General features: G+C 41.0%; 1 protein-coding gene and 1 long non-coding RNA gene across 2 annotated transcripts; one reads left to right on the top strand and one right to left on the bottom strand.

Annotated features, from left to right (window-relative positions):
• Positions 1–15,000: 15,000 nt before the first annotated feature.
• NIPAL1 (NIPA like domain containing 1) lies at positions 15,001–42,757 on the bottom strand. The gene is made up of 6 exons (XM_067531191.1): positions 42,627–42,757; positions 33,490–33,756; positions 32,226–32,282; positions 31,460–31,550; positions 25,947–26,107; positions 15,001–16,516 (listed from the first exon to the last, which is right to left on the bottom strand). The coding sequence occupies exons 1-6, from the start codon at positions 42,646–42,648 to the stop codon at positions 15,885–15,887; spliced, it is 1,230 nt and encodes a 409-aa protein (XP_067387292.1). The 5' UTR covers positions 42,649–42,757; the 3' UTR covers positions 15,001–15,884.
• A 2,583-nt stretch (positions 42,758–45,340) lies between these two features.
• LOC137142056 (uncharacterized) lies at positions 45,341–48,271 on the top strand. The gene is made up of 2 exons (XR_010916842.1): positions 45,341–45,372; positions 47,941–48,271. It is a non-coding gene; the product is annotated as an uncharacterized lncRNA (long non-coding RNA).
• The last annotated feature ends 12,677 nt before the right edge of the window (positions 48,272–60,948 follow it).

Below are 60,948 nucleotides of genomic sequence, written 5' to 3' on the forward strand. Positions count from 1 at the left end.
GGGGGAGAGGAGGGAGGGCTGAGTGGGAAGGGGAGAGGAGGGGCACAGTGAGCGGCGGCAGGGGGGTTGAAGAGGAATGCAGCAAGTGGTGGGGAGTAAGGCTGACTGGGGGAGAGGAGGAGAGAAGAGACGCATGCTGAGAGCAGGGAGGGGGCCCAAGCAAGGGAGAGGACGGGGCCTGGGATGGAGCGGGGATGGAGTGTGGGCAGGGCCATGGGTGGAAGAGGCAGAGCGGAGAGCTAGCCTCCCCAAGGGGAAGCTTCACCCACCGCCCCTAGTGCCCACACTGGGGATATGAATATGACTTTGGCCTGGTCCCATCTTATCTTCAGTCTTCTTCAGCTATCCCTCAGTACGAGGATGATGTCTGCAGAAAGGCTTCATTTATGGATTTTAAGGTGGCTAAAGAGCCCAATTTGAGGCTTGCAGATTTTCCCACAGAGGTGACAGGTGAAATCTTGGAGAAGACATAGTTGTTGGCTACAGTGTTGTGTCTTTTCTTTCCTTCTTTGTCGCTTCTCTGTCTCATGAGCATGTCTGTTCTCCTCAAAATGGGCTGTAGCTTGGTGAATGGCACCACTGTGTTCTGTTCCATGCCAAGTCCTCCCAGTTTGTTGGATTGATACCACCCTTTTTAAGGTGTACTTTCAGTATGTCTTCAAAGCACTTCCACTTGTCCTCTACAAGCCCTTCTTCCCTGACTTAATTGAGACAAGACGACTTGCTTTGGGAGGTGAGTGTCAGGCATATGTACTGTGACAGGGTCAGACTAGATGCCTACCGGAAGTGCTACTATTTGTAAGCCAGGGAGTGCTGGCTAAAGGCCCCTCCCCCAGCCTAAGGGGAGGAGCCACTGAGCCCGGGATACAACTAATTACAGGGGACAACTAATGAAAAAATAGGAGAGGGTGTGGGGGTCACAGGGTCAAACGAAGAAAACCAGAATGGAACACTGAGCAGAGAACCCCAGACAGCGCCCACTGCCCCCGGAAGGCGTCAATGGAGCCAGCGGATGCTGCCCAGAGGAACTCTGCCCGGATGCGTGAGTGCACGAGTGAATGGAAGTAGGCCCCACAGTCACAGAGCGTCCCCCGAGAGTGCTAGAAGGCCAATATATCAGCCCCAGGCTCAGCAAGTTCCTTTCCCCTGGTAGCTGAGCAGGGATTACTCCAGGTTAATTAACACACTTGGAGCCAATCAAGGCCCCACCCAGGACTTGGTAAAAGCCTCCCCTCCAGAGAAAGAGTGTGCCTGGAGTTGTGAGAGTGAGGCGAGCTACCAGAGAGTGTGTGAGCAGGCAAGACGCTGTCAGAAACCAGGAGAGTTTAGGAGAAGGAGCAGAATGCTGGCAGAAGAGAACCCTGCAGGTACAAAGACTGGGGGAAGGGAAAAACCCTGCCCGAAGAGAGCAAAGGACTTTTCCCAGGCCTGAAGTCCTCATGAAAAAGACCCTGCCAGAAGGGAAAGATTGAACTGGACATTTGGTTTGGGCATTACCTCGCCCAGTGGGGCTGTCAGAGGTCAAGAGCTCCCCTGGCAAGGAGGCCAGGAAGGGCCCTCTCTGAGCAGGGTCCAGACATTAATTCAAGGGGCACAGGGAAGTAACCCAGGGAAGCTAGCAGCTTTCCTGAAGCAACAGTGTGAGGCTGCTACTTGTAGGGTCCCTGGGTTGGGGCCCAGAGTTGAGGGTGGGACCGGGCTTCCCCACTCCCTAGCAGTCGTTCGCTGGAGAAGCAAAAGCTCCAGAGAAGAGGCAAGGGCCTGTGAGAACCAGAGACAGGACTGGGACCCAGCAGGGAGTGGCCATCTTAGAGCGGCTATATTACCCTCCCGCACAACTAGAGGGTGGAAGAACATTAAGGAGTGAAGCAGTTCTCTGACCTACTTCTAGAAGGAAATGCTGGACCCACCGAGGTAGAGGGAGAGCTTTGTCACAGTACACAGTGGCCAGCCCAACAGAGTTGGTGCTTCATGATCTGCGTTTCTACACTGCTGATGTTGGCTGCAGAGAAAACACTGATGTTACTGCATTGGTCTTCTCAACTGATTCGAAGGATCCTCCTCAGGCAGCACTGCTGGAACCACTCCAGCCACTTGAGATGTTGTCTATAGGTCACCCAAGGTCTCACACCCATAAAGGAGGATGGAGATGATAATTGCCTGGTAGATCAAGCTCTTGGTGCCTGTTTGCAGATCTCTGTCATTGAAGACTCATTTAAGTAGCCCTCCAAAGGATGTGCTGGCACAGTGGATCCTGTATTCGATTTCTGTGTCAATGCTGGCTATTTGGGAGAAGTGGCTGCCAAGGTATGGGAAATGGTCCACATTTTCCAGGGGTTCTCTACTAATGGTGATTTGTGCAGTATGAAGAATAGTTTGTGCATGTGAGGGCTGGTAAAGTACCTCGGTTTTTCTGATGTTGAGGTAGAGACCCAGGCTGTGATAGGCATCTGCAAAAAGATTTAGGGTGCTTTGCAGGTGCGTGCTCTCTGTGTGCGAGGCTGATGCAATCATCTGCATATTGAAGGTCAGTGATGCCAATTCTCATGATCTTTGATTTTGTTTGGAGACATCAGAGATTGAAGAGTTGGCCGTCCATACAATACTCAGTCCCGATTCCATCAGGAAGGTGGTTGCGGATGAGAATCAGGATCACGACAAGGTAAAGGGAAAAGAGTGTTGGAGCAATGACACAACCCTGCTTGACACCAATGCAAATGATGAATGATTCGGTCTCTGAGCTGTTGCACAGAATGTTGGCAGTCATCTCATCATAGAGTAGTTTAATGATGGAAATGAATTTCTGTGGACATCGAAATCTACACAGTACCTTCCATAGAGCATCATGATTGATAGAATCAAAGGCCTTGGTTATGTCAATGAATGCCATGAACAGGTCCTGGTGTTGCTCTCTGCACTTCTCCTGAATCAGTCACCCCATGAAGATCATGTTGGTTGTACCTCAAGATGGTCTGAAGCCACATTGTGATTCAGAGAGAAATTCCTCAGCAAGAGAGAGGAGATGGTTTAGTAAGATCTGGGCAAGGATCTTCCCTGTGATGGAGAGGAGGGCAATACCTCTGTAGTTCCTGCACAAAAATTTGTCCCCTTTCTTGAATATTGTAACAATGTTGGCATTGTTAGGTCAGGGGGAATTTCTTCACAGGTCCAGATTTTGTCAGGGATTTGGTGGAGTTTGTGCTGGAGCTTGTTTCCCCAGATGTAAAAACCTCAGCTGCAATGCTGTCTGGGCCAGGTACCTTGTGATTTTTTGTCTGGGTGATGTTTTATATTTCTTAGGCATGGCTGTGAGAACTGCATCAGGAGCACTGTAAAACTGCTCCTTGTTGTCTTCCTCATCATCAGATGTTGGGGCATAGGCACTGATGACTGTGGTATATTGGTTGTTGCAGAGCTTGAGCCGAAGAGTCATGAGGCACTCATTGATTCCCATGGGAAGCTCCAAAAGCTAACTGGTGATCTTATTTTTGATGGCAAAACCAATCCCGTGGATGTGTCTCTCTTCAGGTGGCTTTCGTTTCCAAAAGAAGGGGTAGCCACGTCCATACTCTTTTAAATAGCCCTCATTGGTCCAGCGGCTCTCACTAAGGGCTACAATGTCAAATCTTGCTAGTTCTCTGGCAATTATGGCAGTTCTTTCTGGGCATTCATTGTTCTGAGAGTCCATAAGGGTGCATAGATTCCAGGTGACAAAATTCATTTTCTTGTATCTCTTATTTCAGCCGCAGAGTTGAGTGATCCCACTGGGATGCAGCCATCCAGTCGGAGGAGTGTGAGACAGTCTATGTTTGAGGCACCTTTTCTAGTCCACTCCCTATTTGGCGTGAGCAGAGGGGATCCTAAAAAGGCCTGCTCAGTCACAGCTGTTGCTGCTACCGAAATGAGCTTCTGTCTCAGCCAAGCACAAGATGACCTTCACACAGCTGCTGCCTGTGTGCAAATTTGTGACTGAAGACTCCTAGAGATCACTGCTCCTGTTTTCACCACTAATCATCCATCAACACAGGACTTTATGTAGGTGTCAGCCCTTTGTCAGAGGCCTGTACATGAAATCTTTTAATGTGGGAAAACCAGTGCACAGGCGATAATGACACGAAGCTTGACAAGAGGAAAACCTGGACCCAGTGGCAAGGAAATCCAAGACAACTAGGGGCCTCCCTCCTGCTTCAGCCCTCATCCACCTTCACAGCTGCAGAGCTCTAAAAGATCCTCTGATGTGCCCAATCTACTGTTGGGGGCTTGTGGGGTTTGGACCATGTTTAGTCAGGAGCCTTGTTTCAGACCTGCTCGCCAAGGGTGACCCTACCAGGAGTATGAAAGCTCCGGACGGTATAGCTCTGAGGGTCTTTAGTCCAGGCAAGCCTCTCAGCCATGACAAGATTGCAGTCCATCCAGTATTATCTTCAGTAATACCTTGTGAATGAGCAGAATTGGTGGGAAAGCATAAAGGAGCCTGCCTGACCATGGTAATAAGAATGCATCTATCAGGGAACCTGGGCTGTGACTCATAGGGAACAGAACTGCTGACACTTTTTATTGAGACTTGTCACAAATATATCAACCTGGGGAGACCCTCTCCATTAGAAAATATATCTGGCCACTTGTGGTGACTTGCTCAGATGTCCTGCAATAAGAAGGTAAGAAGCTTCTAGATCTATTGAGTTGGCAATGCAGAACTGCCAAAGCAGAGATTCCTTTTGATAGAAAAAAGAGCAAGCTCCTCCCTGCTTGCTGAGGTAGAACATTGCAGCTGTGTTGTCTCTGAGGACTAACAGGTGGCTTCTCTTGATCTGCAGCAGAAAAACCTGGCATGCCAATCTCACAAATTTCAGCTCCCTGATGTTGCTTTGTTAAACTAAGTCCTCTGCAGACCATAGTCCCTGAGTCTGTAGAGAACTCAGATGGCCCCCCCAGTCAAGGGCAGAAGTGTCCATCACTAAAGTGAGTGTTGGTTGTGGGCAGGCAAAGGGAACACCAGTGCATACATTGGTGGGATTTATCCACCAATCTAGGGAGGCAAAGACATGAGACAGCACCCTTACCACCGAATTTAGATGGTGATTGCCTGGTGAGTAAACTGAGGTTAGCCAACCCTGTAGAATTCTGAGGCACAGACTGGCATATTGGACCACATATGTGCACAAGGCCATATGCCCCAGGAGCCTCCCACAGTTTCATGCTGTCAGAACTGGGTGAGCTTTGAGATCTGGAACGACTGAATTACCTGAAACCTCAAGTCCAGAAGAAAAGCTCTGACTTGAAGTGAGTCCATTACTACCCCTATAAACTCTATCCTTTGCACTGGGTGGAGGAGAAATTTCTCTGCATTGACTAATGGTTCCAGAGCAATGAATGTTGATTGGATCAGAGATACACTGAACAGCACCTGCACCCTGGATCGATCCCTCACAAACCAGTCATCCAGGTAGAGAGATACTTGCTCTCCTGATCTTCTGAGGAAGGTAACTATCACTAACTTTCATAAAAACTCTGGGAGCTGCTGACAGGCCAAATAATAGTACGGTGAACTGGTAATGATTTTAATTTACCAGAAATATGAGGTACTTCCTGTGAGCTTAATTTATCACCACATGGAAGTAAGTATCTTTTAAGTCAATGGCAACATACCAGTCTCCAGAATCCAGGGAGGGGATAATAGAAGCTAAGGTGACCATGCGAAACTCTATCTTTTTAAAGAATTTGTTGAGTTGAGTCTAAAATTGGTCTGAGACCTCCTTTTGCTTTCAGGATTAGGAAACAGCAAGAATAAAATCCCGTCCCTCTGTGACACAGTGGAACCTCTTCTATGGCACCTGCCCGAAGGAGAGATTGTATCTCCTGGAGAAGCAGCTGCTCATGGCAGTGGTCTTTGAAGAGGGGCAAGGAGGCAGGATAGCAGGGAGAGGCAGAAACAAATTGGAGGGTATATCCCACCTTCATAGTGCTCGAGACCCACTGGTCTGAAGTAATTTGGGACCATGCACTGAGGAAGTGGGAAAGACTGTTTACAGATATGAGGGAGATGGGCTCTGGAAACATGGAGACTGGCATGGTTTCCTTGACCAACCCATCAAAATGATTGCTTTGCACTTCCTATGTGTGTCTAGAAGGCCCAGGAGCTGGAGCTGGAGCTGAAGCAGAAGGAGGGGCAGGCCTGTGCCTACAACACTTGCTCTTGTTTTTTTGACAGGTCTTCATGAGGAGACAGAGTGGGATAATGATGTGTCTGCTGAGGCTGATGGTACTTTCTGACCTGGGGAGGCGTGCACAGACCCAAGGACTTCCAGGTCACCCATGAGTCTTTAAGGCCAAGGAAATTGCTGCTGGTCTGCTCTGAATTATTCAACATGCATAAATTTGGAAGAATCTAACCCTTCATTTTTTCAGTTTCATATAGAGATCAAACAAATTAATACAATTATTCTTTTTGTTGCTGTTACAGATTAATTTCACAACAATTAGCAAATCATATAGTTGAAATTCTGATGGGGTTATTATAATGAATGATGTACACACTCAACCTGCATAGATAATGTATCTTTGACTGCCTCACCTCAACTATATCTACTAATCAGGTTTTCACACCATGTTTTCTAAGATTTCAAACTGTTGAATGTCTTCATACAGTGTCCAGGTTTTTAAAATAGCAGTTGCTCAGAGAAAGTAGTGTTATTTTTGTCATGAAAATGAGCAGATATTACTCTAAATACACACAGAAAGCAACTCTAATGAATAAAAATGTCAGTTTTATATAGCCACTCTTCTGATAACATTTTAAACAGAATTGTTTGTTTCTGATAGTCAGGCAGATGAAGTAGGGTTTTCTTAAAACTGCTTTCTATAGAAACAGTCTCTTGTGTGAAAGTTTTCCAAACTGTTATTCCAACACATCTGATTTATTCTGAGGTTTAACTGGAGGCACAATAATCACAGCTCTCTCTCAAAATGTGGTGGGCATGGATAAATACTGCATCAAACTTAGTTCTTCAGATTATTTACAAATCAACTAAAAGAGAATGAGAGTGACAAGATATTGTTAAAACCTAACCCATTTAAAATAGGATTATTTGTGTCCTTAAGAACTCTCTCTGTGTCCTCTAATTATTTGTAGATGGTCTTCAGTCCTTCTTCCACCTCAGTTGTTGCTTAGCCAAGCTACTGTACACATTCAGTTATTTGAATCTTTTCTCAAATGAGCTCCTCATTCTATAATAATTTTTGTGAATGCTGTTCTCTGAGCTGTCTCTCTATCTTTCTCATAGTGAGATATTTCATTTACTTTTGGGTATTTCAGGTGTAGTGTCACCAGAATCTAACAAAGAAAATTAGCACATCCCATCTCCATGCTATGATGTTACAGCATATGCAGCGCAAAACTGCACTGGCCTTTTTTGCTGCCATTTCATTTTGCAAAATCATTTATACACTCTTTACCGTCCCATAATCTCTTTTAGCAATACTGCTTTGTAGGTTTCTCCCATCCTTGAAGATCTGTATTTGAATTCTTTTCCCCAGCGACATTAATTTTCATGTTCCCAGGTGATTCTCCTTTTGTCATTGCCTGCGTATGTTTCTAAACTGTTCCCAGGATACTAGGTATTATTCCTGTCTTCACTGGATATCTGCTTCTTTCTCTCCCTCTCTGTTCAGACCACATTATTTCCTTTTATGAGTCCTTTTCCTGGCTCCCTCCATATTAAGTTCAAGCTCCTTATTGTCAAGACTTCACATGGCTCTACTTCAGCCTACACATCAAATCTCAGCTCCTTCTATCCTCGTTTTTGTGTTGTATGCTCCATCTGCTCTCTCACCAGTCTGCTCCATTAATATCCTTCTTGTGCTCCTGACTTTGTGCCTTTTCCATATTGTCCTTTATGCTTGGAATAGCCTAACCCCCTCCTTTTCATCAAGTGCCATTCTCCTTCCCCCTTCCAACTTGTTTCTTCCAACTTCCGATCCCTACTCTTCATGTTACAACGTTCCACTTCTTCTTGTACCCAAAGAGGGAAAAAACCTGCAAAGCAACCATCCACAATTTATCTGTAAGAAGAAAAGCTTCAAAACCCAGCTCTACATCATTCCTTCCCTCTTGCTTTTCTGTTGTCTCTCCTCCTCCTCGTCTGTCAGTTATCCGTTTGATTTAGATTGTAAGCTCTTTGAGGCAGGGACCTAGCCTTGTTACATTCTGTTATAACCATCTATACATAAGTTGGTTTCCACATAGTATTCAGGGTAAAAAAAAAAAAAAATGGACTGAATGTACAATGTTTGCAGTAACTTCCATTTAGTATAATCTGCAAATTTGATTAGCATGTGTCTCTCCTCTCACTCTAACTGAACACTGATCACTGCAGCACCCCCTAGACACCTCCCACAAACATGATACAATGTCATTTACCCTTTGTGGTCATTTAATCGGTGTTCATTTTGTGTGTCAGTGGAACCATAATTATCCTGTCCTTACATGGTCCACATCACCACATCATCTGTGTATTCTTGTGTGGATGAATGTTATTGTAAAGATACGAAAGGCAGTAGCCAGCCTGACATGATGGAATGATAGTTTAGTGAGTCAAGTTTTACAGTACGTACTAATAAAAAGTAAGCTGTTAACTCATTCTGAATCATAATACTTCACTGTATATTTAGCCAAGCAGGCTAACGGATCCGATCAATCATTCTCAATATTCTGTATTGAGTAAACTTAAGCAAAAGAAATGCTCTTTCCTAATCCTGGTACTACAAAATGTAATTAAAGTGTCCTTGGATAATAAAACAATTGCATATTGCTTTTGTATATCAGAAAGTTTTATGGTAAGGTTCACAAGACCCATAGAACATATACTTGGTGAACTTTAGATTTAAAAATAATAGTGAGGTGAAGGAGAAATCAAGTTTTTTATCCTCTCTTACTAGAGTGAATATATATGGCCCTGATCCTGAAAGGTGCTGAATGACCTCAGCTCCTATTGACCATCTTTAAAGGATCAGCCTCACAGTTCTCTTGAAAAATAGAAGACCATAGTCTGTAGTGCTAGCCCTGTTGTGTGGGTGAATAAAGATCTCGTTTTTTTCTATGTACAGAATGATTAATTACAAAATAAGGACACTCTTTCAACCATTCAACTTCTTAATTGTTGCATTACTCACAGTATGAGTAAAGGGCTGGTAGGAGGGCATAGGAGGCGTACTACTATTTTGGATGTAAGTTTTATGTTGGTTTTGCTGGGAAAAAAGCACATTTACAGTTACTATTGAAAAATATCTCAGCTGTTAATATCTAATATTTATATACAACAGTATTTTCATAGTTGCCTGGTAACTAGTGAAAAGTATTCCAGAGAGTAAATTGAATCTATATGACAAAAGTCAGAATAATTTGACATTATTTTTTGACAAGTTAGATGCAGCTTACTATTAGATTGCATGCCTAAGATGCCTAAATTATTTGTTAACTTTAGAATACAGGACATAGGGAGGCCTGAATATTACCAAGAATTCATTAAAAATTAATTTTTCCTGTTTTGTTATATTTTATCATTTTGATTAGCATGGATCTAATCAATCTCTACTCCCTCACTGCTGTCTGACTTATTTGAGCTCCCTCAAAAATTATGTAATCAACTAGAGGGATATATTTTCCTTGTAGCTTTAGATCCTTTTAACATGAGTTACTGCAAAACCCAATGCAATTCACTAAACCATGATGTGAAATTTTTCAAAAGCACCTAACTGACTTAGGAGCCAAACTTAGTTCCCTAAATTAGTTAGGTGTTTTTTAAAATTTTACCCGATACGATTATCATAAAATATGTTGTATTTAGCCAATGTTTTATGTCAATAACAACGAAGTCTGCACTATCATTCATTAGCTTGATATATAATTTACAAGTAAATCGGCACCCTGACATTGTATTGCTGCATGAACTATGAATACATTGTATATAGATTAGTTTACAGTCAGGTGATATCTGGCTTCTTTCAAATTCTGACACAAACCTTTTGAGCTCTTTAACCATCCCCAACCCCTCAAAAACCCTCACTGCATTAGCTATTTGAGGGAAAACAACTTAACATTCAGGAAAGAACCACAGAAACCAGAGGTGGGAAAGACCTATTAGAATCTAGATCATCTCAGTCATTCTCTTGTTAATGCTAAGTTGTTCCCCATGATGCATTGCCAGTTTTGCTCAGGTAAGTTTTCAAACATTTTCCATGCAACTGACAAAAATAACAAATAAAATTACCCTGACTTAACAGCAATCATTTGAGATTTGCTGCTTAGTTAATGGCATTGTATCTCCAGCACACCCTCCTCAGGTCATGAGCCAACATGCTTTTTAGACATGCTTTTTCTCTTTTAAGGTTAAAACGTATCCACCTACACTTTGCCTTCATCTCTCTTCTCTGAACTTCCCAAAACTCACTTTTCATCTGACATTCTCAGCACTAAATTCCATCTAGTTGCGCCTCATTGTCACTTCTGCAGCAGAATGTGATAGAGTTAACATAAAAATTACCCAAAATAATATAGCAATTCAAATGATCATAAAAATATTTCCTGTACTCTTTCCTTGCCATTTCCCCCCCACCCTAGTTATCCCCATAGCATTATAGAATTGTATAGCATTATCCTGCTAAAGAAAGGGATCTGGGGGCCATAGTGGATCACAAGCTAAATATAAGTCAACAGTGTAACACTGTTGCAAAAAAAGCCAACATCATTCTGGGTTGTATTAGCAGGAGTGTTGTAAGCAAGACACAATAAGTCATTCTTTTGCTCTACTCCTTACTGATTAGGCCTCAACTGAAATATTGTGTCCAGTTCTGGGTGCACACATTTCAGAAAAGATGTAGATAAATTGGAGAAAATCCAGAAAAATGGTTAAAAGTATAGAAAACATTACTTCTGAGAGAAGATTGAAATGTTGGGTTTGTTTAGTCTGGGGAAAAGAAGACTGAAAGGGGGGGAACATGATAACAGTTTTCAAGTACATAAAAAGTTGTTACAAGGAGGAGAGAGAAAAATTGTTCTCTTTAACCTCTGAGGGCAGGACAAGAAGCAATGGGATTAAATTGCAGCAAGAGCAGTTAAGGTTGTACATTAGGAAAAACTTCTCGTCACGGTAGTCAATCACTGGAAGAAATTTGCCTAGGGAGGTTGTGGATTTTAAAGAGCAGGTTAGACAAACACCTGTCAGGAATAGTCTAGATAACACTTAGTCCTGCTTTGAGTGCAGGGGACTGTACTAGAAGACCTCTTGAGGTCCCTTTCAGTCCTATGATTCCAAATATAAGTATCAGTCTAACAGCTGGCTTGCTCTCACTGCAGAGCATATTGGGTCTTCACCACCACAACAATGCAGTTAAGTTACTACAAGAAGAAACATTTGAGGCCATTTTCTGCTAATAGTCCTTTTTGTAGTATTATTTGCCTGTTTTGCAGTATCAAGAGCAGAGATTCTGTTCCCTTAATGTCACTGTAGCAAGAAAGTGGCAGAGTTATGGATGGTAATTGTTATCACCTCATGAATTGTTGGGTTCCAATGCTGATAGCAGAGGACGAGGGAGGATTCCACTGCTGATGGCAGAGGATGCGGGACGGATAAAGCACAACAACCAATATGATTGCAAGCAGAATCGTTTATTCCATCTTGTTCTCCAGCTTATATACCTTTTTATCATCTTTGCATACAATAACCACGCAATTGCTGATTGGCTATTATATAATTTCACCTACTTCACACGGGAACAGCTTACATATTACTGGTAGCTTCTTAGCTCACACAACTATCTTGTTTACGACCTTGAATACTTTCTACTATCTAGTGGATAGCGGCCAAGTCCCGGGAACTCGCCGCCAGTGAGGCGCCTGAGTGAAAGTGGCCACCTTCCAGCTCCCTGTAGGCAGCCTCACTTGACCCGGTGTCCAGCACCAGGCCTGCTGTAAGTGTCCACTTAAGTAGCCATCAGGTCAGTGTATGGATAATACACTCCCACAATGAATTTCCATTTTATTTCCACTGCAGACCAAGAAGAGAGGACTCTGCAGCTTGGAGTGTGTGTGTACAGACTGGATACAGTGCCAAGGAAGCACCTGAGACCCCACCTCCACACATAGGAGGAGGTAACCTCTACGTGTGGATGTCTGGGGGTATGATCTGGCCCTGATTCATCCTGACAATCTCCTTCATTTAAATAGGCATGTATATAAACAATATACATGATGGGATACTACAGAGATAATACAGTTCTGTTCAGATTAAAAAGATTAATTAAATGCTATAGTAAAGTCACAGAAACATTTTTACTGCATTTTCTCTTAAAGAAAACATATCATTAAGCACATAATTAATATATACTTTTTATTACAAGACAATTAAAACTTAAATACCCTTAAAGGGAAGCAATCACTAAATATAAACATTTCCATCAAAAATATAAAATCTCTTATAGCTACATAATTAATTCAAAAATACTTTAAGAATCAAATCTCAGCATAACAACATAATTATTTCTTGACATTCTAGAGTGTTCTTGGAGATAATGAAAATAAGCATTAACTTTGGGGTTTTGATACTTTAATAAAAACAACAGTTTTGAGTCCATTTTTCTTTATGGAAGTTTGTTTAAATACAAACTAATCAGGTCCAACAGGAAAAGACTTATTTCATACTTACTACAACCAAGCAGATTTTGTCAGTCAAGTTTAAAAATAGGTAGCCCATGTGCGTATGCAAAAATGTACATGTGTTCATTTTTAAAAAAAAAATACACGTACAGATATGTCTGATTGAGTATTTGTTCATACAAATAACCATTTGTGTATACAACTATGATTGTTATACATGAAACATAGGCAAGCCACATGCCAACAGACTTCCTTTCAAAAAAATACAACTTTGTCCTAAATTAATTTCCATCAAGAAGCAATGTAAGCTTTTATTAAAAGGCCAAACTCTCTAAAGTTAATGGTGTGAATTTACAGTAACATACTGTAACCTTACCCACTTTTTGTGCTGAACAGTTTGATCTTACACACCTGATATATAGAACCCCAAATAGTCTCTCCATGACACAACAGGACACAATGCTATGCTTAAGTTTGGATGAAAATTTGTAAGAGTGTAATGAGTGTAAGATACCAATTTTATTTAAAAGTAGAAAATCCCTGTAGATCTCATTATTTGGAATGTCTGAAGAACATCTAAAGCTATATGCACACTTGTATTTACAATGTGAGAAGCATTTTTTGAGACAGAACTTATGTAAAAGTCTCTTCCTGTTGCATGCAACATTGCTGCAACTATTCCAGCATTTTTGCTTATGCTTTTCAAAGGAAGTCATAACAGGCTATGCTCCTGAACTCCCATAGTCAAGAAAGCATGTTAACATTTCCTGTAATACTGTATATACCATACTGAGGAGGAGTACGGCTGGACAAACCACTTCAGTCAAACTAATATTTCACAGAAGGATGGTGTTTTAAAGGCAATCTGCAAATGATTGACAAACTCTATCAGTTGTAGCAATGTATGCCAACTATCCTCATAACCAAGCTAAAAGGTATATTTAGTTTAAAATTTGGGATTAAAATGGTTTTAAACTAGTGTGCTGAATACCATTCTTGGTCTGTTTTTTTGTGATTTCCAAAACATTGTTATAGTAAGGGAAAACTATCGTCATTAATAAATAAAACTCACATTAAGAATACCTCCCAGAAATAAATAAAATACACAACCTTATAAGTTATGCACAATACAAATCTATGTGAAACATTGCAGTCCATTTTCCTCCTCTCAGGAACTCTTCAAAATTAATAAAGCAACTTTCTTATGCATCTAAACTCAAGTGCACTTCAGAGAACAGGCTTCCTTTATAAAAGGAGAAAAAGCAACACTTCATTCTCTAAATTGCAAAAGATTTGTTTGTATTTCTTTGTTACACACAGTCAAATCCCTCACATCATGTTTCACTCATCATTTCTGAGCAAGGAACATGAATTGATTAAATCCTAAAACCACCTCCTGATGAAGAGGCTTAGAATTCAGTAAGGGAGCCAAGCTGCGGGGTGAAGCTGTGCTATGGAGACTTTATAGAACTTGACCATCCTAGTCTATTGGGCCTACTCATTTGAATCTGAAATCACTTTCTGGCTCACAATATGGCAAGAAAAGAGGTGACAAATAAGTTAAATAGAAATTGTTCAATAAAATAGCATTTGTGCACAGATCAGCTGTCTTTTGCATGTTTCCTGGTCAACTGTGACTTAGAGATTCTCGCAACATAGGCAATAGGCCATCAAGACATATAATTTTAAAGAAATTAATACATTTGTGAGGCAAATACTAAGTAGTTGTAGAAAATAAGGGCTAGACAAAACACTTAATGCAATGATTTGATGCTTCTTGATCACGCAATACAGTAAAGGTAAATTATATTCTTTCCTTTACCTAATACATAGTTAGCACTATAGTGCATTAGAAATAGTTAAAAACTCCATGTATAGCTTTTATATAGAAAAAAATTCAGCCTCGTGTGCATGTACTGCTCAGACTTTTTCAACAATTAAGAATAGTTGTTAATGAGTCTTTATGGAAGAGTATGGACTCATAACAAATTCAATTTGTTGGGCTTTGTGGTACCCATGTGCATGTGTGAGTGTGATTGAGAGGTGAGGTACAGAAGTAGATCAAGTTCCTTCTTATGCCCAATAGCTATACAAAGGAAATAAAGTCTGAAATAATGAATCAGACCAAATCTATGTTTAAAGGAAATATTAGATCTTAATCAAAGCATCAATCCAGCAACTCTACTTTACATTAGCTTTTGCAGAGTTGAATAATGGCACAGACTGAGTTGTTATAAGGAAGGCTTATAGAAAACATGAAGGGATTTTGACATTTCGAAGAGTTTGTGCACATCCTGCCTCCCTTCCATTGAATAACTTGTTTTTATCTTATTGATTGAATACTCTTCTGTGGACTTATTTCTAGGGGGAAAAAAAAATTTTCATTTTCAGGAAAAATAAATCCTTCATGAGATTTTTGGTAAATCCTGGCCATAGGTTCAGGGAAGAAGATGGGGAATAAACCTTATAAAGTATAAGCAACCCAGTTAGAAGAACTGGACTTTGGCATCAAAGAACAGGAACAGAGGAAAAAAGAAAAGGCTTGACAAGACTAGACACCAGAAAACTACTACAAAAGTAAGCTTTTTATAAGTTTCATAGTATCTGTAGTAGTCTCAGTGTTCACTGGTTACAAATGAAGTTCTCATTTAAACAAATTAAGTTTTAGTATAGAACTGTTAACAGGGGAAGCCAGTATTTTCTTCAGGACATCTGTTAATTGATAGCCTTCAAAATCGAATGTTAAATACGCATTAACCTTGGCAATATATTAAGCATTTCAATCTTTGAAATGGTCATTATATTTTTCTAATAATGCATATATTAAGATAGCTATAAAGTGCCTGTCACCTTTACAAAGCTGTTTACTACCCAACATCATGAAGGAAAATTGCACTTTATGAGTATATATTGTACATATTGCAATTCTTCAGCTGAAAAGGAAATCTTCCAATTGATAAAACCACAGTAAGGAGATTGAAGAAACTAATATACTGTCAGAGAGATGGGCAATGAAAAATGGTCTCAACACCAGGTTTCTATTTGTGGCGTTGAAACAAAAACCGTTGTATGTAATCAATAACTAACATCATAATGACTTATCTATTTCTCCAAGCACATAGTCTTGTTGCCAACATTTATCTCACTTCATAAACAATGATTTTTTTCCTAAGGGGAAAAAAAAGACAATTCTGGTTGATTTAGGTAGATCTGGTTTTCATCTCAAGATATTTTAATGGTGAATAGCTCTCTGTGCATTTCCTCGACTGACCAAAGGATTGTCCTCTTCATATGTCAAGGTTGGGCTCTCCATGTTCTCCAACAAAGTATGATGAGCATCATATCCATGCAGAGGCAATGAGGGTTCTTTTATAGCAGTGGATGTCAACTGCTTCAGGGTGATATTAATACTTTTAAAAGCATGCAAAAGGAAAATGCCTATGATTATGGTGAAAAATCCACTGAGGGTGCCAATGATATCACCCAGGTCCATGCTATTCCATTCTTTAAACAGGATGATGGAACATGTCACAACTGTAGTAGTGAAACACACATAATAAATTGGTGTCACTAAAGATGTATTAAACATGTCCAATGCTTTGTTAAGATAGTTGATCTGAGTGCTGACTGAGAGCACTAACGTCCCCACCAAAATATAAACAAGTGGATGTTGGTAAACTGGCTTCTGCGCCAGTATTTCTTTAATGGCAATGCCGAGGCCCTTGACAGATGAGACGGAGAAGGCACCAATCACTGAACAAATTGATATGTAGACCAATATATTCGTCTGACCTTTCCTTGGAGCCACAACAAAAATCAGCATCAGGGAGACCACGGTTATAACAGCAGCAAATGCAATAAACACTGTTTGGGAAGGAGGGGAAAAAAGTTACACACAATGAATGAAGTACAGTTTCAAATCAGATTCAGTTAGGTACAAAAGGTTATATATTTTTTCTAACTGCTACATAAACATTGGCACAAATTCACCATGCACAGTTCCATTGAAGTCAATAGAGTTGCACCCACTTACTCAAACAGTGAAATTGGTTCAGTATTTAGGTATAAGCATCTAACCTGCTTTACGCTTACAGCATTTTGATACATTAAGGCATTAAGTCTTATATTTGTAAGCAAAGTAATTACATTTTACTTGGCCATTTAAAAGACAACTAATGAATTATATCAGACTAACATATACATTTATAAAAAGATACTGGTGCCCTTTCTCTGCCCCCATTAGAGGTTCCATTGCATTAGCCTAACCAAAAGACACTCCATTGAAGTAAATTCATAGCTTTTGGTTGGCCTTGATAGTCTCAGTGTTTCAACCTCTCATTTTGGGCAATCCTTCTTTTGACACTATAATCCGTCAAGCCCTCCCACCCTCTTTTTCACAGCTGTGCTTGAATATAACAGGGTTCTGATAGCTACTTCTGGTGCTTTTTATATAGTGCTACCTACTATTCCAAAACACCTCCAGTCAACATTGATTCTAGGTGTTAGTTCTAAAATTTGTCCTGAACCCAAAATTCCTTTGTGGCTTTAGACTGTACCACAAATTTTTGAAAGTTCACAACACACATGCTAATTTTTAATTAATTAATTAATAACAAAGAATGAATATATTATTCATTGAAGGTTCCAGATTGACAGCCAAGAAGAGTGAGAAGCTCTACTTTGACCCACAAACAGGTACAATATTGGTAGCAGCAGTACATGTTTCCCACTTGTATACATCAATTTTTGCGCTGTCGGCTAAGTCAAACAGCTATGGACCAGTTTGTGATGTGGCCACGTTTGCTTGAAATTAGAACAAAACCAATAACTCATTTCACATAGGCCAATAATCAGGCACAACAGAGCAACAATTTCTGGTCATTGCCAACCAAATGACTTGGAAATGAAGGCTTTATTAGTTAGATTTCTTCCTCCCAGGGAAAAACCTACATCAGTGGGCTGAAAGGGTGGAGGAAAAAATAAGACTTACATCAGGGGTGTCAAACTCGCTCGAGGTGACAGGCCGAAATCACAGAACCTGTACTTTGAAGGGGCCATACAATGCTCTCCGCCGAATATTTCAGGCACTCTGCCCATTTTCGGCGGCGCAGCATCAGTAGTTTTCGGCACTACCGTTTCGCTGTGGGGACACTGACATTGCCACTTTAAGAGATTTCTAGGAGGGATACCCGCCTCCAAAAAACTGAGGGCCACTTTCCGTTTAGGTCTTGCCGCTTTAAGACTCTGGCCCCACAAATCTCTTAAAGTGGCAATGCAGACTTTCGGCGGCACCATTACTTATGTATGTTTGACACCCCTGTCCTAGACTGTTCGTTTTTTTTTTTGTTTTTTTTTCCAGACAGATCTAAAGGTTCTACTATTTCTGTCCAAAGACTAATTAAATGGGTTTCTGGGTATCTGATTATTGCTTGTTACAATGCTGCCAGCATTCTACTCCCTTCTGTGTGTCAGTTCACTCTGCAAGGTCACGACCTACATCTTTGGCTCTATTGAAAAGTGTCCCGGTATTTGAAATCTACAGAACTGCTACATGGTACTCAGTACATGGTCCTCTCTGGTCTGGATTCAATTCTGAAGCTCCCTCCTCCATATCAGGTTACTGCTTAGGGATCATCTGAAATGAGGCACCCACAGGGATGCCACTTGACGAAGAGAAAGAGTTTACTCACTCTGTGCTGTAACTGTAGTTCTTCAACGTATGTGTCCCTATGGGCGCTCCACTACCCACCCTTCTTGCCCTCTGCTTCAGCGTTTCCTTCTAAAATTCGATGGTAGTGAAGGAACTGCGGGCAGTATGCCTGTGCAGCCTGATATAGTTTCGGTCTGGGGAACAAAGATATCAGCAGTGCATGCACAAGCCGAACGGGATACTGCGACTGGAAAATCTCCAATCAAAGACATGTGGGGCACATACACTACTGAAGTGGAGCACCCATAGGGTGAAGATCTAGAGTTACTACAGTACTGGGTGAGTAACCTCTCTTTATTAGTCCCTAAGTGCAGGGCCAGCCCTAGACCAAATGGCGCTTCAGGCGAGGCGTGTCTTTGATGCCCTCCCGTCTCTCCCCCCCATTCGTTAAACTTTTGAATACCTTATTTTTTATTACATTTGTAGCCCATTTCATGATTTTGATGCACAATTTGTACTCACAATTAAACTGGTCATATAAGATGATAAATTTGCACGCTGTGATCTGTAAATCTGTATTTATTCATGCCATATATAAGCAAATAAAAATTTTCTTTCCTCTAAGCTTATAGTATATTTCAGTGATTCTTAAAATAAAAATGTTTCTAACATCAAGAAATGGAATTGTGCACCAACATTGGGTGGACCAGTATTAAATAGTGTTATAGAAGGTGATAGCCTTAGAATGTTAACCCGAGTCCTTTAGTTCAAAAGGTTGCTTTTCTCACTTTTTGCTCTCATGAATTGAAGCATAGCATCAGAGATCTCCAAAGACTGGCCAATGGCATTTTCAAGCAATAAAATAGCAAGTAATGTGAGTCTCTCATTGTCCATTATTGATCAAAGATATGTTTTAATGAGCCTGAGCTTCAAAAAATTGTAATGTCTGTCTAGTCTAGTTTAATCTAATCTAATCTCACGTATCTCCTTTGCAAGGTCTAACTCAGTTTGACTTTTGATAATTCTCACTTAGTCCTACACTTTCTGATGTAGCTTTCTTTGTGGATCAGTCCTTTCTTCCATTCTTTTATAGGCTCGCTGCTTACTCCTAATAACCTTTTTGAGTTAGGTCTGGAGCCATTCCTTACGAGTTTTTTACCCTCCTTGCTTGGGATGCAAATTTCAGATAGTGTTTGCACCTCTGACTTAAAGAAGTTCCTAGACTTCACATTTAAGTCCCTGAGTTCCTCAGTCTATGACTTCACTAACTAGTTACCTTAATGTCTCAGTCTTTTCTTCTGAAATTGAAAACTTTTGTTACCAACCTGTTTTTTATTATCTTTCCATTTAATTTAAACTGAATCAAGTCATGATCACTCAATCCAAGATTATTTTCTATGACCACCTCTTCTATAATATCCTCACTGTTTACCAACAATTATGAAATAGCAACATCTCTTGTTGATTCAGTGACTGTTTAAAGAAATCTGTTAGCTATTCAATCCAGGAATAACTTGGATTTACCATTAGTAGTAGTTGCTCTCTAATCTGTATCTGGGAAGTTAAAGTCTCCCATGATGACACAATTTCCAGTAGTATTTATCTCTCTAATTATCTGAAAGAGATGTCTGACCCTGGGGATTTGTACCAGACCCCTGACACTACACCAGTAAAACTTCTTTCACAATCCTTTGGCTACCCCACCATCTTTGCTTTTTATTTCTCTCTCTCCTAAATAGTGTATACCCTTCAATACCGGTATTCCAGTTATGATTTCTATTCCTCTTATCCCTATAATAACCGGTTTCACATCCTGTATCAGTATTTTTAGTTCCTCCATTTTGTTGCCCAAGTGCCTCACATTAGTGTACAAATATCTCAGTTGTTTCTGTCTGACCACACACAATTTCCTAGCTTGATTGGGTATAGTTCTTTTGCTGTCCATACGCCTACCCTCTTCTGATATTCCTTTATCCTTTACTATATCCTCATTTGCCTTTTCCTATGTATTAAAACCAGGCATGACAATTACACAAGTCTCTCCAAACTTTCTCCTCCCATTTCCTAACTTAAAGCTCTTATCAGTTGTGCCAGCCTTGATCAAAGTTAGTACCTCAAGTACTCTGGTGGATTCCATCCATTGAGAAGAATCCTGTCTGTGAATGTCTCCCAATGAATGAACATCCCCCAACCTTCCTCATAATGCCAATCCTTGAGCCATCTGTTAATCTTCTTTATCTTGTTACTCTCTCGTCGTCGTCCTCTAGAGACTGGAAGAATTACACTGAAGATCAGCTGAACCTCCATTTCTTTGAACATCTTCCCCAGCCTGGCATACTCCAGCAGGAATCTTCCCCCTCCCCCCGCCCCCACAATTGCCATCAGGATCCTTTTCAGCCTCAGGTCCACATAGTGTATCCTTGCTCCTGGCAGACAGCACACCCTACAGTTCTCTGATCTGCTCTGGTGACAAGCATGTTGATCCTCCTTAGTAAGGAATCCCCAGTTACATAGACTGCCTCTTCCTGATATTGGAGTGAATCTCAGGTTTCCTCCCTTCTATTCTTCTGTCTGCAGATCATTCTGTCTTCTGTTCTTTCTCACAGTCTCCTGTATAGAATTCTCATCCTCTCTAGACAGGGACCTGAGCCCTATCTTTATTGTCTCTTCTGCTGGGACAGGCTTCCCTTCTCTTCTTCCGTACCACCCATTTTCTGCCGCCTCCTCCTCATTCTCAAGTGCAGCAAACATGTTCCTTAACCCTCATGATCATATTCTTCCAACGATCAGCCTTCTCATCTAGCAGCCTGCCCTCTGGGTGCTCTTCTGCAGCAGGTGTCTGCCAATCTTGAGTCCTGTCTCCTCTCCTCCATCTCATCAAATCTTCATTCAAACTCCACCATCATCTCCAGCTGCATCCTCAGGTCTTCTCTTCCATGAGTTCTACCAGGCAACATTTCATACATAAGTGGCTTCTGCTGGGTACCCACTCTAGGATAATATACATCACACAGCTTCTGCATCTAGTCATCTTTTCCCCTCTTTCTTGGGTCACTTCTAGTGCGGCCTCAGTAGCCATCATAGTCTTCGCTTCCTAGTCCTAGCCCTAAAGAAGAGAGGAAAAAAGTCCCCCAAACAAACTCCCCTGTTTGTCAGGTATAAGCTGATACTTCACACAATAAGTCTTTTAGAAATACCTACTAGACAGCATATAGGGCTTCATTGTCCCTCAGGGTTACCTTTTGAGTCAAGTCCTTGGGGAAGCCCTGGCTGCATGACCCAGAAATCCCCTGGAGTGAATGTAGAAACCCAAAACTTTCACGTACACGGCACTGTACCTCTAGTATATTCTCCAGGAGATGCCAATGTAGAGGACAGAATCCCCTGCTCTGTCTTGGAGCAGAGGCCCAGAATGATCTTTAAGAAACTATGGCAGGGGTGTCAAACATACGGCCCGCGGGCCGCATTTGGCCCGCGAACCTTTTTTATGTGGCCCGCGAACCTCTTTGATCCCGGCTGCCGAAAGTAAGTAGTGGTGCCGCCGAAAGTCTGCATTGCCACTGTAAGAGATTTGTGGGGCCAGAGTCTTAAAGCGGCAAGACCTTCCCCTCCAGAACCCTGCCGACGAAAACGGAAAGTGGCCCTCAGTTTTTTGGAGGCGGGTATCCCTCCTAGAAATCTCTTAAAGTGGCAATGTCAGTGTCCCCACAGCGAAACGGTAGTGCCGAAAACTACTGATGCTGCGCCGCCGAAAATGGGCAGAGTGCCTGAAATATTTGGCGGGGAGCATTGTATGGCCCCTTCAAAGTACAGGTTCTGTGATTTCGGCCCATCACCTCGAGCGAGTTCGACACCCTTAGACTCTAGGAGATTTTTTAAATGATTTAGTCCTATCTAGATAGAAGGCTAACAGCCTCCTGACCTCTAGAGTATGGACAGCAGTCTGCAGATTGGAATTATGGAGAAATTATTAGAAAGAATATGCTAGGTAAATGAATTTATTCAGATGAAACCCAGAAGACACTTGAGGTAAAAACCTAGGGTGTTGCCATAAGGAAACCTTGTTCTTGTAGAACATTGTGAAAGGAGGGTATGTCATTAAGGCTCCAATTTCTCTGATTCTGCAGGCTAACATAGTAGCCACTAAGAAGGCTGTTTTCATAGACAAATTCAGTAAGGAGCAAGTTGCCATCGATTCAAAATGAGGTTTCATAATATTTTTAAGAACCAAATTAAGGTTTCAAACTAGGATGGGGACTTTCATCTGTGGGAACTGATTTCCCAGACCTTTCATGAACCTTACAGTTATAAGGTGAGCAAACAGTGAGAACCCTTCAACTGTGGTATGAAAAGCTGCTAAAGTAGCCAAATAAACACAGAGAACTAACTGACAGTACCCTTTTCTTTAGTTGCAGCAGGTAATCCAGAGTAAGTAGAAGCGAGGCAGATTTAGGAACAGCTTTCTGGAGTTCGCATCAATGAAGAAATCTTCTCTACTTTTGAAAGTAAGTTTTTCTGGTAGAATCTTTACCACTATTTAGTAATATCTGTTGTACTTCTGCAGAATAGACTGACTCTAACCCCACGAATCATCGCAGAGCCATGTCTTGAGGTGGAGAATGCTCAGATTGGGATGCAGTAGTTGACCAGCGTCTTGAGAGAGGAGCTGAGGAGTGACTGGAAGATGTATTACTGGACAAAGAGGTAGATTAAACAGGTAAGGAAACCATGCCTGCCTCAACCATGTTGGGGCTATTAGGATAACTGGCCTTTTCCTGTCTGGTTTTGTTCACTATTCAGAGAATCAGAGGCATCAGGGTACCAAGCAGAGTTGCAGCACCAAGTGAGATTGTGTTATCGATGGACTGGTATGTGTGTCCTTGCATGATGGTACTTCACAGACGCTGCTGACACAGTTGGAGGCTTTACTTTTACATGGCATCAAACAACCCAACAGGATACCAGGAGAGGTGTTAAGTCTGACAGTACCAGTCTTCTCTGTTTGCTTTGACCATCTGAAGGTACTGAGGCCGTCCCAAAGCCATGTTTGCTCTTAGAAGAGCTGTGAGATTTTCCCACCTCACCAGTACCACAGGAGCCCTTCACCTGTACAGTACCAAGTCATGAGGTCAAAATCTCCGAGACTGTTAGTCTGCTCGAAGAGGGAGGTCTTTTAGAGGTGGATTCCTAAGAGGTGAATTAGAGCTCCTCTTCTTGAGATCTTTAGATGACATCTCTGAGGCTTTTCCCTTGCTAGGAGAGTGCTGTGCTGAGGTCGAAGGGGCACTAGAGATCCCTGGAGATTGGTGCACAGGTGGGTTTTCCTGTCTTGGTTCCGAAGCAGCGTGAAGGGAGTGCTCCATCATTAACCATCAAAGCTTGATTTTCCAGGTTCTTTTGTGCCCTGGACTTGAGGGCTAAACAGAAATTGCACTTCTATATGACATATGATTCTCTTAGGCAGTGAATACACTTACACTGCCCCATCACTGACAAGGATGAACTCTCTACAGGTGAGTCAGGGTTTAAACCATGGTGAACTGGATATGCTCCTCACAGGGAAGATTTCCCTGAAGGAAATAAAACAAACCACAACTAACTAACAAGCTAACTAAACTAAACTAAAGCTAGACCAAAGTCAGCAATCAGCAAAGGCATGCAAAATGTGGACACACTAGGCTCCGTCTCAGGCTGAGGCGGTTGAGAAGGAACTGAAGGCGGTTCACCTGTGCAGCCTGATATAACCTCACTGCAGTGCACAAGGATGTGAGCAGTGTATGCACAGGCCGAACAGACACTGCTAATGAAAATCTCCAATTAAAGGCGAGCGGGCGGGGCACATGTGCACGTAAAGGAGAGCACATATAGGGACACTATTCGAAGAAGGACAAGGATTTCGGATACAAGCTAGTGTAACTAAGAACCCATCAATGCCAACTAACAAAGGCTTCAGGGTTATGTAACAGAAACCCCTAACATGCCTGACAAACTCACAATACCTAGCACACAGCTTTCATGGCAGTTATCCATGAATAATGTCATGTGAGGTCTCTAAAACAAAAATTATGTCATACCGATCCTCATGATTGTCATGAGATGTATGTATGGATGATATTTAAGGAATGGTGCGTACGTATGCTTTAAATATGTTTTAAAGTCTGTCACCAACTAAAGAGAAAAACAGGTTTTTTCAAACAGGTAAGAGGTGTATCTCTGTTGAAATCTAAATTTAGTATTGTAAGCCAACATGATGGGAACCCCATTTACATGCAAAGTCAACAGGGAGACAAGCCACCATAGCTTGAACCAAAGGGGGTTGCGCTGTCTCGGGGGGGCAGACAATGAACTTTTGGGGAATACAAGATAAAGGCAAAAAGACACCCTTTTAGCTTGCACCTCAGGAAGTACTTAGACATCGTGTTACATTCATGAAAACGGAAACTCAACCAGGGTTGGCTGAAATGCTGCAAAAGACATTTGGGGTGAGAAACATCCTTAGAGAGAATTTAAGTTTAGTTTCTAGAAAGTGTGTCATGATTTTGTTTTATACGTAACCTTTTGGTTTCCATTATTCCATATTTACTATCTCTTAAATCTCTTCTGGGAGGCTGTCCCCCAGGACCTCTCAGTGCAACAACATTAGGGGATGCAAAGGAGGCAGATTAGTTGTTGAATACAGATGCTGCTCAGCAGTTATGGGGCATGTTGAAGCAACACTAGGACCATCCACTAGTAACGCGTGGAGTGGAGAGGCAGAAACAAACATCACCACTCTCAAGGTTCTGCATTACTGGTTGACAGGACAGGTGCCAATACCACACTTCTTCCCTAGATTATCACTCATTGTCTCTCACCAGAGAGGGGCAGATGGGAGAATGGAAGACAAGTATTCCTCTCCCCTCTTCCCCCCCCCCCCCCCCCAAAAAATGACTTAGCTGCCTAGGACTGAGGGCAAGGAGGCTAGTGAAGGAGACGGAGAGGGAAGAGCCTCTAAAGACTGACCTCAGGCCCTTAAAGTCTTTCCCACTCCCCCAGTTTATTTATTTATACTTTTAAAAAAGCAGATATAAATATTAGTTATTCTGTTTAAATAAGTAATGTGAAAACTAGCAACTCCTCTGCTGCCAGCATAGCACAAACAGACTGGAACTCTGGATGCTGTCATAACTGACCCACACAAAGTCTCAGCACAAATGGCCTGTGTCTCCTGCATATTCGCCAAGATCTGCAGATTGGGAACTGGGAGCACTAGGCAATAAGTCACTAACTCCAGCATAGGAACTATTATCATGGTCTTAATGTGATAACAGACACAGTGTTTAGAGTTTCTTGTATATACTGATTTTTCTTTGTTTATTTTTTAAATACTAGTCTAAAGATGCTTCAAGTAAGTCTCGCTTGCTTACATTCATAGCCTGACTTTAGCCTTCAAGATATGCTACACATTGAAGTAAAACACAAAAACAATATCAAAGTCCACTTTCATCTTCAGGGGAAAGTGAATGGAGTGATGGTGGTGGCAACATATAAATCAGTAGAACACTTATGGACAGGTCTAGTACTAGCGGACATATCCATGAAAGTAAGAGACATTGAGAAGTATTTTTTTCATTAAATATAGATTATTATTATTAAATTACAAACCTGGATCTTTCAGTTTTATTTCCATTTCATCTAAAGAAGTGACCTCCTCTTCTTCAGGTGCATGAATAACCATCACCGTTGACCCCAAAATGCTCAATATGCAGCCCAACTTCCCATGAACATTCAGCTTTTCATTTAAAAAATAGGAAGACAATATTGCACTGTGGATTTAAAAAAAAAGCACAAGTAATGGATTCAGCTGCACAAATCACTTTATAATATAGTCATCATAATGTTTTTATGTAGTGATACCAGTTCAAAAAAAAAAGTTCAAAAATTGTTTTGAATTGGGAATGAGGAAACCAACAGAGAATTAATGAAAACCAGCCAAACCATCAGCCTTTTTCCAAAGCTTTTTTAATTTTATAAAGGTCAGATACATCTTGCCCCATTTTCTATGGCTTTCCAAAAGGCCTTGACTCTTCCCTCCACGTCCTTCCCCATAACTTTACAGAGTCAGGCAGAGCTCCAGTTTTTCCAGTCATTTTTCCTTTTGGATACCTATGACCTACCAGAGACAAGCCCTACTGACAAGGCACAGAACAAAAGACAAAGAATCAATGGCCCCGAGGATTAGAAAGGCTGGAGATTGTCTTTTCTGGAGCTAGTGCGGAAAGGGAAACGTAGGACTGTAGAGTAGGAGACAGGATGCAGTCCTGTTGGACCACAACCATTTGGGACTAGAACAGGGTCATTTTCACATGCAATCCAAGCAAGATTGGTGCCCCAGTCACTTGCTAGCTTTTTAAAATTTCTCTTTGTTTCAGCACAATATCATGATACTACTTTAGCATCTATAACATCATACACAAAGATACCACTGCTTTACAAACAGACTCATCTCAACTCTCTCATATAAGATTAGGGATTTATATGCAGGCAAATAACACAGTGATGAGTGCGGTATTCAAACGTAGATACATCTAGAAATCATTTTATCTACTTCTGAAACTGCACATGCACAGTAACATTTACAATAAATTTGGACAGAAAGTGGTATGATCCAGTTGAAATGGCAAGGGAGCATTTTAGGTAAATGGAATGTAATTATCTGACCTGGAATCTGGCCAGGTCAGAGAGGCAAGCATCTCTACTCTTACATAAAGTGCCATGGGATATTTAATGTTCATGTCATACAAGTGATCAGGATCTCTTCTTCCACCAGCACAGTGCCTTCCCAACACAATGCTAAGGAACTCGTATAGTACTGATTTGGAAGGAAAAGCATCACCTACTTAATCACTTCTTGTATCACTTAAATATTCCCTGGAAGTCTCCCATCCAAGTACTGACTCAGCCTGACATGTCTAAAATTGCAAAATCCAACAGAGCCAAAATGGTACGGTTGCAGACTGCAATATCACAACATATTAACTAATTATACAACTCTGCAACATCATGAATAGATGAAATGATACAATATTACACAATTGCAAAACATGTATTAGTTGAACACAGGTTTTTTTAAGTACATGCTAATGCAAACAAGCAAATTGAGAAGAGAAATCTCCATCCTTAGAGGTTTTTAAGGTGCAGCTTGACAAAGCCCTGGCTGGGATGATTTAGTTGGGGTTGGTCTTGCTTTGAGCAGGGGGTTGGACTAGATGATGTCCTGAGGTCCCTTCCAACCCTATTCTTCTATGATTCTAAGAGTATGGCTATACAGAAGCTAAGAAAATTTATATAATTATTATTAGATTTTAAGGCCACAAGGAACCATATGATCTTCAAGTCTGACCTCCAATATATCATGGGCCACTAAATTTTACCCAGTTATTCTTACACTGATTCAAATAACTTGGCTTTGAATAAAGCATACCTTTCAGAAAGGTATCCAGTCTGGACCTGAAGACATCAAGAGATGCAGAAACCACCATTAGCCTTGGTAGTTTGTTCCACTAGTAAATCACCCACACTGATAATAATTTGTGACTTATTTCTAATTTGAATTTGTTTAGCTTTAACTTTAAGCCATTGGTTCTTGTTATGCTTTTCTCTGCTCAATTAAAGAGCCCTTTAGTATCTGGTATCATAAACTTTAAGGCCAAAAGGGACCATCATGATAATCTGGTCTGATGTCCTGCATATTGCATTTCACAGAACTTTACCTACCCCCTCCTTTAATAGGCTCTGGCTGATTTATTGAAGTCCTCAAATCTTGATTTAGAACTTAAATTACAGACAATCCACCAGCTGCACATAGATAACGGTGTTGGGAACAACAAGTTATCCTTGAATGTCTGGGGATACACTGTTTTATTGCCAAGGGGCATACTTTTACTCCGCCCCTCCTATCACCAGATGTTGTTTTTGACGACCCCAATTATTATGGTGAGAATGGAATGTAGTTAAGGGTGGAAACGCAATGTAGGTAATTAGCATATATGATAATGAGAGAGATAATTAGGTGAAGGTTGTTTATGGAAGGGTATAAGTAGTCACCACATAGACAAAGGGAGGTGCTCCATCAACACCTGACTCCGTGGGAGGTGCTGCAGGTTGGACCAGAGGATCCACTGACTCCCTGGCGGGGCCCCTGAAGAAAGCCATTCCTGTATACAGCCTTCTGAGTAACTGCTTAGCTCTCCAGGCTTAGTGAGTACGATATATTGTAGTTAATTTTAGGCTTTGTATTTAACTAGTATATTTATATAAAATCTTGCATATTAAACCTTATTGATCTGCAAATCAGGCGTACCGTGTCTCACTGGTATCCACGCTGATCACCAAGTGTCCAGAATCAACAGGTACTGTATCTGCAATTCTCCAGTCATAGGGTGTGACCCCCAAATTTACAAATTCACTAAAAATCCTTGGGATTATTTCATGTGCTAGTCACTTTTGCTACTCTTGAATAGTTTATCCAGCAAACTCCGCCCCCCACCCCATTTGGTCCCATTAAATTGTTAGAATCTGGCTTCCACCTTGGATGCGGTACTTTTTACTTCCATATTCCTGTTCTCATTAAGCATCCTGCCACTGCCCCCAAGCTCCTCATTACTCTTATTAAAAGCTGGAGCAAAGTATTTGTTTAGTTGTTGGGCCAGACCTAGATTATCTTTAATTTCCACCCTGTCCTCAGTGTTTTAACAGTCCCACTTTTTTTTTTTCTTTCTTTTTCACCTCTCAATTTTCTTTGAATAAGCTAAACAGATTGATCTCTAAGCCTCTCACTGTAACACATTTTCTCTAGGCCTCTGATAATTTCTGTGGCTCTTTTCTGCACCCTCTTTAATTTTTCCATCTCCCTTTTAAACTGTGGACATATGAACTGTATGCAGCATTCTAGTATTGATCTCACCAATGCCAGATCCCTACTCCTACTCACTACTACTTTGTTTTCACATCCTAGGATTGCATTAGCTCTTATTGCCAGCGGCATCACACTGGAAATTTATGGTGAATTGTTTGTCCACTAAGACCATGTCTATATTAGAAGTGCTTACCGATATAGCAATACCAATATATTATATTGGCAAAGTGCTCCTAGTGTAGACGAAGGTATTCTGGTAAAACTGGCTTTATTTCTGATAGAGTAAAAGCACATTTCTCCTCTACCATCTCAGCAAAACAAGCTATACAGGTAAAAGCACAGCTTTGTCAATATAGCTGTGTCTACCATAGGGACTTCTGCCAGCACAGCTATGTTGGTCTGAGATCACACTACTGACTGACAGAGCTATGCCATCAGAAGTCTGTAAAATAGACATGGCCTAAGATACCTAAATCCTTTTCAGAGTAATTGCTTTCCAGGATCCAGTCCCCCATTCTGTAGGTTTGGTCTGCGTTCTTTCTTTCTAGATGCATGATATTTTTATTGGCTGTATTAAAACACATTCTGTTTGTTCCCAGCTTGTTGAGAGAGCCAGAATGTTCTGTATGACTGCCCTGTCATCATTTTTTACTACACCATCAGTCTTTGTGTATTCCATACATTTTATCAGCAGTGATTTTATATTTTCTTCTAGATCACTGATAACTATCCTTACACCCTGTTCTGAAGACCTCACAAATACAGTCTCTGAAAGCTAGTAAAACAATCCAGTGAATCACTTGGGTGCACACGATATTTCCAATGCAAACTGCATGTCAAGTCTGCACTGAAATTATTTATCTCTTGCCTCTGGACTCTTCTATGCATCCACCCTGCACAGACACCAATTCTGCTTATTTATTCTTAATAGTGAATTTATAGCCTTTTAACTGAAAACTTGTTTACAATCCTAAATCATAAAACGTTTTAAAATGTTCAGCTACATTTAAAGAGAATGGGCCAATTCTTACCCTTGCCACCAAATGCCATAAGGATGCCATCACCAGATGGGGGAGAATTTATCATAATTGCTAATCAATATCTACTGTTCTCTAAGGAAAGCCTTGACTATGTATTTGCTTAAGTAAGTGGGAGCTACTTATTTCTGCATATGGGGAAGCAATGAATTTTAATGAACATAATAAAAAGCTCCAATTTCCTTTTCCTTTTCCTTTTTTCCATTGCCAAAATTGATTTGAAAAGAAATTGCAGAAGCATTTTACTTTAATAAAAAATAACCCCACCATGAAAAGGAAAAGGTTTGGGAAATACATTTTGAACTGACAGATTCTATATTTCATTTTTTTAAAAATAAGTTCATTATTATTTGTCAAAACCAAAAAACAGTGAGAAACATATCTGAAGTGTTTCAGTTATTAAACAGTTATTAAACATTCGGGAAAGGGGGAGCAAAAACATAACTGTGTTCCCAGCAATACATACCAGCATTACTAACAACACTAGTGTGCAGTGGTTTGAAAACAGTTTATCAGATAGCTGGAAAGCCAATAGGGATGCACAAATTATTGATTTGTTAAACAAAATAGGTTATTCTCTCTCTCCCACTCAAAGTAAATTGAGTTATCAAATAAAAAGATAATTTCTATCAGAAGGCAAAGGGAAAAGGCAAAGGTTCTGAGAAGAACCATGAGATTGATTAATGGATCAGAAAACAGGCTTTATAGTGACAGACTCAGAGAGCTTAATCTATTTAGTTTAAGAAAGAGAAGACCCAGGGTGACTTGCTTACATACTATAAGTACATACCTGGGAACAAATATTTAATAATAGGCTCTTCAATTTAGTAGAGAAACATATTTATCACAAGCCAACAGCTGAAAGTTGAAGCTAGACAAATTCAAACTGGAAATAAGGTGTAAATTTTTAACAATAAGAATAATTAGTCATTGGAACAATTTACCAAGAGTTATGATGGACTCTCCATGACTGACAATTTTAAAATCAAGACTAGATATTTTTCTAGAAGATAGGCCATAGAACTTCTCCCAAATAATTCCTAGAGCATATGTTATACAGGGAGTCAGACTAGATGATGGCCTTGTAATCTATGAGCCAAATTTTGACCTGGATTTACCATACAGTGTTTGCTTTTAAAACTCCTCCCTGCACAATAAAATACTGTATTTTCTACTATAGAAAAAGGCTCACTTTTCAGTAGCTGATTTCAGTTCATACTAACCTTATAAGAACACTCAGTGCACCCAATGGGGTAACCAAGGTTGCAGGTGCGAAGGCATAGGCAGCAAAGTTGGCAGCCTCTCCTATTCCCACTACAAAAGAAACAATATTAGCTCAGAAAAAAACTGTTAGAAGTATTAAGGCGATGGGCACTAGATAGAAGACAAAATGTGTGATAAGAAAGGTGGGTAGTTAAATAATATTTCTTATTACCTACACTAATGTCCAAATGTTGTTTTCAAAGTTATGCATATCTACCAATTACTGCTGAACGTAACCAAAATATATTACAATGTTAATGCACACACAGGAACAGTTTTCAAAGTACTGTATTGGTATATTAAAATATAACAGTCATGGTAGCCGTGAGGAGAGCTTTTCATATGCTACTATTTTCCTCTTTCCACCCAGCTCCAATTTGTATTCCTAGATTTGTTTAACATAATTGGGAGCAGAAGGGAAGAGAACAAAAATCAAACAAAACAAGCCTCAAAGTAACCTCAACTAGTCACTAAAGAAAACTCCTTATTCATCAAGACGCAGAAGAGTTTTGCAAAGCAAAAAGAGCACTTCATGAAGATGGGGAATCCTGAGAATACCAGAATAAAATTTGGCATAAAGGTAACTTTATGCCCAAAAAGTTACCTTTTTTCCCTTAGAGTTTATTTATTAACAAATTAAACCCCCCTTTTAAAAAGTTACACACATTGCTTTGTTTTAGATGTAGTTTATCAAAGAAAGGTGGAAACATTTTTATTGAGACTTACTTGAAAGTAATCCTGCCCACCAGAGCCATTCCTTCAAGTAAGAATATCCACCCTGTCCTGGAAAAATAATTTTCTAATATTAGAAAAAAAAGTTGTTAAAATGATGCTTCAAAGTTCAGATTGTGATAAATATTACAAATTCTGTAGATTATAAAATTTACTCAAATTAAAGCAATGTTCAATCTGTATGTGACATGGAGAGCGTCAACTACACCTAATTTTGAGTTATTCATAAAAATATAATTGTTTAATATTAAATTCTATTATTTCAAGTCTTGAACATGAACTTTCAGTAAACACATGAAGGGATAATAAGATTTCATTAGGATTACTCACGTGCTTAAACTTAAGCATAAGTGCTTTGCTACATCAGAGCCCACACAGCTATATATATCAAGATGCATCTTGAATACGCTTAAAGTACCATAAAACTTTTTTTTAAATTAAAAAAATAACACTGCTACAGCTATCCAAAGCTTTCTGATCCAAAATACAAACAAGTTATATATTGGGAAATCCATTGTTCCTCAAATACTGAGAGCAATCAGAATGGTAGGGCATTATATTTTTCAGGAAACATTGCAAACAAAAGAAAAATAGCAAACCAAAACAAACTCAAAACCTTCAAAAAGGACTTAAGTGATAATTCTAATAGCAGTATGGTGAGATTTTCAAAAGCACTCCAAATTAGTCTAACCCTATTCTTACTGACTTCAATGGGAGTACAATTAAGCCAACTCACTCTTACTGCAGAGATAATTCCTGTACTACATAGCTGTTAAAAATATAATCAGTAAGTTAGCTAGTAAGTTTTTATTAAAACTCTGTTTTGAAGTGACATGTCATGATAGCTCTATTACAAAAACAGAGTTCAGTTCTCTTCAGACTGCCCTAATTCCACATCCTGCAACTCCGCAAACTGGGCACATATTCAAACACTTACTTTTATAACTGTATTATCATAATTCAAATGTTTCCCCCACTTATACTGAAAGGGGAGAAACAGTGAAAATCTTTTTTGGGAGTGGAGCAGTGGAAGAACATTTTATCTGGCACCTAGACATTATTGTGGTGGGTGCATTCGAAATACCTTGGATACATATAACACCCACTCCGAACTGCATCCCCCTAAAGGTTCTTAAATTCAGTATTACCTGTAGCCAACTACTGAAAACATCAGTTGGCTTGAACCTTGAACTTGCTGGTTTATGATTAATAAACACAGAGTCTTTTTGTCAAAGATAAGCAAGTGAACAATTCTTACCAGCTCTGGTGACTCCCTTGTCAGCCAGTTGCAGAAGGCCCTTCTTTTTCAGTATAAAGCTGGAGCCAACAAAAATACTGGAACCTATTGCCAGGGCCACACCCACATGGAGCCTATATTTGCTTCCTGCAGACGTAGAAACACTCAGGTTTGATTCATTGGAATGTTTGTCTGGATAGATAAAGAAAGGGGCCTGTGTTTCCGACACATTGATGATCTGACACCAGGCTTCATAAGAGTCGTGACAAACAAAAGAAAGAACAGCACCTGGGGAAGAAGAGGGGGGAAAAAAAGGTACTCTTCTTAAAAGATGCACAACAAAAGAACGAATGTAGAAAGCATGCTATACAACATTTAGAAAGCCATCTAGTTCTCATATTGGTATTTTATATATAAAAGTAATTTTAATAAATTGTGACGTGGTGAATGAGCACTACCAGGCCACTAACAAACAAAAGTTTAATTGTAAATTAACTTATCCTACCCTTATGGAAAAAATGAGGGAGGGCTGGAGGCTGCTGACCAATCAGGTTGTCCAGCAGGTGGTGTAAAGAGAACTCCACACCTAGGTCACTATAGATGTCTACACTGCAATTAAAACCTGTATCTAGTCTGTGCCAGTTGATTTAGGCTCGGGGCTGTTTAATTGTGCTGTAGATGTTCAGGCTTGGACTGCAGCCAGGGCTCTAGGATCCTGAAAGGTGGAAGGATCCCCGAGCTGGGGCTGCAGCCTGAACCTGAACATCTATATTACAATTAAACAACCCCTTAGCCTGAATCCCATGAGCCCAAGTCAGCTGGCCTGGGCCAACCATGGGTGTTTAATTGTAGTGCAGACACACCCTACAGGACTGAAATGGTAGCCCTGTTTTTCTATTTTGTTTTCTGGTAATTTAACAGAAATTTAACAATTTAGTTTGGGGCGGGTTTTTTTAAATGATTTTTTCAGGTAAATGTAAGGAACAAGAGCCATAAGAAAAAATACAAATGGCCAGGACTTTTTTGTTGGGGGGGAGGGGAGGGGAATGATGGGAGAGGTGTTAATCATACGTGGTGCATCAATCTGTCTTTTTATAATGATGCTAAGTCATTCTATTTGTTATAGATTTAAAGATTTTTGGAATGCCAAATACAGTATTTTACAGCAAGCTGTATTTGTTAGAAGCAATACTGACATCCATTATGCACTTTAGACAATGTGAACTAATGAGACAAAACTCTGAACATTTTAAGGATGAATAGTGTCAGTGATCCATTAAAGAAAAGTCCCTATTTGAACCACCACTGAGTGGATGTTCAGGTGATGTTCTCTCCTGATCGCCGATCAAGTTTAATTGCTAATTTTAATAAATGTTGGCTTTACTGAATGGTGTCTCAGGTTACTCCGCATTCTGAAGCAACATCTACACCCCTGTTTAGGTACAAAGGTACATGGTTTAAGCACCCTGCATATTTATAGCCCTATAAATAGACACCCTATAAATGGACAGTAGACACTCTCTTATCAACAGAGGCTCAAAAGGAATATATACCATTATCAAAAGAACTCTAACCCAAACAGAATGACATCTGTTTCTATCAGTTTTTGGTTGATTCCTTAGTTTCCCTCCCATGAGCAGCTTTCATATCATCTAATAATGAACTTTTAATCATTTCAAATATATTAAGTCACTTATGGGATCCTCCTACACTTATCAATGACCAAAACAATATTCCTTCTCAATGACTACCATGAAAAATTTCTTTCATTTATGAATAGATTAGTATGCACCTAATGTAAGTGTCATATTAGAATTCAAATTTGGTTTGTTATTCACCATTCAGAAATTAAATACAAGATTGAAAAATTATTTTTGCCTGCTGATGTCAAATACTGAGTCATTACCAAGGACCAAGAACAAAAACATCCACTACAGTTAAATATTGGCAAGAAACTAATGATTTGCCAGTCTATTGAAAACTTCCACCAGATGCTAAACTAGGAGATTTTATCTTTAGCAGATCCCTTTTTGAAAGAACAGAGACATTTTTATGCTGATGGATCCTTGTTTTTCATACAAATTATGGAAAATTACTTTTGCTCATCCTATTATAAAATTCTAATGTGTAGTAGCTGTTATCTAGCTAGTTCATTTCTCTTTAAATTAATGCTAGAGTGTTTATCATGAAACACTTTTTGCTTAACATGCAAAATGATTAAATTAATACTATAATTTGATTAAATTAAGCAGACAATTTATTTCCTTCTTCTTAACTTTTAAATTAGATGAAAACCCAATTGTTATTGTATTCACTTATGTCATTTCATCAGTTGGCTATTTTCCCAAAGCTGAAGAAAATTATGAGCAAAACAGAGAAAAAAATTAGACAGAAAAGTGTGATTAAAAATTGTGAGTTTTTTAAGAGTATATTAGATGGCCAAAAAGCCATGATTCCATAATGAAGAGAGAGAACAACTTTGACTAAAAGCCCATCCAGATTCAGTGGCAAAGTAAAGGCAGCAATTAAAAATAAAAAAGCAAGATATAACAAATGGCAAAAAAGAGAAACAGGTAGCAATTGACATAAATCAGAATTTATTAAGTGCAGAAGATTGATAACGAAAGCCAAAAAACAACAGAGAAAAAATCCATGGCCAGCTGGGCTATGAACAATAAGGAGTTTTTAAAGTATATTAAAAACCAAAAGAAATCCTAAGCATTGTATAGATACATTACTAGATGGAGATGGCAAATAATTATGTAGAAAAGGCAGAAATGTTCAATAAATATTTCTATTCTGTATTCGGAAAGAAGTATCACATAAAAAAGACAAAGTACTTTTTGGTTCACTAGTAACTAGGGAATATATTAATCACCATCTACTAGTGATAAGTATTTTAAAGTAAGCAGGTTTGGATAACTTGCACCTAAGATTCCAAGAAGAATTGGCTGACGAGATCTCTGGCCCACTGATGTTAATTCTGAATAAAGCTTCGAATACCAAGAAAATTCCAGAATACTGGTAAAATGCTAATGTGCCAATATTCAAAGAGGGCAAGCAGGATGACATGGGTTACTAATGACTGGCTAGCCTGACATCAATCCAAGGCAAAATAATGGAAAAGCTGATACAGGATTCAGTTGATAAAGAGCTAAGGATAAATATAATTAATGCCAGTCTACGTCCTTTTATGAAAAATAGATCTTCTCAAACAAACCTGATTTCATTCTTTGATAAAACTACAAGTTTGGTTGATAAAAGTATCAGTGTAGATGTCATATACTTAGACTTGTGCAAGGCGTTTGACTTAGGACTGCACGACTTTCTGATCAAATTTGCAGATAACACAGACTAATGCAGTGGTACTTAATAATGAGAGAGCAGTCATAGAGAGCTATGTAGATCACTTGGTAGGCTAGCCTATTCAAACAAAATGTGTTTTAATATACCCAAATGCAAAGTTATGCATCTAGGAGTAAGGACAGCAGGCCATACCCACAGAATGGGGAACTGTACCCAGGAAGCAGCAACTCTGAAAAGGATTTAGGGGTCAGAGCTCCCAGAATGATGCTATGGCAAAAAGGCTAAATGGATCCTTGGATATATAAAAAGGGCAATAGGGAGCAGGAGTAGGGAAGTGATTTATCTAAGAGTTGTGTATAGGAATACTACAAACAATTCTAGTGTATGATCCGGGAAGGTACTTAAACACCTACACCCCATTTTTAGGCTCCACTATGATTCACAAAGCCCCCACTTGGATGCTGCCTAATCCTAAATTTACTCAGCACCTAAGATTTTGCCTCTGGGCATGCACACTGCAATCTCATTCTAGGCACCAATTTCCCACCTAAGCATGCACACTACTGCTTCCTTCTAGGTTGCATGTGAGGCCTGATCTAGTAAGTGCCTCGCTTCACAAAACAGCCAGGAAGTCGGGGGGAGGTAGAGAAGCCTCTCCCTTATAACCGGCAGCCTACTAGCTAATGTACTCACCCAAGATGTGATCTTACAGGCAACATGTAAGATTGTTAGTAACATGATTATTTAAAAAAAAAACCAAGTTTAAAAACAACAAATGTAGAAATAGACTAACTGAAAACAACAGGATACAGGGATTTTAAAAGTTTTATTAAAAAACAAGGGGAGAAAGGGATAGATAATTCAGGAGAGGGGGTCTCATCTGCCCACATACAAAAAGTTTCTTTTCCTGTTCCTCTGTCCTTTCATCTGTTCTTCTAACTATTTCCTATGCATACAGGAAATGGATTGCTAACTACCACATAACATTGTTTATTGTACTCTGTACAGGACAGGTGTACTACCCAGTATCTATTTATACAGATAAGTACTGTTTATATCCTTACATTAGTTGAAAGTGATAACTAAATCATAAAACAATGCAAGGTGAAAGGTTTAGTACCATTGTGAGAAGTGAATACAAATTTAGGTCCCAACCCTATAAACACTTACACATATGGGAACCCACATATAAAGTTAAGTATGTAAGTATTAATGTTTACAGCAGTGATTTTCAACCTGTGGTCCACAGACCATATCTAAGGGGTCTGCAAAAGGTTCTCTTTATCACAGAACAGTGGTTTTCAACCTGTGGTCAGTGGAGACTAAAGCTATATTTACACCAGCAGCGGCAAATTCGCTGCCGCCAGATCGATCTTTCATGATCAATTGAGCAGTCAGTGAGACCTGCTCAATCGATGAGGGAGTCGACTGAATAAGTCCACCTCCTCAACTAGCGTAGCGCTGAGCCGACGGGAACACTGTCCCGTCGGCTCCGTGCAATGTGAACAGCATGCAGAAGCAGTCAACGGGAGTTACGCAAACTACTCTGCGTGGTTTGCGTAACTCCCGTCGACTGCCGCCGAATTTATGGGTAAGTGTGAACAAGCCCTATGTCTAAGATTTCCAAAGGGGTCTACACCACCATTCAAAATTTTTTTACAGTTCCACAAATGAAAAAAGTTTGAAAACCACTGGTTTACAGGATTGGGTCCTTAGTATTCAGTTTTACAACTACATGTAGTATCTAACCAACAAATGCCACTGGGCAGGTCCTTCTGCTATCTGGATTTTGATTCATGGCTTTGAACACACTCTGTGGCAGCGGTTCTCAAACTGTAAATTGGGACCTCAAAGTGGGTCGCAACCCATTTTAATGGGGTCACCAGGGCTGGCATTAGACTTGCTGGGGCTGAAGCCGAAAACCAAGCCCCACTGCCCAGGACTGAAGCTGAAGCCCAAGGGCTTCAGTCCTGGGCGGCGGCGTTCAGGTCACAACCCGCCGGCACAGGGCTGAAGCCGTTGGGCTTCAGCTTTGGCCCCTCTGCCCAGGACGCTGGTTTTCGGGCTCGGGCTCAGGCTCAGACTTTGGTCCCCCTTCCCAGGATCGTGTAATAATTTTTGTTATCAGAAGGCGGTCATGATGCAATGGAGTTTGAGAACCGCTGCTCTACAGAAAAAAGTAAAAGTATGTAAGGATAAGCGGACAATAGGACCTTGTCTGGGATCTGCTCAGGTGATGTACACCAACTTGAACCATGTCCGTAACCCTCTGAGATGCAGCGTGGTATGGGGGTGAAGGGGAGGAAGGTCCCATAAGTGCACACTGCCATATGTTCCAGGATCCTGAGGCAGTTCTTCACTGAGGTTAGGGGATGTCCCTTGAAGGATGCATAGAGGCCTTGTATAGATAGAAACATTGATGGCGCTAGAATAGCCCTGGTTAGGGCTGAAACCAGGACTATATCAATAAATTCTATTCTCTCCAGTCCTAAGCATGTAAACAGACAGAATGTTTGAGGGATACTTTCCTCCATCTACTGACAGGAGTGACTCCATACCAGCGAGTCATATAGGTGAGGATATACCAATAAGTACCAGTGGCAGAGGTGAGCCACAGAAGAATTGCCCCCTCACTGCTGGAGCCAGTGGGTTCTACTCTTGCTACTTCCTAACATCCAAAGCAAGATGAGGGGGTCTCCAGCCCGATTTTGGACCATGCATTCGGCAAAAAACCTTAGTGCAGATGATAGACCAGAGGGCAGAACTGTCAGCTGGAAGTAGTCTCCTTCTCCAACAAAATTTAGAAATATTCTGTGGCTCATGTGGAACACCACATGAAAATACACGTCCCTCAAGTCGAGGAGAGTATACCAATCTCATTGGATCTAATGAATGGATAACAGTTGTGGGGGAGACCATACAGAACCATAGCTGCTTCATGTACTTATTCAAGATTCGAAGGTCCAAAATCAGGCTGGAGACCCCCTCAGTAGATGGAGGAAAGTATCCATCAAACATTCTGTAAGTGATTTACCCTTTGTACTTTCATTGTCTTTCTTTATGAAAAATCAATAAAAATCAATTATACAGTTTCAATAAAATGTCTCTAGAATAATGACCACATTTGATACACAACTGGAACTCAAAACATCTCACTTTAATACTGCATTATGGCAGGTGCACTCAAAAAGTTGTTCAGTGGCAGAACATTTTAATCACACGTCACTGTCCCACATGTGCCTTATGTCCTTCCAATATGCCATCCTATACTATTTAAATATTTACTCTTTACAGCCACCTCATCACTCTGAAAATCAACCTCATACAGTTCTAAACCCAACCAAATTCCCTTCTTTTCCAAGCTGCCACCGGATTCCACACACGGATATGATGCCCTACGCTATTCTATCCATAATCTTACCACAGTATCCTATTCTCTGTTGCTTTGGGTAAGTGAAAACTGATTAATTACGGTGGTTCTTTTTAGTCAGAGTATATACAATTCTGCTTTTGTTAACCATTTAACTTTAACAGTTGGAAGAAAATCTTACTTTGTTTAAGTTTCAATTACAAGCTAATCTATATCTTTGATGGTATGTCTACACTTCAAGCTGGAGATGTAAATTCCAGCTTGAGGAGACATAGATGCACTAGCTAGGATTGAGCTACTGTGCTAAAAGCAGAGTGCAGCCACAGCAGCATGAGCGGTGGGCAGGGCTAGCCACCCCAAGTACATGCCGAGCATCTCAGATGGGTACAAACTCAGGGCAGTGAGCTCCTCCTGCTGCGGATGCTACCGCAGCTATGCTCTGTTTTTGGTATGCTAACTCGATCATAGCGAGCATGGGTATATTTCCACAAGACTGAATTTACACCTTCCAGCTCTAGCGTATTCATACCCTTGGGTGATCCAATATGTCCTCCTACAAGAACAGAAGTATGGATTGGCATTCCTGATATTTTTAAGTTTAAAAAAAAAGCACTGCCACACATCTTTCAAACCTCTTTTTCACACAAAGAAAAAAAAAAGTTAGGGTACAAACTCATTTTCCCCCCTTCTCCTGCAACTTTACAGGTCACCTTCAAATATGCAAAGAAATTCATCTAAGCTTTTCACACCACAACTCTGCTCTCATTTCACTGTGCAGATATCACAGGACCCTCAAACTAGTGAGTATTCTTACAGAGCTTAACTTTCGATGAGATACTCTGTGAAGTCAGCTTCACCTTCATCTCTCCATCCATTTTATTTCTCCCTTAATGACAAGGGCCCTGAATTCTGGCAATTTTCACTTAGATTGACACAACTCATGCAGAACCAGTCAACCTCACTTGAGCACTGATCAGTAAAGGTCATGCAACTCCTTCCTTTCCCATCTTGTTTTATGTAAAAAATGGGTCACAGTATTTGGACACTGTAGGGCAAATAGGACTATGATTTTTTTTAAAATGGGAAGAAAAGTTGAAGCTAAAAAAGCCAGTTTAAAGAAACACTTGTTCAGGGAATAAGGCTGAAATGCTGTAGTATTTATGAAGAGTACAAAGCCCACCATGGAAGTTTTAAAGAACTTCCAAAAGTAGTTCCAACTTTTCTTAAGAGTTGGTGTGGCCTGACATTCCATGGTTGTATCAGTACTGGATCCTCTGCTCCACACTAGTTACCAAACACATAACTGCAGCTCTGATATAATGAAATGCTAATGTTGTCATCTTGTAACAGGGGTAACTTTTATACATTTTTAAGATGGCAACCCCAAGGGTGAGATAAGAAGGAAGCAGAATGCCCTTGACTTGGTCATTTTTATCCAGATAGAGTTACTGTTCAATACAGCAGGGCCCATTAAGTATATTTTAGTTAAAAAATAACTCTCCTTGATAAGTTCTGAGAGTTTTGTCCAAGGATAGTAAGATCAGGCCCTAAGATATTAAATAAAGAGTTACATGTTCGATTTTTGTTGAAATTGTACGGAATCAGTAGGTACTTTTACCCAGTACAATGTCAATGGAGCCAATGGACAGTCACCCTTTTGCTGCTTTTTTGGTGCAGATAACAGATTTGAGAAGGTGACATTCTTACAATCACCTTTCAGAGCAGAACTGCACTTTAATATATTAAACACTGTATTGCAGCAGCAACCAAAAGTCCCACTCAGGATCAGAGACCCAGGGTGCTAAATATGCCACTCAATGTGTGTGTATACTGAGAGAGATGTGTTTAAATTATGGGAATACTGTAAAAACAGGTGAGATAGAGGTAGGCATCAAATCAGCTACAGGTGACTTCTCGGCACAATTTTTGCACCAGTGTAACTATGCAACCCCTAGTGTGGGCACAGCACAGAGTGTTTACATTGGATTACATTGTATGCTTTGCTAAACATCACACAGCTGCAGTGAAATCAGTGCTACAACTTGTGTAGACCAGACACCTCAACGCAGGTATCTCAGGTCGCTAGGTGCTGCCCTAGGGACACACGCAGGGTCTTTCTCCATCCGCTTCCAGGAGCCGTACACAACATCTCCTTGCTCTGTTCTCTCAGGAAGGTCGCACCGGCGCCCCGCTCCCGTCCCCGCGCGGTCCCCAGGCAGTCCCCCACACTCCACCCAGCCGCGCCTCCGCCCTGCTGTATTCGGGCTCTTCTCCCCATCGCCTCTGCCTCCCCCACAGGCTGCTCTGCTCTGCTCTGCCCCGACGCAGCGCGCCCGCCACCCTCTGCCCAGTGCCAAGCGGCCGCGCCCTGCCCCCGGACCTTCAGCCAGAGACACCCCAGCCCATCTCGGCTCAGTACGGCCCGTCGCCCCCCCAGCCCTAGCTGCAGCCCGCGGGCGGGCGGGGCAGGGCGGAGACTAACCTGCGCGGCAGGGCTCCCCCATGACTCCGGGCTCTCACTGAGCGTCTCCTTGCCTCGCCGGCCGTCTCACGGTCACAGCCTCATCCCGCCGCCCCTCGCTCGGCTGCCCCAGCCCCGCCCGGCGCTTCACCTGCGCAACAGCAACCGCAACTGTCTCCCTCGCCACCGGCCCCCACCTCCCTCAGCCACTCCCCGCGCAGGTGCGGAGGCGGGGGAGAGGCCAGACTCGGAGCCGGCGCCAAGCCAGCTGGGCAGCGCCCTGCCCGTCTCATTGTGGTGTAACAATGACGGGGCTGTGGGGAATCCAGGGCGCTGGCGAGCTCGAGGGCAACTTCCCGCCACCGCCAGGGTTGTGGAAGGACGCAGGAGACAGGGCAAATGCTGGCACCGTTCCTCGCTCGGACGGGAGGTTGGGTAGACGCGGGCTGTTCTCATACCCATCTTGAGAGGGAGGCGGATGTTCTTAATCCAACCCTGACCAGAGTTCCTCGGATGGCTCCTCTGTCGGTAATGGGCTGGTTCCCGACGGGATGAGGCTCCAGTCTACCGTCCCGCAAAGAGTAGAGGGGAAATCCGGGCCCCATGGAAGGCAATGGGAGTTTTGCCCTTGATATCCATGGGGCCAGGATGTCACCCCAGGTCTTGCTGACTTGCTGGTTTCAAGTGTGATGTCACTTTTAAGGAAGGTGGGTGGCCATTAGGATCCCATCCCAGCTGCCGATTTTAGACTGAAAACCTTAATCTGTGCTGTAGCCCTGGGGCCTGGCTGTGTTGGGATGTGTGACTTGATTAGTCACAACTCAGGTTCTATGCACGTGAAATTCTTTACCCTATAGGAATTTTCAGCACATTCCAGTGAGCAAAATGGGTGCAGGCACACACACCCTGTGACTTACTGTCTTTGTTCTGGCTGCATGTAATCATAAGAAGATATTATTAGCTTTATTATCTAATGGTTTCACAACAGAAACCAAAATCTTGTTTTTCTTGTTTTAAATGATGAAGATGAAATAAAACTGAATTGTATCACTGACATAATAAAAATCCAATGCTTTAACTTTTTAAATATTGATGCAAACTGCAATTTGCTGGATGAGCTATATAAATTACAGATATCCCATATTATTCTGATTGGTAATTTATTTGGAGTGTTGTCTTTGATTTCTGCCTCAAAGCTGAGAATTATGTTCCAAGTACTAAACATCCATTTTAAAAAGATTCTTATTACAAAAGCTGTACCATTTGTTGTTAATGTTAAATTTAAAGCTTCAAAACATAACTTGAAATATTTGGGAACAAACTCTCTTTTTCTTATAGTATAAGCATGGTTATAGCACTAATTCAATTTAAAGGAGCTTCTTGTTCAGAAGATACTGGGGCAGCTAACTGGATAACCATTGCAGTGTATTGTGAAAAGAATCAACATTTTGATCATTTCTCAGGCAAACTCCAGGAAAGGGTAAGTTTGGACCATATTCAGTGTCCAAGAACTGTGTAAGGACACAGTGCCACCTATTTATGAAAAGAAAACTCCCTTGAAAGAGAGACTGGTGATCGAAAGCACTACGGGTGCTGTGGAAATAGTATCAGAAAAAGAAAAGATATAAAGCAATCCAAGCTAATAAAAAAAAAAAATAAAAGCAATCAAAACAATAGCAATTATTTAACTACAAAGGCCTGAAAAACATAACCCCATAATCTAGAACAATGCTGCCAGCAGCATTTATTAACATAAACCTACGCAGTTTTTCTAGCATCCAAATAGATGTTGGCCATCAAATAATATGTTTTCTGTTCTTACCTTTTGCCTTCTAAAATCTGGATGTTTTGGTAGATGATTGGCTGGAAATATTAGTATTCTTTGTGACTAGCAGTGAACCCTCTAATGGCAAATTTGTATCAGTCCCTTTAATTTATTTCCTCCATTTCTTCTGTTCCAATTTCAGGCATGAAAGTTTTTAAAAAATGCTGTTATGGCATGTATTTTTAAACAGCAATACTAAGAAGCAATAAAACCTGAAAACTCACAGCTAGTAAACTCATTTATATTTTAGCTGTGTCATTTATCCACTTGTTCCAGTGTTCGGGACATAGAAGATTCAAGAGCAAAAATGCTAAGCGTAGAAGAAATTAAGACAGAGTATAACAGATCAGTAGCACTGGCAGTGTGCCTTCTAGCTGCAGAACAGACTGCACAATTTAAACACCTGGGACCCAATATTGCATTCAGTTTTTATAAGGTTCAATTTACTTTGTAGCAAACAATGTAATTATTGGCTCAAGGTCACTGTGGCTAAGGGGCTCTAGCAAAAAGGAAAACTGGACTGAAGAAAAATGTGGTAACAAAAGTTTCAGGTGATATGACAATGGCAGTGCGTCATGATCAATTACTTTTAGCAAAAATGACTATTGTATGAGGTACAATACACCAAGAGACCATTATAAAAGTCTGCCTCTGTATCCGTATGGAAGTAAGTAGATGTTAGGTTTGGGTGAGTTATCCCAGTAACTCAATCTGGCCTTGAATCTGCAAAGATTTACACAGCTTCTTAACTTTTTGCACGTGAATAGTCAATGGGACTACTCAGGCCAAATAGGCAGTTGGATTGGGACCTTAGTCTCGTAATGCTATAGATAAAATTGAGGTAATTGAATATATTATTTATACAATTTTAAACTTTCCAAGGTTTGAAAATGCCTTTTGGCTGAAAACACAACATTCCTTCTAATATGATGCTATATGAAGGTAGGGCTTTTTCCTCCGTGTAACTGCTTTTGTAATCATAGGGGCAAATTCTCCACTAAAGTCAATGGAGTTATATCAGTACGGAATTTGACCCATAGTGTGCAATCTTTATTTGAGTCGGTTGCTCATCTTGGTGATTTTAGTTCTGTAACTTCAAAATAAGTCCCGCTAAAAGATATAATCATACCCTTTGGAGTGAAAGAACAAAATTAAATTAACTTCCCCAAAACAGTAAAGAAAGCTATTGTAGCTAAGACAGAAAACATATATCTCTGACTTTGGAACTAGAAACAAACTTTCTTGACTATGTATTAACATGTAAATTAAATTAGGTCCTGATCCTTCAGTGAGTTCTGCATAGAAAGATCTCCTCATTACAAGTGAAGGATCAGAGTGCTGAGAAGCCATGTGGTGACACCCTCCTCCAGGCCCACCAATGGGTGGGGGTGGGGGGCAAAGGGGGCAATTGCCCAGCAGCTCAGCAGTTTTAAAAGGGCCTGGGCCATGGGCAGTGGGTAAAAGCTTCCCCTAAGGGGAGGCTAGCTCCCTGTCCTGCCTCTTCCATCTGTGGCCCCCATGCACAGTCCACCTCGCTCTGCCCCAGGCCCTGCCCCCAACCCATCGCCACTTGCTGAGCTGCTGAGTCCCTCCCACCCAGACCACCTCCCCACTTGGTCCCCCTCCTCTCTTCCACATCCCCGTTCCCTACTTGACCTCCCTACTGCTGCTGCGTCCCTCCTCCTCGCTCAGCTCCCAACCACCAGTGTCACTTGCTGCATGTGTCCCTCCTCTCCTCCCCCACTGTACCCTTCTACTGCTCACAGCGTTCCTCCTCCCCCCTCTCCAATCAACCCCTCCACAGCTTTTGCTTGCCACCTGGGGGAAGAGGGAGTATAGAAAAGAGGAGGAGGATGGAGCAATGGGGCAGGGAGGGACACAGTGGCAAGTGCGGAGGGAGCAGGGCCTGGAGTGGAGTGGGGGGAGGGGTTCTGGGGCGGACTGTGGGCATGGCCGAGGGTGGAAGAGGTGGGACAGGATTGTTCTGCCCTGGGGCCTGGAATTCCTGTCGGCAGGCCTGACTTCCTCAGACTCCCACCATATGAGCTGCAACTAGGGGTAAGTAAGTGGTTTCCATTATATATAGGGTTTACAGTTTGGTTCAATGACTCTCAGCAGCCCCACCATAAAAATTGTTCCAGAATCCCTGACTCTCACATATAAACCACCCAATGTGTCGCTTCTTCAGCAGCTCAGGGGCCCCAGGTTATTTTTAGTAATAGAACAGAATGTTTTATCTCTGTTTATCTTTGTATCAGTTGTCCCCTTTGTTTATTAAGCCACACAGAAACAGCTGTAACAATAATTTCAAACTTTTCTGCCTCTGAGAAAAAAAAATCCAATGAATAAAAATCCATAATTAAAACTCCAAAACTAAAGAAAGACATAATTAATGTTAACAAATTATTTTAGGCCATACAGTATATGGTATTCTCATGCAAAGGTGTGTGTGAGTGTCTGTATTTCTGTGATTCTATGTGTACGGTACTTTATATATATTGTAATTTTATAGAGGACTTTGGAACTATTCAGGAAGAATGGTGCCATATATTAGTGATCTATTAACAGTGATATATTTTTATATATTTTGAGCCAGATCAGCTGGTATAAGTAGTTATAGCTCCATTTACTTCAATAGAACTATGCTAATTTACACCAGCAGAAGATCGGGCCCTTTGTGTAATGTGACATTTATTATATAATGTGCAGCATGCTAGGGTGTAAATTTACAGTGCTCCAGTGTGCGGAACACCAGCTTTCTGGGTGGATCCTGCTGCTGTAAACTAAAATATTTGCTCTCAAACTGGGGGTTGAAACCCCTCAGAGGATCAGGACATGGTTATGTGGGGGTCCCAAGCTGTGAGTCCTGGCCAGATGTAGGGCTGTCAGTCCCTGTCCTGTCCAGGCACAAGGCTGTGAGCCCCAACCCTGATGGAGGAACTTGGGGGTAGGCAAGTGGTGACACACAGATACTGTTCACTGCCCCACGATGTTCCTCCACACCGCCCTGGGGGGCTGAGATGGGGGGGACCAAGGAGCAATGCTAGGGTTCCCTGCATCCAGGTCACTTTCCCCACCTGTGCTGTGCTGTGAGGCGAGCATCAGGAGCTGCTGCTCTCTGTGCTCTCTGCCCTTCCTTTATGCAGCCCAGGTGGAGAAAGTGACCTGCATGCAGGGTTGCTTCCCCCCCTTACAGCCCCATAGGGTGCATGGAGGAGTAGCATTCGAAGAGGGAGGGAGCAGCAATACCAGCTGCTCCATGCATGCAGGTCAGTTTCCACAGGGGTTAGGCACGACAAAGGCACAGCGCAGCAATCAGTGGTGAAGAAGGCACAGTTCAGGGGTTTGGGGCAAAGGGGGAGTGGGGAGCCCACAGGGGTTGGGGCAATTCCGAGGCTTGCTGTGTGAAAGGGATCACCAAGGCAAAAAGTTTGAGAACCACTGCACTAAAAGTTCCTTAGTGCACACACTGATATACTGCTGTTTCAAACTGCTTTCGTTTCCTTACAGGGGTATAATGTTTGTGATGTACTCAGTTGCTATAGCAATGGACACTGTCTAAGTACCAGAGAGATTACATGCATCATGGACAGCATGGAAAAAGCCATTGAGATAAGAGGAGGAGAAAGAAATTCTGATTCTGATTTACACCAGTCTGAATCATGATTAGCTGAAGTCAATGGAATCACTCTGGAGTAAAACCAGTGTCATTGAAATCAGTGTCTTCTGATCAGTGGTTCAGTGTCTTCATTTGTATTACTTTTGCTCCTCTAACTGTTGTGTACCTAGAAATCATCCATCTTTCTTATGAAATCTGATGATTTCCTTTGCACAATGGCTTTGTTGCCTTTTAAATCTTATATTAATAAATAAAAGGAAAAGTTATCACCACAAACCTAATATTTTGCCACACTAAAAACAGTTTGCCATTGAGCAAAATCTGGATTATGGTTTCTATCAAAGTGTGAACACTTTAATGAACAAGCTTTCCATGACTTCTTCACTTCATCATAGATAAGGCAATTAACAATTTTATTCCATTAACTGAGGATTTCTCTCTCTCCCTCTTATACACAGAACCTCTTTGGATATATATTATTATGCAATCTTTCAGAACATTATCACACACTATTTCTCATATAATACAATATAATACCATACAATTTTTCTACAATCTTAGATACACACTTAGCGCATCTTACAGTGAATGAAGGATGGATTCCTGGCAAGGCAAAGGACAGATTTCCCAAAGCTGTTTTAGCTGACAAATATTTTAGTCAGATGTTATTGCAGAGCTAAGTTTTAATTACAGTAACATTGTTAAAAGACAGAAATTTAGAATTACTATATTGTTGCCCCTTTTGACCTAAGTGGCTAGTCAAAGTTCAGGGCCCTGGGGATGTTCGAGTAGGAAGTAGAAATTGATAGAATCTGATATTTTCTTTGATGCAGTTTTGTTTAGTTACAAAAAATATTCAAAGTCCTGTGTCTCTGAACACGGAAGGAATCAAATAGCAGGAAACAGCTTTTTTGTGCACGCAAAACCAAGAGCACTTTTTTCAGCCTACACTCCTAATGCAAAAACAACCATCCAGGTTTCTTCCAGGGTCAGCCACGATGCTTTCAATTACTCTTCTCTCTCTCTCTCTCTCTCTCACACACACACACACAGCTATGTCTACACTTAAAACACTACCGTAGCACAGTTGTGGCCGCACCACTGTAGCACTTCATTGTAGAGACTCACTGCAGTGATGGGAGGGGTTCTCCCATTGCTGTATTTAATCCAGCTCTTGAGCTGGTAGCTAGGTTGATGAAAGAATTCTTCCATTGATCTATACTGGGGGTTAGGTCATCCTAAATACGTTGCTCAGGCGATATGAATTTTTTACATCCCTGAGTGACATAGCTGGGTCAACCTAACTTATCAGTGTAGACCACCTGTGACACTCTGTGTCTGAGAACAACACCCCAGAAACTCCATATTCACCAATGTCATGTAATTATGATATGTTACGTACAAAGCATGCCTTGCTTGGTATTATTTTAAAAGTCTTGATCTGCTAAACATTAATATCCTGTTGGATTGTATGTAGGTAAAGTTATAAAATATTGTTGTAAATGCTACTAGGACATGCTGTGAGGTGGGAACCACCTAAACCAGTTTTTCAGGTACAACAATGAAGTGGTCGGACCTGCTAATGGCTCGTCAAGGGAAGATTCCACTACCAGAGATTGCTTACAGTGAGGCTTCACTGTAAGATGCAGGTTTGCAATGGGGTTGCCTGACCAATGGGAAGCAGCTGCCACGTCTCACGCATGGACTGTTCTAGCAAACTGAAACAGACTATAAAAGGAGGAGCATGACATCATCACTTGGCTCCACTCCCTTCAACTGAACACCTGAAGGGTTATCTGGAAGACAAAAAGACTTTGAAATGGGGGAAGGGAGTCCTAGGCAGGGAAGGTTACCTAGCCTGTGTTTAAGCAATTGCTTGTACCAGCTAACCAGGATGAGAGACACGTTGCTAATTCAAATATTGGCAGTGTGTAGAATTTAGACTGTAATCTTATGTTTATTTCATTTGATAACTACTTTTGATCTCTTTACATTTGCCACTTAAAATCTATTTTTCTGTAGTTAATAAACTTGTTTAATTTTTTTTCTTAACCAGTGTGACTTTGAGTGAAGTGTTCAGGCAAAGTGCTCAGTAACAAAAGCTGGTGCATATTCCTTCCACTTTGTGGGAAGGGCAGACTAGATAATAATCTCCACTGGTCAGGTTTTTTGACCAGGGTAGCTGGTGTGGTCCCAGGGTCCTGGGCTGGGGAGCCAGCTGGAGTTTCTCTATGGTTGGTTCATGAGTGGCTGGAAAGCATACACTGAACTAAGATGGGTGTGGTCCCTGACTGTGGAGGGCTGTGTAAGTGCAAAACCTGCCAGGGGTTTGTGGCCTGTGTGACTTAGCCCAAGCTGGTTAGACAAAGGACTCAGTGATATCATAGCTACCAGGTGGTACCCCAGGGATTCTGCATACCATCACACCACTCCTCAGTCTTTCTGTCTGCTCTCAGTTTCATGTTCTGCCTCCTCCTGCCCTCACATCTAATTGGTCAGGGGTGTGTCTTATTACAAGGTCAGACTGAGTTAGGAAGTTAATGAGTGAATCAGCCCACTAAATTTAACAGGCAAGTGGTTTAAAAGGAGCACGGAAAGGAAGTGCTTGAGAGGGTGGAGCCAGAACTAGCCCATTGTACCCCCCCCCTCCTCTTGGAGATGAGGCCAGAAATCTGGAAAACAGTGCAAGGGTATGGATGCACTGATGTGTATAGTGGGAGGGATTGAGATACTAAATAAAATACAGACTGGTGTTTACAAGCAGGAAGGTTTCAGAGCAGTCTGTGTTCATGGAAGAAGTGTAGGTATGTCAGCCATGCCCCATCACAGGCAGGTTCACACACCTCTTTTGTCTAAGGTGGGGCTTATGCTTTATGTTGATGGAAGGCTCTGTTCACATCTATCAATCTCAATCCCATAACAATATTTCACCTAGCATATAGCAGTATATTGCTTCGGGGCCATACAATAGCACATACCATAGTGAATATATGGGGATACTTTTCAAATCCTGTAGCTTTGAGGAGAAGGGGGAGCATTGTTGGGGTCCCAGGTAAGTGTTGGGATAATGTAATAAACACTGCTAAATTTAGTCAGTGGTGATCTTAGTGGATATACTGCTCGTGAAGGTGCCAAAGATCCAGTGAAGGTGGCTGCCTGAGATGGTCTGAGGTTGCTCAGGCCCATATGCTATTGACATCTTCACAGCGATAGTTCCCCGCCCCCCGGACCTTATTGCAGAGTGTTGTAGGAAAGCATCTTACCTCAGCAAGAGAAAAGGGCTTCTCTTCCTAGAAATACGTGGGCAATGATTTGCTTGAAAATTTCAGTGAAGTTGTGACAGAGGACAAAAATGATGTCCAGGCCAAACCAAACCAAACGTTCTACAAGCAGTCAAGAGTTGTAGCAGCTGGCTAGTTCTGTGAGCTCATCCAAGCCAAATTCCCTTTGCCAACAGTTTCTACCTCTTCCCTGAATCTATGCATGCCCAGTGGGTTCTCTCCCTGGATTTGGCCAAGTTAGCTGGGTCTCAATCTGGAGCTCCTTGCTGTCCACAGGATCTGCATCCTCCAGGTTCCCCTCCTCTTTGCTGCGCAGGTCTGGGGTGTTCTTCTCCTGATGTCATGAGTGACCATGTCATTCATGGGTTGTTGATGGGGTCCCCACTTACTGTTGTGTTTGGGCCTTTATGGTTCACATTTTCAAGATTTTCTCCACTTTTTTTTTAAATGAAAGCGTTAATTCTCAGGTAATAGCAGGACTCCAGGACCTGGTATTTTAAGAAAACCACCAAAAATCATGGACTTGGCTATAAAATTGTGAGAGTTGACCTTGCTTTTATTTACTATTTATATTACAATAGCAACCGGAGATTCCAAACAGGACTGCAGCATCTGAATGGACATCTGATGGATGATCTTATCAGATCTGACAGCAATGGCTTCATGCTTGGTGGCATCCGCTGGTGGTGGGTAGGGGTACTGAAATCACAGATGCAGAATGAACAAGCCTTTGCCAATACCTTAAAGCAGAGGTCCCCAAACTGGTGCGCGCCCTCCTACGAGGGTGTGGAGGAACCTTCAAGGAGGGATGCGGGGTGTGGTGGGCCCTGGGTCAGCCCCCAAAGGAGCAGATAGGAAGCATCACCCAGACCTGCTCTGCCCCATCTCCACTCCAGCCCTACCCCTCTGGCTGAAGCCTTGGCTCCTGGCTGCGGCTCTGGGTCCCATGCCCTGCTTCTGGCCAGCATCGCCCATGCCAAACCTACTGATAATATTCTGCAGTAGAAGGAAAGCAAAATTTGCATTTAATTATTTTTTTATAATTTGGATCAGTAATATTGATTATTTAAGCATTTTTTTAAAACAAATTGTTAATTTTTCACAGTAGTGCAAAATTACAGGTTTTAATTTTTAAAATATTTTTATAATTAAATGTTCAAAGTTGCAGGAAATAATGGAGAGGTCAAACAATTATTTAACAACAGGAGAAATTGAGATTCAAAATGTGAAGCCTTCATAAACTGTTAACAAAAATTATCAACATCACATGTCAAAATATACAAAGTAAATATCCTTAAATCATACCTGTTTTCACTATTCATTCTTTAGTCCATTTGTAACAAGTCTTATTCCAAAGACTAAATCACTGGATTTTGACTCTCAGGATTCTCAAGCCGTATTTTTCTTATTTTGCTTATCTGTAGATTTAGATGATTATCAATGAAAATATTTTTTCTTGGTGAGTGTACAGTGAAGTTGATGTTTACTGAGATTTACTGATAAAAATCTAATCCTTCCAAGCCTATTTATTATTGTGTCTGAAGGTATTAATCTGTTTAAAACCATCATCTTTTGTATGTGTTGTCAGTTCATTGTTACATGAATAAATTAATAGAAAACAAATATGCTTGGTAGGTAGAGTAATTTTAAAAGAAAAAATACTGTTTCAGTAACATTTATGGAATAACAGAACCCAGCAATGTACAGGAAATTCAAAGCTGAAGTTACAGTTAAAATGTGATGTTTACATAGATATACAAAATTTCAGATGTTCATGTGAATGCCTATATTTTGGAAATCTTTTGAGTTCAGTCCCTCTTGTGAGATTTGCAGTACTTCATAGTTTCAGGGGACTGGAATTATGAGAACAGCCTTTCATTATATTAATACATCTACTTCCCACAAACATAACAAAATAAAATAAATTTTTGAGACTCAGGCCTGGTCTACACTAGGAAATTAGGTTGGTATAACTATGTCACTCAGGAGTATGATAAATCCAAACCCTTGAACAATGCAGTTAAACTGAACTAACCCTGGTGTAGCCAGCACAATGTTGATGGGAGAATTCTCCCGTTGACCTACCTGCCACCTCTCAGGGAGGTGGAGTACCTACTCCGATGGCAGAAACCCTCCTGTTGGTGTAAGTAGTCTCTTCACTGAAGCACTACAGTAGTGCAGCTGCATGCTGCAGCATTTTAAGTGTAGATAGGCCCTTAGCCTCCTCACCAAATCCTATGTATTGCCTCAGAGGGATGAGTAGGTGACAAGGAGTGTTGCGAATGATGAACAGTAAGCCCTGGAGACTAAAAAGGTCATGAAAGACACTGGTTCTGGGTAAATATCAAGTGGCCTGCATAAAAACTGAAGATGATGGATTGGTACATGATCCTGATAAAATACTGAAGCAGTTTTATTACTATCTGTTTAGAAGAGGAGACAACCACCTCAACAATTTCAGTCCTCTTCTTGAACACCACTGATGGAAAAACTTGGTGATGTGCCAGATGTTCAACTAGAAAAAGTCAGGGCTATGCTTGACTCCATAGAAAAGGGCAAATCCCCTGGACTACATTGAATCATAGTTGAAATGTTGACTGCTGAAAAGTAGTACCAAAACTGGTCAAATTGTTCACTAAATGTCAGAAGAGCAATGATGTCCTTGCAATGCGGAGAGTGGCAACCAATGCGTTGCTTTACAAAACAGATGACAAAGTCGATTTTATGAACCATCATCCATTAAATCTACTGTCATGTGCATATAAGCTGTCAAGGTCATTACTGACCGACACATTGCACAACTGGGTGCAAACTAGTCAAGAGAATGAGCTGAGCTATTCTCTCATGGAACATGAGCTCAGCGTGGGTAGAATAAAAGAACTGAAAATACAAATTGGCCCTTTTATACCACACCTTCCTTGACTACGAGAAAGCCTTCAATAGTGCTCCAACCATGGCAGAGGCAAGGTGTGCCTACTGCTTACATTAAGTTGCTTAATAACTCTTACATGGATGTGGAAGTGCTGCTCAAAGTCATTCCAGATTGAAAGAAAAGTACAGAAGGGCAACATTATATTGGTTTATGGCTGTATTAGAAGTCTTCAAAGAGCTTGACTGGTCAGACAAGTGTCTAAACATTAACAGAAAATGGTGAACAATCTGTGATTTACTAATAATATTGTCCTGTTACCAAAGACTGCAAGCAAGCTTCAAGATATAGTCTCTGGGCTCCATGAGGCAAGCAGGAAGATAGGTCTGCACATGAATCACAAGACGACAAAGACCATATCAAATATACCTGGTGTACAGACACTTACCATCTAAATACAAGACAATGCAGCTGAAGAAATGGAAGAGTACATCTACCAGGAAGAGATGGTTTCCAGAGATAGTGAGCAAAAAGGAAAAACAGAAAAAGGAATGAGCTCAGGCTGCAGGGCATTCAGCAGACTAAAGTAGTTTCTTATAGGATGCCACTTATCTTGAGGCAGAAATTATACAACAACACATTTGCTTGTTGGCACCTGCTGGATATCATGTTGAAGGACAGGAAAATCAGCATGTGGATTTGATAAACATAGACATCAGCATGTGATAAACATAGACATCTATGATCAGAGAGATAGATAGACATCTATGAGCAGTCTGCTGGCCATGCTGCAAGATGAGCAGACAAAAGATGGTGCAAGAAACTTTTAGGAATGGATTAGCTGAGGGGCTGGAATAAAATATATTTTATGATCATTAATTACAATGCAATTCAAATAAAATGAGAATCATCCTGAAGCCTTTTTTAAAGTGCGCATTATATCTTCTTTACTGTCAAGATTCCATCAAGGGCAGTCAGGACGAAGGCTAAGAGCAGGGGCAAACCTGAGGTCAGGAGTACTGGACAAGTTCATAATCTGGCTCCATGCTGAGGTCAATACCAAGGGTCAAAGTCTGAGTCAGGAGGTGAAGTCCAAATCAATTCAAGGTCAAAGGAAGCAGCAGGAATGGTCATAACAGTTACAGGAAATGCATACTTTTACCTGGACACTTCTGGGAACACACATTGTGTTTCTGTAGCATGGAGAACCAATCAAGAGCCAGGAGGTTGCTGCCTGTCAAACCAGCCTTTCCATGGTCTGCGTCCATGGTGGGTCATGGGCGTGGCCACACTGGGTCATGGGTCAAACCTAGTTACAGTAGCTGCCGAGTGACAACCTGGAGATGTCAGCTACCTGGCAGTTCTGCGGCCTGTGTTCTAGACTCATGGAGCCTTACATTTAACTACATACTAGGCCCAGTCCTGCTCTCATTTAGTCAAAGACAAAAATTCCAATAAATTCAATGAAGTCCTTTATGGTACGTGTTCTGAAAGAGTTTTTGTGTGAATGGACTAAACCCTGCAGATGTTATTCAGTGAAAACTGCCATTTGACTTCAAATGGAATTTTTGACTGAGTAAGGAATGAAGGAGATGGCTAATAGTATTGAGTTATGTTTATTCTATGTCTCCTGTACAAACTCAGTACTACAAATCACAAAATCATCTTTACTAACCCTACATTTTCAAAAAGACAGTTTGTTCATGGCATAGATTCATGTTGTCTGTGGTCATCCATTCAGTTCCCTGAACAAATAGATGAAAACTCCTTTAAGATGTGACTATTTCAGAGCTGAAAAAAATGACAGCCTGTAGTATATCAATATCCCAGTTCTTACTACAGATGTTACCATGACCACCTTAACAAATCAATTATGATTCTATAGACAATGCTTCTGGGGCTGCCTGTGTTTTTAACTTTATGTTGTGTAAACTGGCTCAGAACAGGCCTAAATGATATAATGTTAAAAATACAAGAGCGTTTTCTACACTAGTGCTCCTACCAGTGTTGGAACAGCACCAGCACTAGGAAAAGGTGGAAAATATTTGCAAAAAAACAAATAAACCTATAGTATAGCCAAAACCTAAGCATTTATCCACCTAGATAACAACCACAACATAGTAGATTTCTGATTTTCTTTGTGACTAGAGAACAGATCCCTTCCTTTAAGAAATTAGTGAATTATAAATAAATATGTATATGTGTCATGCAAATGAGAGATTGCAAACAGAGACAGCCTTAATAGGATTGAGAAGAATTATAAGGGAGCTGACAAAGCAAGATATGGAAATAGATTAAAGCAGGCCTAGTAAAACAATAATCCAGGGCTGCTATCTTCCTCCCATCAGTCAAGGTTACTTGATTCAAATTCAGAACAATGTAAGAAATCCCTATGGGAAAACACTGACTTTTGCATAGACACTGGAACTAACTGAGCTCCCACTGACAATGGGATTTCTGATTTTGACTTCAAAGGAAGCAGAATTATGCCTATTGTCAAAAATCATCCAGCAAACATAGGGTCTGATCCAGCAAACTCTTACACATCGTGTGAGTAATTCTATTGATTCCAAAGGAAACACACACGAGTAAGGATTACTCACTGGAGTAATGGTTTGTAAGAACAGAACCACATGTTCTAAAGCAAATCTGACCCTTCCCTGCGTCAGATAAGATACAACCCCATTGGATTTTACAAGGAATTCAAAATTCCTTTACATAAAACACAATCAAATTGTTGAAAAAGAAACAAATAGATTCTGTGTACTTGTGGGTCATCATGAAAACAACAGGACATTTGGTATTTTTAGGAATAAAATATCACATATTGTATAATATAGGCATAGGAACAGTTAAATCGCTTAACAAAAGGTTCAAGAAAAAATATTAAACTTGATGGAAGTTGAATTTTCAGCCTTGCTAAAACAACAATAAATGATGTCCTGAAAAATATGCCAGAATTTGGCATATGATTTGCACCTGATTTCATTTGGTATTTTGGATGCCTTTTATGAATCTGCATATTTTGGTGTAACATTAACTATGGATTTACTAGGTTTCTAATACCTGGTGAGTTTTTTGTTTTGTTTTTTGTTTTGTTTTTAATAGATACAATGTTCTTGTAAATATGTGGTGTTGTAGCTCTGTCAGTCCCAGGATATTAGAGAGACAAAGTGGGTGAGATCATATCTTTGATTGAACCAACTTCTGTTGGTGAGAGAGACAAGCTTCTGAGCTACACAGAGCTCTTTCTTAGGTCTGGGAAAGGTACTCACAGCTAAATACAAAATCGAATAGCTGGTTTAGCAGAAATAGTTAGCACATAGTCTAAGGGACTATTCAAAGTGAAGTGGCTTGTTTGCACCCCGATAGAACCTGCTTCAATAAAGATATAAACCCCCCTCTGACTACACACTCTAGTTGTCTCTTCTCACCCCACACTGGAACCCATACGGGGTATCATCAAACAACTACAACCTATACTCACTGGGGACCCCATTCTGAAATAAATCTTTCCTGAACCAACTACAATCCATACTCGCTGGGGACCCATTGTGAAATAAGTCTTTCCTGGACCCCCTCTTCTGACCTTCAAAATACTGCCAACCTCTCCAAGCTCATCATCAGAAGCAAGGTTCCCACAGACCAGGACAAGTCAACCCAAAGCAGCACCAGACCCTGCCAGAAGAACACACTGCAGACAAATCTCCATCGCTACAGTGATCCACACCCCTTACAATACACCTTTCAAGATCCATGGGTCCTACTCATGCCTATCACAACATGTGGTGTATCTCATCCGGTGCACTAAAGCCTCAACAACACCTATGATAAAACCAGACAATCACCGCTCTCTCGAATGAACTTACACAGGAAAACAATCAAAGATAAAAACACCCTATCACCTGTGGGTGAACGCTTTTCAAGTGATCACTCTATATCTAACCTCTCAGTCCTCATCCTCAAAGGAACCTGCACAACACTTTCAAAAGATGAGCCCAAGTTAAATTAATAACTTTGCTAGACACTAAAAGTCATGGCCTTAATAAAGACACTGGATTTATGACTTATTACAACAATCTGTAACCCACTACCTCCCCTTTTTGTCCTATGACTACTGGTGTGTTAACAGGCCACTCCTGTTTTTTAGAAAACAAATTTTTTAGAAAACAAAAAATTGTTTTGAATTTTTAACTTGCCATTGTCTTTGCACTTCTTTCACTGTAATTAACCAGGCTGTGTCCAGGGAGTTTCTATGGTCTGAAGCATCCCGCTCACAATATACTGAAGTTCAGTTTGGAAAAGTAACATTTTATATTCTTGAAATTGCAAAAGGAATTTTTCTGTGCTCCTGCACTGAGCTATTTGAGAGAAAACCCTTTGTGTCTTGTCCTATTTCAGGCCCCTAGACTGGTATCAGCTGCAATACCACCACAGCTCACCCACACTGCAGCAGAAGCCTGGGTCACTGTACCTTCATGGACTGTTCCAAGAGGAAGCATTTCTGTGAAGAACTTCTAGTTGAAGTTCTGGACAGGGCCAACAAGCAGGTCCAGAACCAAAGACAGAGGGACTTACAGCTACAGGAAAGGCATGGAAAAAGGAAGAGGAAAGGTTGCATAGCTTGAGGACAACTTCAGCACGGGAGCAGGCACTTGCTCACAGTGCCTGGCACAGGAACGGTGGCTAAGGGAGGAGGACAGATCTCAGCAGAGAACTGTCTGAGCAGCTGATATCTCTAATGGCCGAAGGAGTACTGGCTCCTGCTGCATCACCCACACCATGGCTTCTGTGCCCTGTGGGTTACTCTGTGATGTAGTCCAGAAACAGCTTGGAAAACTCCATGGTTGGGTGGCCCATGGAAGTGGGCCCTATGAGCAACTGGGCAGGGCAACTTTGCCCCAAGCAGCCTTCCATATTGACCCCTCTCCTATGGATGCCTCCACTCCCCCTCCCTCCTGGGGCAAAGTGCACAGCAAACAGGGAAAGACGGGAAAGGAGAACAGGGGGGCCAGGTGACATGCAATGGTAGGGGTTTTTTGTCATACACATGGTTTTACTGTTTGCACTTGTTCATGCACTTTGTCTTGTTAAGGTTCTGTTGTTACCGGTGTTTTGATGTGGTAATGGCAGCTGAGCTGCTTGGCAATGGGTTAATGTAGTATTTCGCTAATACATGTTTATAAATAACACTGTTTATTTCATCAAGAAAGTTTATTGCTATCACTGCATCACATCATATAACGTGTATTTGAAATGATAAAAGTAAAAACATGATCAGGGACAATTAGGAATTAGTATGCAAACACTACTTCTCTATACAGTTGTCTATATTAATTCATACTTCAATCACTTCCTTACGTCAATTCATTCTGTAAATCGACACCTCCCCACCAATTTGATAAGCGGTCATGTCAACCGTAAGTACATTGCATGGCAATCAAACCCTCCAACTGTTTCCCAAACACTGAAACCCTTCCACAATCAGTGAGCCCTATGCCCCACCCCCAACACATTCATAAAGATACTATTCTCATTTTTCCATTGGACCATGCAAGTCCAAAGCATCCCTCACTTCTGTTGCCTAGGTGCATCCAGCTCCAGCTGTTGTGTAGCTGAATTTTCTGGCTGAGTGTACTGGTTCGGTGGCCCCTCACTGCCATAGGTAGAGAGCCCTGCAGATCCACGGATATCCATGGACCATTTTCTGTGGATAGTGGACTGTATGTGGATGATCACAGAGGTCACTGATTCCCTTACTTTCTGGGACCCCCAAAACTTCTGGGGCAGGGCTGGAGTAGCTGTCAGCCCTGGGACCGCCGCTGATTGGCTGGCCAGTCCCACGGCCATGGAGCAGCCACGGGTCAGCAGTTCAGGGGTCCCTGGGGCCGGCCATGAGTCAGCTGCTCCATGGCTCCAGGACTGGCTGCCAATCAGCTCTTTGGCTGTGGCCAGGGCAGAACATCTGATCAGTGGCAGGGACCAATACATACAATTGTATATGTAGAGCCCTGCACAGATACAAAATTTGTATCTGCATCCAATCCACGATCTGCAAAAATGGTCTGTGGATAAAGCAGATATTTGCAGATTTGTAGGGCTCTATCTATGAGTTTGCCTTTTTTCCAAAACGTAAGACAGAGCAAGGAGATTTCTACTAATAGCTTTTATTTATCTGATAGCTAAAATAATATTTGTTCTTGGAAGTAGCAAGAAAGAAGTTATAAATAATAATGTTTTTCACTAAACATACATGAAACGTTTACAGGTATTTTAAGCATCAAGGTGGGAACATTATAGTCCCTTACAAAACTGCATTAGTTTGTCTGAGAAGTTTCCAAATTGACTAAAACTAATTATTATTATGCTAGGCTACTTGATAAAATACGAAAGAATAAACAATAAACCATATTTATTCCAGTGAAAAATCTAGTACAATAATAATGTATGAATCTGCAATAAAAATAATACAAAAATATCACCAGACAATATTGCTATGTAACACTTTTCCATATCTACCAGAACAGGAATCATTCAGTAATCTTTATTTGTCAAATCCCATGCATATTCATAAGCTTCTGCTCAGGTGAGGGATAATGGTGACTGTCACTGTCACTTTCATCTGTGTCTAAATCTCAAAATCCAGCACTAGGTCAAAGGAAATCCTTTTCTAATAACCATGCCCAACTCTTGGAATAATACAGAAGAGTACTATTAGACTGCACATTTAAGAAATTCAGCAATAAGGA

The sequence above is a fragment of the Emydura macquarii genome, unplaced genomic scaffold (assembly GCF_026122565.2).
Source record: "Emydura macquarii macquarii isolate MOO-44397 ecotype Brisbane River unplaced genomic scaffold, CSIRO-AGI_Emac_v2 contig_3128, whole genome shotgun sequence".
NCBI lineage: Eukaryota > Metazoa > Chordata > Testudines > Chelidae > Emydura > Emydura macquarii.

Excerpts from the sequence above, each read along its gene's own strand:
- NIPAL1 (XM_067531191.1), bottom strand. The coding sequence starts at position 42,648 with ATGGGGGAGCCCTGCCGCGCAG. Across the intron at positions 31,551-32,225 it reads GTGGGCAGGATTACTTTCAA|TGGGAATAGGAGAGGCTGCC; the intron begins GTAAGTCTCAAT and ends TTTCTTTTGTAG. Across the intron at positions 16,517-25,946 it reads AATAAAACTGAAAGATCCAG|TGTTTATTGCATTTGCTGCT; the intron begins GTTTGTAATTTA and ends CTTCCCAAACAG.